We start from the raw sequence: 64438 nt of genomic DNA on the forward strand, positions 1-64438 counted from the left end.
TCTCCCTAAGACAAGACAGCCAAACTACCCTCCCCAAAACAGTTGGTGAGTTTGATTTTTTAAAGCAAAGTTGAAAGTGTGAATAATTTTCACTCTCCTCAATATTTACTGGTCACTCTTCTCCCAAAAAACCCCAAAGTTCAAAGGCAAAATAAAGGGCAAAGTGCACATATATCCAATTTTCATGTTACTGTTTAACTTTTGACCGCTTTTTAAAATAATTTGTACATATACGAATTTCAGGACAAATTTCAAATATACAATATTACAAGTTAACCTTAAGTAAGTCAAACTTTAGATATATGTTTGAAGTTCAGTTGCATATGATTGAGGTTCTATTTTTTTTAATTTATCTGATTTATATGTGCATGAATTTCAAATAAAAATAATATCACACATCTAAAAGAAATATATGTGCAAAAAAAGAGATAAATATAAGTTAAATGACGATGTCTTTCCCGTGTGGATTTTTTTATTAATTTTTTTAAAGGAAAAATTACCTAAATACACACCTTATTTTATCATATTCTCTAAAATTTTCTACCATTTGAAAAAATTATAAAAATTTCTACTCTCTTCTATTCTCTGATACATTACAGTGATGTATCGATCGGATGCATCACTTTACGTGATATATCAATACATTACTTTACGTAATATATCGATCGAATACATCGCTTTACGTGATGTATTTCAAATAATTTTTTTTAAAATAAGAATAAAATATAATTTGAAAGTTGCCGAGATGAGAATCTTGAGATGGATGTATGGGCACACTAGGAGCGACAGGATTAGAAATGAGGCTATTCGGGACAAGATGAGAGTGACCTCGGTGGAAGACAAGATGCGGAAAATGCGACTGAGATGATTTGGGCATGTGAAGAGGAGAGACACGGATGCTCCAGTGCAGAGGTGTGAGAGGCTGGCCATGGATGGTTACAGAAGAGGTAGGGGTAGGCCAAAGAAGTATTGGGAAGAGGTGATTAGACAGGACATAACACAGTTACAGCTTACCGAGGACATGACCTTAGATAGGAGGGTGTGGAGGACACACATTAGGGTAGAAGGCTAGTACATAGTCTCGTTATTCTTCCCTATTCGTAGGCGCATTAGCGCATTACAACTTCGTGTGCTCTAATTTCTGTTATTTCTATTTCTGTTATTATTTATTACTTTCTACACTCTATTTTATGTGTGACACTTTCGTTATTTGCTTTTTCCATAACGCTTTTAATTTCTTAGCCTTATCTGACATTTTTTATGCTTTTATTGAGCCGAGGATCTCCAGGAAACAGTCATCCTTCTTTGATAGGAGTAAGGTCTGCGTACACTCTATTCTCTTCAAATCCCACATCATGAGATTTCACTGAGTTATTATTATTATTGTTATTATAAGAATAAAATATAATTAGAAAGAATCACTGTTATTTATTTTTACCCGAATCCATATAGTCGAGAAGTTCCACTATGGGCCAATCGTGTATGCTCCACTTATTTACACGATCCAATCGTAATTCTGAAACCACGGAAATTGAAATTTAATATTGTTAATTCCTATTTACCTTTTTGACTAGGACACTCCATATATGATATGTGTGATTTGACATGTTAAAAGAAAAATGTGTTTACCCAACTACCTAGTCAACCAAATATATCTTCATTTTTTTCCATATAGAAATGTAGGTACTAGTAGCATTTTAATTCTATGCCTCATGTACATTCATATTTTATTTCCTGTTGACCTAAAGTTTGCTACACAGCTATCAACAATATTCTAAACTATAATCTATCTGGAAACTCGTACCAAGTCAAATCAGCAATAAAATTTTATGGTAGATTGGTAATCGCCTCCCTTTTTTTTTACCCGTTCATTATTCTAAAAATAAATTTTTATATTTATTTATTATTTTTAACATATTAAAAAAATAATTATTATTTTGGGATAGTTATTTTTATATTCAAAAAAGAAAACTATTTATCATTCGATACTCCATTACTTTTATACCCTTTATTTTTAACTATCTCGCGTATTTGATATCATGAGAGTATATAATATACTCTGATGGTATCAAACAATACTGTCTCTTCCGTCTTGATACCATCAAAGTATATTATACTCTGATGGTATTAAGAAAAAACTGTTTGATAAATTATTTGATACCATCAAAGTATAATATACTCTGATGGTAAGAACAAGGGAAGTTGCACTGACGTAAATACACGTTTGATATCATTAGAGTATATATATATATATACTCTGATGATATCAAGAAGAAAGAGAATGTGTTTCAGCGAAACTGCTTGATACCATTAAAATATAATATACTTTGATGGTATCAAAGAGGAGCAGTGATGCTAATGTCAGCATGACGTCATGATTGAAATTAAAAGGGAGAAAGTGGAGTAAGATGGTAAATAATTTAGGCCATGAATCTATTAAGGGTAAATAGTTTGAGCTATGAATCTATTAAGGGTAAATAGTTTGGGTTGAGTCCAATTTGGATAAATAGTTTCACAACTGATTTATTTTGTGTAATTGTCTCTTATATTTTTTTATATTTTATCATTATCATTAATTACCTATTTTTCAAATCATTTTCTAAAACATAATACTAAACATCAATTAATATGTGTATTATTATATTAAAATGGTCATATTAACTATTATTTCTTAAAGGGCTTACAAAATTTTAATTTGTTTCAAGTGCTTGAGTTCAATATAAGGTATCAACATGAACCAAGGCTAATTAAGTGGGTAGGTGGGTGGTTGATATTGGTTTAACGCTCTTAATTTGGAAAGACTAATTATAAATCTAGAATTTGTACTTAAGACTAACAATCAAGAACTCTTAATTAAGATTAATCTAAAGTGTATAGTCATGGCAACACGTGAACACACTTGGCAATAATCACAAAATTAGTTGATAATTAGTGGTTATTAGTTAGCTAAACTGGTTTAACTTCATTCCATGTGTAATCAACACTTTATTCCTTTTGAATCAATAGTTAATTAGATAAATAAAAATGACCATAAAGGAGAATTCATTTTTGGCCATGTATATTTTGATTGATGCCCTAAAAAGATAAAGTAAAATGGAAGTTAACAAGATTTAACTTATGGTGTAAATTCATTATCTAAAACTCAATATTGTTGATATATTTTCAATTACATAAAACTGGTTTTGTCGATAGAATTAAGATCTCTTGGTCACTTACAAAATAAATAAAAGAAACTGACATTTTTAGATCTATTATGTATAAAAATTAAGATCTTTCGTAAAAAAAAATATAAAAAACTAAAAAAAACCCATAAATTGTAAGTGACCTGCAAAAATCAATTCTCCTTACAGACCTTGTTTTAAAAAAAAATAACTTGAATTTATTTTTGCCTTCAACACATCTTAGGGGGTGTTTCGTAAGAAGAAAAATATGTTTTTTGGATCATTTGGCAAATCAAACATGAAAAAAATTTAAAATATTTTTCTCCCAGCCAAACACACCCTTTAGTGTCTGAGATTCTGAAATCAAGGAGAGATGCAATCAAAGAGGGGGTCCAATATTAGTTGGAATTTGTTTGGAAAAATGCTAAAAGATGATATCATGCAGTTGAATATGTCCCCAAAAGTATATAAATAAACAAAAAGATCATTTGACATCATAAGAAAGTGATAAAAATTATTATCCTTTTTATGTCTCATAGTTTAGGTCACCTTCTGTTTACATTTATTTTATTATATTTTAGGTTATTTTCACGTTCAAGATTCTTTTTTTTTCATAGACTAGAGATGCATAAATTTTTTGTAATACGTGTATCGGTGAAATTTGATTTATGACCTTTGTCTGCTCTGATATATACCATGTTAAAGTGTAAGATCAATTCATCTAAAAATTTGAACTATTAGAGAAAACATACTTTTATTTACTCAATTATTTCTCAGCAAATATGACATTCTTTGGATAAGATCAAGAAAAGGAAAAAAAAATATATCTTTACGATTATTATCCTTATGTATATAATTTCCTAGGGCTCCCTTCATATATATTTAAGATTTTAGGAAGAAAAAATAGATCAATATTGAAAATATTAATATATCTAATCTTTTATTATGACAGAACATGGATCTGACATACGTGCTTGTGAGGGCTTGCACTTAGCAATGATTTAATACAATGATTTGCATGATTTACGAGTTCTACCTAATGATATTAATTTGAAGAAAATATAAAAAATTGGAAGAAAGTTAGAGATAAGAAATCTATGATCCTTACCTTGAATGGGATTAAATGCGCTGCTATATACTCGTACACACCAACCAGGATCATGATGGTGTAACATGTATTTTTTCATCTTTAATCACAAATTTCAGAATTGAACCTTGAGTTTATATATATAAGTTTTTTGGGTAAATTTAATTTTAATTGGACTTCAATATAAGTACATGACACTGGGTGAGAAACAAAAGTAATGCTGCTATATATATATACATTCATGCTATGGCAAAAATAATATCTCCTCTTCTCTAGTATTCACATCGTATCTTATTAATTCTTTAATTTTTACAGTTATTTGTTGCTTCATTTACTTTGTTATCTTGCTATTTTGGTATTGTTATTTTTCTTCCAATGATTATACTTCTTTTATTCCAATTGAGGATTTATCAAAAATAACATCTCCACCTTATAAAGATAAAACTAATATCTACGTGTATTATATCCTTCTCTTGTCTGCACTCGTAGAATATGTGGTGGTTGTTGTTGCAATAATAAAAATTCTAGGTATGCTTGTCCCTACACTTGAATACGTACTTGTTAAATATGAAGTTGTCACCATTTCTAGAACATGAATCTTTGTTAAAAAAAACGAAGCACCCTTCCCATCTTCAGATTTCTACATTCCATCCCCCCCCCCCTCCCCCCCAAAAAAAAAATAAACTAAAAGAATTGAAGAAGATCATTTTAATTAAATTACACAAAAAGAAACACACGTACGTACGATATATTTTCCTATTTTGTCTTTTAGGTTAAAAATGAACACATCATCCGACATGATTGTGATTCAACCTACAACCTAACTGATTTAATTTTAAAGTTACAACAAAACAGCTAAGCAATTCCAATAATGTTATCCATTCACTTGACATTTTTTTGACACACATTCATTTGGCATATAATACATATAAATTCTTATATTCGCCGACATTTTCATGCATATATTTCATCTAGTACTATAACTTGTACAATTTTGAAGTTCTAGTTTGAGAAAATGGTACTACAAAAGTATTGAGGTTACAACTTCAACAAAAATAAGAGGCATTACGGAGATCTTATAGTATTATATAGGTAAATTATCAGTTATACTCTTAAATTATGTGAGGTCTTTGTTGTCCCTAGACAATATCCGAATTCATAGAATTCACTATGTGTCCTTAAGGAATTTAATCTCTCAATGTACCTGAGGTTATAGATTATTTCTTTTAAGAATAAAATGGATAAACTATTAAAGAAGTAGCGATACCTCCAATTTTAATAATTTCAGCGAACTCAAAAGTCAGCAACGAAATCACACAAAAAACTCAATTTTATTTGTAAGAAAATATATGCAGAAGAGGAAGAAATTCAATTGAAAAAATTGAGAGAGAAAACCCCTCTGTTTATAGCCAACAAAAGATAGTATGAAAAAATGATAATTGTTTCTTATCGGAGAAATCACAATCCTTTCAAAAAGGGACAATCTTTCAGAAAGATCACAATCTCTTGGAAAGGGACAACCCTTTAGAAAAGACAACAACCTTTCGTAAAGATCACAACCCTTCATTTATGATTCACACCTTTAAAAGTCAACAGTCTTATCCCCTCATGAACTTAATTTATCTATATTGTGTACACCCCGGAACCATGCGAAAGTCCTAAAAAATGCAGTAAACAACTTGTTATAACTGCTTAAACATATACTGATGATGGTGTAAACATGTTAAATCCATCTTGAAGCATTTTGAAGACTTTGAAATATCTTTAAGAGAATATTTTATAACTATTGCGCTTGCTAGTAGCATATACTAACCATATAAAAATTAAGTTTTCATTTCCTACCAAAGTGTTATCGCACACCGCTAGTATTTTTTAGGATAAAATTAATTATTTTTTTAAATTTATCTTTTAATAATAATTGTTTTTGAAGATTCTAAGTGAATATCTAATGAGAAGAGAATATTTCTTAATTAAGATATAAAAGAGGATAAAATAATCAAAAACCATCTTAATATAATTTGAGAGAGGAGGAAGTAATGTATTAAGTCATCAAAACTCGCATTTAATTTTTATTTTGCATATGAGTTGTATTTGGTGGGAAGATTAGGGAAAAGAGGGGGCCTTTGTACAGTTCATAATTAGTGCGTTATTAGCATACACACACGTACTAATAAATCACCTACCATATCTCAAGATTGTATATTAAAAAAATAAATATAGTATACTATTTAAATCAAAGGGAGTTTTGGGTTTTTTAATTAATTTTTTTTTTTTTGCAATTGTGGGGTTGGGGTTACGCGTGCGATATTTAATTAAATGGAACTGTTTAGCAACTTAGAATTATTACAATTATAAATAGGCATTCACTTCCACTTCAATGTTCATTCAATAAATTAATAACATTCAAAGTCTCTAAAGAGCTTCTTCTTTTTTTACCAAATTATTCCTTTTTTTTAAGAATCTTTGATTCTTTTAGAAGTTTTATTTCCTCAAAATTAAGATGGTGTCTATCTCAAGCAATAACCAAAAACAACAACTTCTTTCAAAGATAGCCACTAATGATGGTCATGGAGAAAACTCAGCCTATTTTGATGGTTGGAAGGCTTATGCAAATGACCCTTTTCATTTAACTGACAATCCTAATGGTGTTATTCAGATGGGTCTTGCTGAAAATCAGGTAGGACAAAAAAGACAAGACACTCTTCTTTCTCTTTCTGTTTCAATTTGTTTATTTTATTTTTCTTTTAGCCCGCTCAAAAATCTTATTTATTTTCTTAAATTTCGTAAACAAATTGAATCGAAGAAGTAGTATATTTTCTTCTGTTTTCTTGATTAAATGGCTAAAGCTGAAAACTTTAGAGTTTTTGTTAATAAATTTCTTTTTTTTTGATGTTTTTTGGCAGCTTTGCTTTGATTTAATCCAAGAATGGGTAGTGAATAATCCAAAAGCATCTATTTGCACTGCTGAAGGAGCTGAAGATTTCAAGGATATTGCTATTTTTCAAGATTATCATGGCTTGCCAGAGTTTAGACTCGTATGAAACTTTTTTAAATCCAGATTATTAGTTGCTAATTCTTGTTTTTATTCATTAATTATTCAGAGTTCTAATTAGTTTATAAAAAATAAATTTTCAGGCAGTTGCAAGGTTTATGGAAAAAGTGAGAGGAGACAGAGTTACATTTGATCCAGACAGAATAGTAATGAGTGGAGGAGCAACTGGAGCTCATGAAATGCTTGCTTTTTGCTTGGCTGATCCTCGTGATGCCTTTTTGGTTCCTACACCATATTATCCCGGGTAAGAATAACATCCTTTTTTAACTATTCAGTATTCGGAATTCACTAGCCCGATTAAAAGGAGAGACTTCCTATAAGAGAATTTCTCCGTTCTCATAGCTCGAATTAATTCATCAACTTGGGTTTACAAATCACTATCTTAAGTGTCTCCCTTTGACCTAAAGTTATTTTTGGTGCTTGGACTTTGTAAAATTATTGGTGTGGGACATGAAATCAACTATTCTGCACAAAACAGAGAAAATAGGTCCTCTAAAGTGACATCCTTTATAACTTCCTGGTCATAAGTGATAAAGACCAAAAACTCCAGACACATCAGAATCTAACTTTTTATTAAAAGTTGGGACTTAGTCCATCATCATTTTTTTTATCACTTTGTCCCCAAAAAGTCAATCCATAATTTTAAAAAAAGTTGCATGGTTTTCAAGTTTTTGCTACATTGAATTAATGAGGTACTAATGTAATTTTTTTTTCATTTGTAATATTGCAGATTTGATAGAGATTTGAGGTGGAGAACTGGTGTGCAACTATTTCCAGTTATTTGTGAAAGTGGTAATGATTTCAAAGTCACTATAAAAGCCTTAGAAGAAGCATATGAAAAAGCTCAAAAATCCAACATCAAAATAAAAGGCTTACTTATAAACAATCCTTCAAATCCATTAGGCACTCTTCTTGACAAGGACACACTCCGAGACATTGTAACATTCATCAATTCGAAAAACATCCACTTAGTATGCGATGAAATCTATGCTGCCACGGTCTTTGATCAGCCTAGATTCATCAGTGTTTCCGAAATAGTAGAGGAAATGATTGAATGCAACCAAGATTTGATCCACATTGTCTATAGCTTGTCCAAAGATTTAGGATTTCCAGGGTTCAGAGTTGGGGTTGTTTACTCGTACAACGATACAGTAGTGAACATTGCTAGAAAAATGTCGAGCTTCGGGTTAGTCTCAACGCAGACACAACATTTGCTTGCATCAATGTTGTCTGATGAAGTATTTATTGAGAAATTCATTGCTGAGAGTTCGGAAAGGCTCGGAGAAAGGCAGGGGATGTTCACAAAAGGACTAGCACAAGTTGGAATCAGCACATTGAAAAGCAATGCTGGTTTGTTTTTCTGGATGGATTTAAGGAGACTTCTTAAAGAAGCATCATTTGATGGTGAATTAGAATTGTGGAGAATTATTATTAATGAAGTGAAACTTAATGTTTCACCAGGTTGTTCTTTTCATTGTTCTGAACCTGGTTGGTTTAGAGTTTGTTTTGCAAATATGGATGATGAAACTATGAGTGCAGCATTAAGAAGGATAAAGACATTTGTACTTCAGACAAAGGGGCTTAACAACAAAGCTGCTCTTAAGAAACAATGCAGCAGGAGCAAACTTCAGATCAGCTTATCGTTTCGACGATTGGATCATGATTTCATGAACTCACCAGCTCACTCTCCAATGAATTCGCCTTTGGTCAGGACTTAAAGAAGGGGAAAAACTGGCTTAGCTTTGTTTTTACTGTTTGTCTAATAAGGAGGAAAATAATTCCTTTGTTATAGTGATGAGAGATAAGTTTTGGTTAATATTTTGACATTGATTGAAAATAACTTTTGTGTTGAAAATAAGTATGGATTGAATTGAGCAACTATGTTCAATGCTAAAGGTCCAAATATCTCTCTCTTCTCTTGTGTTTTCTCTTTTTTCTCTTTATAATCTTAAGTGGAGTATTTTATTTCTCTGTCTACTCATATTTTTTTTTCTTGTGCCCCATGTAAATGTATGTCATCTTAATTACCCATTGTGTTGACTTAAGTTTGTTACACACCCATTAACAAATATATTAAAGTAGTATTTGACTTGACTAATTATACCAAGTCAATGGAAGCATCAATAAGATTAAAGGAAGAAGAGAGAGAGAGAATTGGTTGACTTAATTATAAGTGATGGTCAAAATTTTACTAAAACACACACATCCAATGAGTTGGAATCCTTTAGGGGTGGGGACAGTCCTAACATCAATTTTTTTATTTATTTTCCACTCGATATTTGAAGTTTGTGGAGCTCTGATTAAATTTGAATCGTACAGTGTAGAGCCCATTCGAGGGAGCTAAAATCAATTAAGTACTCCATAAGAATAAGAAAATAAAAACATTAGTTCACCCTTGAAAATTAATGAAATACTGCATACCAATAACTTACTAACCACTTTCATAATAAATATACTAGTAGGATTCCTTTTCTGATCTAATTGTCTGATGGAGTATTAATATCTATCATTGAAAAGACAGTCAGACTTAGCTATCAATAATGTAGCACATATCCTTTTGTTGCTAAAGTATATAGTATGCGATATTTGGTTCAGAATTGAAAAGAAGAAGAAAAACAAGCAAGACGATGCACTAAACTTTCACTACACGCGGGATTGAGGGAAAAGTGAAATCATGTTGGTTCGTTCGTATATATGCAGTCTTATCTTGAATTGTTGCAAAAGGTTGTTTCATAGCTTAAAACTGTGGCCTTACAACTTTTATCGTTACGTCAAAGCTCATCTAACCTTGATTTAACATTGAAAACCAACATAAAATTTGAATTTCAAGAACACTAGTAAAAATTTTGGTTACAACTTTGAGCCTACTCCATTTTGTGTTGTATCACGTAATTTTTTGTTGCTAACTATATAATGCATATTTTTGGTTTAAACTTTGGAAAAAAGAAGGCAACTAGGTGCACTAAGTTTCGGCTATGAGCAGAATCAGGGGAAGGTCAACCCACACCGGGTATAATTTACGCAATCTTATTTTGCATTATTGCAAAAAGTTATTTTTGTACTTTGAATGTGTAACAACTTGGTCACAACTCACACGTCGTTGCACTAAGGCTTCCTCAATGTTGGTTTAAAATTCAAGTCTTCAGTACGGAGTTGCCTTTGTTAGGAAATATTTTACCCATTGTAGGACTTTTCAGCATGAATCCGGATTTAGTCGGACCCAATGCGGATATGGACATCAAGTGGAAAACCAAAAAAAATTGAAACCCAACATAAAAATTGCATTTCAAGAACACAAGTAATTTATATATATAAGTGCTACCCTTCTTTCCTATCCGGAAACTAATCCAATGAAAGCGCAGAAAAGCCCAGAGACTGTATTGAGCCATGTGGCTTCATGTACCAAATATTTCAATATCGTTGTATCTGGTATTTTTGTTTTGTTCCAACAGTGTGACGAAGAATAGATCCGAGTAAGAGACTTTCGTTTTCAGTCTCCTATTTCTTTTTTTTAAGAAAAAAAGAAAGTGTATTTTCAGATAGCTATGGAATTGCTGCTAGTAGACTGAAAGGACTGCTAGGGAGTCTACCCACATTCGAAGAGTGCCCTGCTCTACGAAAGGAAAATGAGCTCGGGCCTAGTCGTCAATAAAAAGATTCCAACAGTGATAATAAAAAAGACCTGAGAATCAAAAAAGCCAACTTGGGATTTTCTGCGAGATTTGTTAAACCGCCGGAACTGAATGGAATCCGTTTTGGTTGTGGGAGAGGAAGCACTTCGGCAACGAGTTGAACCCGCTTGACCGAAAGCTTTAGGGACAAAGCGCTTTCAATGGTGATGAAAGAGGGGAAAATGCCTGGACGACAGCCACTCACCCGGGTCCATGTCGGAACTATTGAGGAGTTTATGTGAGACAGCATTAGAATTCTCCGATTTAATAGAGTCAGCAAGATCCAGGTTATATATATATATATAACTATAAGAGAAAATTCCACAGTGAATCCCATTTTGAGACAGTGATGGGATGATAGGAAGAATTCAGATAATAAAAATCAAAACACTCTCTACACCTTATATCTTTTATTTTCTTTCATCAGTTGCACATAATGGAATTAACTGTGAAATCAAATACTTAGTACTATCACTCATCACTATATATATATATATATATATCAAATTATCTCTCATCACTATAACAAAGGAATTATTTTCCTCCTTATTAGACAAACAGTAAAAACAAAGCTAAGCCAGTTTTCCCCTTCTTTAAGTCCTGACCAAAGGCGAATTCATTGGAGAGTGAGCTGGTGAGTTCATGAAATCATGATCCAATCGTCGAAACGATAAGCTGATCTGAAGTTTGCTCCTGCTGCACTGTTTCTTAAGAGCAGCTTTGTTGTTAAGCCCCTTTGTCTGAAGCACAAATGTCTTTATCCTTCTTAATGCTGCACTCATAGTTTCATCATCCATATTTGCAAAACAAACTCTAAACCAACCAGGTTCAGAACAATGAAAAGAACAACCTGGTGAAACATTAAGTTTCACTTCATTAATAATAATTCTCCACAATTCTAATTCACCATCAAATGATGCTTCTTTAAGAAGTCTCCTTAAATCCATCCAGAAAAACAAACCAGCATTGCTTTTCAATGTGCTGATTCCAACTTGTGCTAGTCCTTTTGTGAACATCCCCTGCCTTTCTCCGAGCCTTTCCGAACTCTCAGCAATGAATTTCTCAATAAATACTTCATCAGACAACATTGATGCAAGCAAATGTTGTGTCTGTGTTGAGACTAACCCGAAGCTCGACATTTTTCTAGCAATGTTCACTACTGTATCGTTGTACGAGTAAACAACCCCAACTCTGAACCCTGGAAATCCTAAATCTTTGGACAAGCTATAGACAATGTGGATCAAATCTTGGTTGCATTCAATCATTTCCTCTACTATTTCGGAAACACTGATGAATCTAGGCTGATCAAAGACCGTGGCAGCATAGATTTCATCGCATACTAAGTGGATGTTTTTCGAATTGATGAATGTTACAATGTCTCGGAGTGTGTCCTTGTCAAGAAGAGTGCCTAATGGATTTGAAGGATTGTTTATAAGTAAGCCTTTTATTTTGATGTTGGATTTTTGAGCTTTTTCATATGCTTCTTCTAAGGCTTTTATAGTGACTTTGAAATCATTACCACTTTCACAAATAACTGGAAATAGTTGCACGCCAGTTCTCCACCTCAAATCTCTATCAAATCTGCAATATTACAAATGAAAATAAATAAATTAATTTAGTACCTCATTAGTTCAATGTAGCAAAAACTTGAAAACCATGCAACTTTTCTTTATTCTTACTGTAGTTCACATGTGGATTGACATTATGGGGAATATGATTAAAGAAAATTATTATGGACCAAGTACCAAATTAATAAAAAGTGAGATTCCTTTTTCACTTAGGACCAAGAAGTTATAAAGGATGTTAACTTAGAGGACCTACTTTCTCCGTTTAGAGCAGAGGAGTAGTTGATTTCATGTCCCCACAACAATAATTTTACTAGGCCCAAATATACCAAAATAAGTCAAAAATATGGAGGTCAAGGGAAGGCACTTATGATAGTGATTTGTAAACCCAAGTTGATGAATTAATTCAAGCTTTAAGAAAAGAGGAACTCTCTGATCGGAAGTCTCTCCTTTTACGCATATCAAAATTAATCGAGGCAGTAAATTTCAAAAACTGAATAGTTTAAAAAGGATGTTATTCTTACCCAGGATAATATGGTGTAGGAACCAAAAAGGCATCACCAGGATCAGCCAAGCAAAAAGCAAGCATTTCATGAGCTCCAGTTGCTCCTCCACTCATTACTATTCTGTCTGGATCAAATGTAACTCTGTCTCCTCTCACTTTCTCCATAAACCTTGCAACTGCCTGAAAAATTATTTTTCATAAACTAATTAGAACACTGAATAATTAATGAATAAAAACAAGAATTAGCAACTAATAATCTGGATTTAAAAAGTTTCATACTTGTCTAAACTCTGGCAAGCCATGATAATCTTGAAAAATAGCAATATCCTGGAAATTTTCAGCTCCTTCAGCAGTGCAAATGGATGCCTTTGGGTTATTCACTACCCATTCTTGGATTAAATCAAAGCAAAGCTGCAAATAACATCAAAAATAAGAAATTTATCAACAAGAACTCTTAAAGTTTTCAGCTTTAGCCATTTTATCAAGAAAAAAAAAACTCCTTAGACCGAAAAGAAAAGTAAAACAAACTGAAACGGAATAATATCTTCTTTTTTTTCTTTCTTCTACCTGATTTTCAGCAAGACCCATCTGAATAACACCATTAGGATTGTCAGTTAAATGAAAAGGGTCATTTGCATAAGCCTTCCAACCATCAAAATAAGCTGAGTTTTCTCCATGTCCATCATTTGTGGCTATCTTTGAAAGAAGTTGTTGCTTTTGGTTATTGCTTGAAATAGACACCATCTTAATTTTGAGGGGAAAAAACTTCTAAAAGAATCAAAGATTCTCAAAAAAATGAAATGGGTATTTGCTAATTTTGTTAAAAAGAAGCTCTTTTGAGACTTTGAATGTTAAGTAGTTTGTTGAATGAACATTGAAGTGGAAGTGAAGGCTTATTTATACTTGTAAATTTCTAAGTGCTACATATAGTCATGGGGTATCTAAAGAAATTTCCATGAAAGATAGGATGCACACGCACACTTAAACCCCCCTCCAAACTCATTTGAAAAGTAAATACTATATAGTAGTGGTATTTATTTTTATGAAAACAATACAATCTTGAGATACGTTAGGTACGTTTAGTACGTGTGTGTATGCTAATAACGCACTAGTTATGAACTGTACAAAGGCCCCCTCTTTTCCCTACCAAACACAACTCATATACTAAAAATAATTAAATGCGAGTTTGGACTTAATAACAACACTTTTTCATCGTCTCAATTTTAATGTTTAATTTAACTAGACACAGAATTTTTTTAAAAAATGATTATTGAATCTTGTAGTTTTAGTAAAAGATGTGTGTAATATTTTAAATCTTGTGGTAAACTTTTCATGCAGAACATTGGAATTGAGAAACTTAATATAGAAAAATAGACTCTTTTTTAAAGACATAAAAATAATTTTAAAAAAAGAGAAACATTTAAATTGAGATGATGGGAGTAATATTTTTGGCTCATATTGTGTTTTTGGGATAAATATGAAATGAGTTTAATTTATATATATCGACAGTACTATAATCAATATTTTAAATTTTGCACTATCAATATATTTAAATAATTATATATTGACAATACCATATATGAAACTAGACTTATTAGTTATTATAGATGGTACTTACCTATCGGTGTAGGTTACTTGAAGTTGATGGTTAGCTTCCTCATCACTAATTTCAAAGGCTTGATTGATTTTTGAAATTAAATTCCATAGTGTTCTTATAAACACTAAGAACCTTCTTATACGTTGAAAATAGCAAGTGTGATAACATTTGATAGTGAGTGAAAATTTGCCTTTTGTTTGTTTAGTAGGAAGTTGTTGTCCGCTAAGAAATTAGTTCAAGTTAGATTAAAAAATAAGAATTTTAATTGAAGCCAGAGGCCAAAATAAATAAATTATCTTCCCACGTAGCATTAAGAAGAAAGTTTCAACAACCTACGATGAAATAACATAAAAAGCATATGAGAATAAGAGTACTTTTGGAGGTTGACGATACTCTTAATTTGGATGATTAACACGACTAGCAGACCATATTGTGCTCAGTGAACACTCCAATTATTATTTGTAATATTATCTAATTTTGACAGTATAAAAAGATTCATAACCCCTCCCCCCCATATATATATGTTAAACTCTCTCATGAATATTGGAATTCTTTAAAAAAATTGTACAAAATGCTTCAATTAATCGATAAAAACTCTAGAGTTGGTTTTTATACATTTTATCCTTCTTCATTGTTTGTTCAAAGAAATTCTTAAAGATCCTTTGAAATGGTCTTATTAAGGCTCCACGTTAATTACTAATAATGATTGTTCTTATTAATTACTATAATCCTACATTACTTTCTGCTTGATGAAATTAATATAAGCATGAAAATGAACTTGTAACAATTATCTATCAAAGATTAAACTAATCTTGTACTATTTGGTTATTGCAAAAAGCTCCAAACTTATAATTAATTAATATAATTAAAATGTCGGCGAATAAGAACATTATATGTCAAACCAATGGATAACATAAGGAATTTTATTTAGCTGTTTGGTTGCAACTTTTTTTTATCAAAAAAAACACACACAATAATGTCGGATGATGTGTTCATTTTTAAAACCTAAAAGACAAAAAGTAGGAAAATCATACGTGTGTTTCTTTTTCTATTTGTTGCTTTCATAAGTGATTGTCTCTAAGATCTTACATAAAAAGAAAAAATAATTGTATGTAATTTAATTTTTTATATCCAAATAGACAGTACATTGAAACATAATGGTCCACACTTATTATTAAAAAAAAAAAAGAACTATTGAAATACTTTCTTCAAAAGTGTTCGATACTTTGCCTTTAAATCCACAATTTTTTTTTACTAGAGTACACTATATATATAAGAAAAAACACTACCTTATATATTCATAAGGGGTGTAAAATTCAACCATATATATTACGCAATATTTTTAATTTCTTACTTGAATTGATCTTATATGACGATCCTATAAAAAGCTCATGTATTTTATTTATCGATTTCATATGTTATATCTTATATATCATTCTCTTGTGAAAGGAGCCTTATTATATCTAAATTAGATCATTCGATCTCCCTTTTCCTTCTTCTACGATGGATCTTATTATTTAAATTGATTTTAATTGAATCTTAATATGATAGTGTATATATTATGTATACTATTCAGTATTCAATAGGTCATCTGGTCATGCTCTCGCGAATTTTTACACTTGTATATGTACTTTTTGGTTTTTTATTCTCATCAATTTGTAATGTAATTAGATTTTTTTTTGAATATACAACAATTCTTAATTCCTCATACTCCAATAACAATTTTTTTTTTTTTTGGGGGGGGGACCCAAATAAAAACAATTGAGGGTACTCGTACGCGTTTGACTTGTGATATTAAGCAAATGAATTAGTGGTTATTAACATCTTGTACACATATGATATGTTTTGCTTTAATTATATAGCTAATTTGATTATCGAACCATAATTACGTAAACGTTCAAGCAAATGCACAAAAATAGAAAGGAAACGTGAATTATTTGCATTTAATCCATTTTAAAAAAAAAACCTCATCCATATATTTATTTAACGCGGTCGACGCGTCGAATTTAATTTCCTTCTATTTTCAAATTATTCCTAAGTTTTTGGTAGCGGAAAAAGAATAATTTCCAAATAAGATGTAACAATACTCTTATCTCATGAAATAGTAAGACTTTTTTACTACTATCTTTGGCACTGCATTATTGGTTGTACTTAGGGCTGTACACGGCAAATCGATAAACCGCACCAAATCGACAAATCAAATCAAACCGGAAAAAAATCCGACTAGTGGTTTGGTTTGACTTGGTTTGGTGTTTGGAAAAAAAAACCCGACCATTATAGGGTTGATTTGGTTTTAACTAAAAAAAGTCAAACCGAACCCAAACCGATCCGATTATAGATATACACTTTTAAATTATGTTATACATAAAAATATTTATTAAAATGTAATTTATAAATATTTTTTAAAATTTTTTCATAATTTTTGTTTTCTTTCTTACATTTAGATTTGGACTTGAGAAGCCCATCTAAATAATATACAAAAAAAACCCATCTTATAAAATTATATTATAAAGTTAAAACTTCAAACAATGTTTTGCCTCCATCTTATATGTTGTTATTTTGTACTAGAACTCTTTTAAAGAAACACTGCTCTGTGTTTTTTATTAGATACTATGAAAAGCCCGAGAAACCTGAAAAAACCCAAAAAAACCCAAAAAATTAGAAAAAAATTGATATCGAAAAACCCGACTTTTATTGGTTTGGTTTGGTTTATAGATTTAATAACCCGACACAAATAGTTTGGTTTGATTTGTAAAAAATTCGAACCAACCCGATCCATGTACACCCTTAGTTGTACTCTATACTGAAATCTTGACCTTAGAACATGGTGTTTTATAACATGGTCATAATAATTTGTGATTGTCACTTCTTATATTCACGCATAAATTCAACAGTGTTTTGACAAAGGATAACACATTATAATGTGAATCACTCCTTAAAAGAAATTAAATTAAGGTCAAAGCAAAGGAAATTCATGACACTCGTCGAAAAAATGCTAAACTTTTTTCATAGTTCCTATTAAATTTAACGGCTAAATGTGCTCACCTACGTCAAATTTAGAGGACCAAAACTACTCAAGAATATATTTACGAAATCATTTTAATCATATTTCAAAATATAAAGGTTCTTTTTTGTTATTTTTCCAAAATTGTGTTAGGTAAACATTTAATTCTTGTTTGTCAAAATTTAGAGGATCAAAACTACTCAGTAATATATTAAAGCGATCATTTTGAAATACACCGAAACATAATAAATCAGTTTTGGTATTTTCTTGGAATCGTTACGTAAATAGATTGAATACAATTTGTATAAGACTTGATTAATGTTTACCCAAAAGGTTTGGTCCCATACTTTACAAAGTTTATATTGTTAGAGCCTTTCAAAAATATTGACTGGCGTGTATTGAATAATTAAAAATAGTACTTTCTCTATTTCATATTCACTGAAGTTTTAGAATTTTTTTTATTATTCAAAATAATTGAATTGTTTAAAACAAAAATTGGAAAGGGGAGGGGGTCTTGAAGAGGTATATTATTTTTGGCTTAAATAAATTATGAATTTTTTTTAGTGGAGGTGGAATTTTTATTTCATCCAATAAAAAATTGACACATGAGAAATATTTGTAAAAAATAAAAAGAGGGTTGTTTGTTTCAAGGGTTAAAGTTAGTCAAAAAGGTGGATGAAAGGGTATTTTTAGACCAAAAAGATAAATAGAAGGGTATTTTTAAATCAAAAGGTAGGTGAATGATATTTTTAAACATTTTCCTATACTTCAGGGGTATTTTTGGACCTTTTTCGAAAAAAAAATATGATTCAAATTTTATTCTTAAATGTTTTTCTTAATATATGTATATTATCTTAGAAATTCAGTTAATATGAAATAAAAGGAGTATATTTTTGAAGAAGTTAATAAGTAATATGAGAGTGATAATATTTTTAAGAGTCTGAGTAAAGTATAGAAAGCACATTAAATAGCTATTTCAGTGTAAACTTCTTTGCTAGCCATTTGGATACTTGTTCCACCGTCTTGTAAGTTGTGACTGTGGCCCTTGAACTACCAAAATTTTAATTTGACGGTGTTGCTATTATTATTTCCAAAAAGTTGAGGCCCCAGTGTACGTGGAATGAACCCCCCCCCCCCCCAAAAGGAAGAATTTAAAGTAATACGAGTATTAATTTTGAACAATGTCAAAGTCAAGTTTGGAATTAAGTGTGTTCGAATGGAAAATGTTTTTTTTTACCATATTTTTCAGAAAAATAAGTGATTTCTTTCTTCTTTTTTTCGTTTGGTATATAAATAAAAAATATTATTTTAAAAATATTTATATATAATTTAGATAAATACTATGAAATATATGTTAGGTGGGGTAAGAATGTGGAGATGGGAGGCTATAGTGGACGAGATGAAGATGAGGTGTGTTGATTGATGGGAAAGACACAATAAATATGAAATACAAGTGTTATACACCTAGATGAATTCAAATTTTTCAACGTGAATTAAAAATTAAACAAAACTTTAAAGCCTATCGTGAATATTGGAGGAAGACAATAAAATAAAAGGGAAAATAAGATTCTTTTACACAATAGAGTTAATGATCAAGTACATGCACTTAATAAGCAAATTACGATAAACATGAATCACCATCATAACCATGTGATTAATGTGACTTGATTCTTTTGTCAAGTGATCAATGTCAAAAATATTATTCTTAGTGAACTTTGGTACAAAAAACAGAAGGCTTTTTATTGGTGATGTAATTGTGCACCTAACGCGTATATCCGATCCCATGCTTCTATCACTAGCTAGACTATAAGCTCGGAAAGTAATAATAGAGTCGGAATTTTTATTAAAAGCGATCAAAATATAAAAAGCTTAAAAAAGTTTAATATCTACTATATATATATACATAAATAAAGCACTAAATCAAACGCTTTTTTGGTGTTAAGGTAATAACAATGGTCAATATTAATTATAGACTTTCAAAAAAGAGTAGAAGAAAAAGATATATTATGGGACATACAATACATTATGTATCGTATGACCATTACATTTCAACATGATTAATCTATTACATTTCTTATAAAGAAAGGATGCAACAGTTATCTGGAACTATTGGGCATAAAGTGTTTGTAGTTGGGTTTATAACTCTGCCGTCAAATCTCAGGACTCAATCGTGGCCAAGCGGTGGAAACTATCAAGTTAGAGTGCGGTAGGACAGAGAATTTTTTTGATATTTAATCATATGTAAGCGATGGATGAACCTCCTTAATCTTACATGGCTCTGCCCAATTTAAACTCTACGAACATTCATATCTTTATCATTAGTAAATTGTTTTTATATTTTTTTAACATATATTTCCTCCGTTTCTTTTTACTTGTCAAATTTTGACTTGACACACCTATTAAGAAAATAATGGTTGATATAGTGAGTTTACCATTTTATCCCTATCAATTGATAGAATTTTAAACATATTTACTCACTGCATTTTTCAAAGACATTAACTCAATGTTAATAAATTGAGGGTATAATAGGAAGAAAAAAATTGTCATTTCTTGATTTGTCAAAATTGACAAGTAAAAAGGAAAATCAAATTAAGAAATACTACCTCCGTCCCATATTAGATGGGCACTTCCAACTTTACACGGTGATTAAAAAATCATTAATACATTGGAAGACTTTACCATTTTGCCCTTTGTTTATATCAATGCAATATACATAGAGTATAGAAATAGCTAGTATTTAAAATTGTTTACATTCAAAAGGTCATATTAATTGTAGGGATAAAATAGAAAAAATTTAATTAATTCTATCTTGATTTAGTAAGTGATCAAGTAATATAAGACAAATATTTTTAGTAAGATTTCCATCTAATATGAGACAGAGTGAGTATTTTACAAGTAAAGTAGGAATGAAGGGAGTATATAAGAGCTCCATATGTACCATAAATTGGAAAAATTTCACGTATTTCGGAAAGAAATGTCCAAACTTAAGCTTCATTGTACTTTAGGGCGTGTTATGCCGGCCAGTTCAAGGGCAAATAATACTCTCGCCCGAATAATAGTTGTTTATTATTGACTTGATCCAGAAATTAAGAAGTAGTAAATGATAGGAGTAATTTTATCAAATCACTTATATTAAATACAAGTCATTTAAGTATTAAAAATGAATAGTATTTAATAGCAAGGGTAAAATAGATATCATAATAAATTATTCATTGATTTTATAAATTTAACAAATATTTTTAAACATTCCAAAATATTATAGTGAACAAGTAAAGATATACGAAGAGTAGTTAGTATCCTTTTTTTCATTAATAAATATAAAAGCATTAATGTTGTTGTCAACCATAAATTTTCATGTTTCTCTTGTGAAAAATGTTTGTTTTTTGGGAATTTAAAGAATTCAAAGACTAAAGTAGTTATGCTTTTTTGGTATAGTAGTATCAAATTTTACTATGATTTCACCAAGCAAATGCAGTACCAAAAAATGGTTGCTTTTTCTCCGTCCACACATTTTAAGCAATTTTTTCCACTCAATATTATTCAATTATATATTAGGCAAGTATTTAATTTAATTTCTGTTATGCTGCACTTTTTTTAAACACGTTAAAATAATCTCATTAATTACACTTTATATATATATATATATATATATATATATATATATATATATGAACCAAACTTAAAAAATAATAAAAAGTGTATTCCCATCTTTTCGTCTAATTGTGTATTTAACTTACAAATAACATTTACTTTTTCCTCTATTACTCTCTGGCCTTTGCTATTGTAGATGCTAATTATAATTGTTGTTGCATGTAAGGTATTTCCAGTGATCATCTGAAATTAACTAATTTTAAATAGAAGACATTTGAAATTAAATTTAAAAAAAAAAGATAAAGAAAATAATAATAGTAAATAAAATCAATAGAAAAATAAAAGAAAAAAGACAATGAATGAAGGTAAAAAAAAATTAGGAAAAATTTAAATACAAGGAATTTTTAATCTTTTTATGTATTAACTTAATTTAAATACAAGATAAAGAAATTAAGAAGATTTAAAAAGAGTGAAAAATTTTAAAATATATATATATATATATATTTACTGATGTGGCTGTCGCGTGTACAAACACAACCAACTTACTTGATTGAAGGTGTCACGATAGCACAAAAGATGCACAAAAATGCGGAAAAAATGAGCTTGGAGGAGGGGGAGGGGGTAATAGGACTCTAGTTAAATTAAAGTGTGTTACTGAAATTTCGGTCATAGTTTAGGAAGGTACTTATGCATTATTCCTAATAATAATAAAGACTAAGTTTTTGTATTATCGGTGTATAAAGTTTTACACCATAGGTTAAATTACTTATAACAACAAGTATTTTTTATAAGAAGCCTAATATGATAATAACCTACCAAATAGTAAAGTAACCTACTAAAACTGGCTAAAATGACCTGATGAGGTTAAAAAAATAACTACATAGTCAATGGATATAGCTTTTAAGTCCATAGTGATATAACTAGTTAGTTCACTACTCCTTGAAAGTTGAAGGTATTTGTGTAAACGTATTTTTGCATGTTGATTAATTGTAAAGTCAAAGCTCTTATCAAAAATTATGTTTGACCAATATTTCCATTAACAATTATAAATAGCATAAAAACCTCTATTAAACTTGAATATGATACACCTAAATACAACAACTTAATATAACAATAACAATAATAATATATTTGTATAATTGACTAGTGAAGTCTGAAAAAGATGATGTGTATGCGGCTTAATTATCTCTACCTTGTGAGTTGTGAATGGAGAGAGATTATTTTCGATAAATCCTCATGTTCAAGTTATAAAATCTGATACTACACCTAAATGCCTACTTAATTATCGATACCATTTATCATATTTTTGTAAAGTCAAAAAAAAGTCATATTTTAAGGGAGACAAGAAAAGGAAACATGAAGAAGTGATTATTAACCTAATTCTATTAGGTGTGTTTAATTATCTTTAGTTAAATAAATATAATAAAGCAAGAGGAACATTTGCACCATACGCAAATAAAGGGCAAATATTAGCATATGATTCATAAGCAAAATTAAATTCAAAAAATAGTCAACAATTACTCAAACTTTATTATGTTTATAGCGTGCACAACTCAAAGTGTTAAAATTCTGATTATTTTTCACAAGACAACTCGAATTTGAGAAAGAAAATAAAATAACTTGGAAAAAAATAAATGAAAGGGAAGAACGAGTCAATCATATTATGGATGGCCTTTTTTGTGTACAAATTGGCAGGAAAAAATAGATATTCACAGGTCAATATTCCAAATCCTAAGACTTTTGGTATGTCCTGCAGTCGCACTAAAATTACCTTTGTTTGAATACTATAGTATTTAGAAATTAAGGTTGTCAAATGAATGAGTTTGGGTCAAATTTAGACGGATTAATGTAAATCTATCTGATGTTGAAAAAGAAAATATAAATGTACTTGACTGTACAAATCATGATCTAATTCGTCCAAGGTTTCACTTAGGCATATTATGTATTGAGAATGCGTCATTACCACCCCAAGGGAAAAATGATAAAAATTATAGATTTATCATTAATCAGAGTTATTGAGTTTAGCTTTGAAGTGTGTCTTCTTTGATTGAAAATGCTAGAACTCTTGATAATAGGCTATTTATGACGTAAATTCAAATTAATCGACTTAGTAGGTTTCAGGTACGTGATAATGTAATAGTTAATCGACTTCATTAATTTGTTTATTTGTTTGTTTTTCCTCTATATATGCAATTCATTTTACATCAAAGTAACATTGTATATGTCTTTTGTTAAGACATTTGTTTGTTTCTTTTTGTTTTTTCATAAAATTCTCTTGATTGATTTGGGAATATAATAATATATGTTGCCCAAGTTGATCCAATCTTAGTTGAGATTAAATCTTTGTTAGCCCTTAATCAAGACATCACTACCTAATCCTTCGAGTTAACATTTATGGTCAATTTTAACACCTAATAATAGTACTATGCATTTACATAGTTTGAAATTTTCTCAGTTCTTTTTCTAAAGTCAAAATTCAATAGTCCATGGGGCAATATGATTCTCATCGAGAAATTAAACTAGTATTGACTTTTTTTTGGAGACTTTCTTACCATACCAAAAAATCCAATGTGGTCCCATAACCATAAATGACATTCGATGAAGGTAGTATGTACGCAGACCTTAAGAGAGATCCTCGGCTCAAATGACATGTCAGAGACTTTCTTACAACACCAACTGCCCAATGTAGTCTCAGTCCCACAAGTTGTGACGTTTAGGGAGAATGTACGCAAACCTTACTCCTATCTTTACGGGGTAAAGAGACTCAACTCAAAAGACATATTGAAGACTTTCTTACAACAATAACAACATACCTAGTATTGTTGTCCCACAAGTGGGGTTTGGATTGGATATACGTCTTACCTTTGTGGGATAGAGAGGTGGTTCCCGATAGACTCTCGACTCAAAAGACTTTTACAATATACCCAGTATAATCTCACAAAGTGGGTCAGGATAGAATGTACGGAGACCTTACACCTACTTTCTTAGTTCTAATTTTTATAATTACAATGTTTTCTAAAATTATTTTGTCCAGTTTACACATGTCCAAAAATCTAATTTCAAGAATTGGATCTCTAATTCCAGAATCATTCTGCACTCAAAATCTAAGAAAATCAACTAATTTGGGTCAAGTACAGAACCATTCAAGAATTAAGATCCTTGGTGTGAATGATTTTTCAATTATCTATTTATCATTTTAAATGTTTTTGTTTGTTTGGGTTGATGTGATTAGGGAAAAGTCCAAACAAAAGGTAAAAGAAGAGAACAAGACCCTTTTTTTTTTTTTTGAACAAAGACCATATAGTATGCAGAAAAGAAACTAGAAACTAGGATTGAATGGTAGTCTTTCAATTTTGTTGAACAAATTTAAGGTTGTATTGTCCTTCAATACAAATTTCTGACTGTGAAAATGCTGGAACTTATACTAATGTAGAATGTGGAATTTAGCCCAGCCAATAATAAACAGATGACAAGAATGGAAAATTTTAATATTTTTATATTGATCAAACAAATTGACTGAACCTTCAAAGAAACTGATGAAATATCAGTGCATATTTACAAGAGTTGGAACCTCAGGCTGAAATATCTTGGAACTTTGAAACTGAACTGTGACAATCTTCATTTTGAGCTTAAGTCTATCGGAAAAACTCTCTACCCTACAAAGATAGGGGTAAAATCTACATACGTCCACCCTCCCTAGATCGATCTCACTTGTGAAACTATACTGATATATTATCGTCGTTGTAATCTTATTAACTTAAATTAATTCTAACAAATGTAAATAATAATGTTACTATCAGATGTTCGTCGTGAACTTAAAGGCTTTGTCTTGTAACAATACTACACACCATCAACAGTATGCCTTCAGGAAAATTAATAAGGTGATGAAAGGAGGATACTGAAATGGCAGGGAATTCCAATTTCTGGGATATCATGTTTTGACTATAAAGTTCTGAAAATATCCATGACCAAGAAGACCAACATGATGTGCTCTCTAAATGACTAGTAAATGCTACAGTACACATTTTATACAACAAAATCGACCAACTCTATTCACTATTTCTTCATAAGTAGAACAACAGTATGAGCCGCAATACTCCTGTTCTCACCAAGACTGTCAACTCTCTCATGAGTCTTTGCTTTCAGGTTTACAACAGAAGGATCAGCACCAAGCAGCTTACACAAGTTGGCTCTAATAGACTCCTTGTGTGGGCTCACTTTTGGTCTTTGTAAAATCAAAGTGGCGTCTAAGTTTCCCAATTCATAACCTGCTTCATGCATTAGACGCACCTGGACATTAACCATAAAGCATGGACAAGTTAGATCATCTACTAATTCAAGTGCAATTTAGTACTACCATAACTGGTGATGAAAAATGAAATTTTGTACGAAAGGAAAATAGTGAACTCCTATTGACATATTAAAGAAGGCAATAGGAAGAATAGTGGTTATTCAAAATCTTCTAAAATGCTTTGCAGTTAGTTTTTTACGATACGCTCACTCAAGTAGGGAAGAACAATTTCATCTTAATCTTTGGTTATGGTCTCATGTTACTTACCATGGACAAATTTCTACGTCAAGATTTGATTGCTAGAGCCTTTTTAGTAAAAATATCTAGTCATTCTATTGTTTGTTCTCGGTTTGAACTAGTTCTTGAATTATAAGCACATATCTAATTAATTCTCACTTCTTTCTCCTATAGTGTTTAGGTGTAATTGTTCCGCGTTCAGTACAATCTTCTATTCAGAGGTCCAAGCGACAACGGGCGATAAGCCTTAGCTACAATTGTTAGTTGTCTCATGCAATTCATTATCAAGGAAAAACTATTTTGTTCATTTTCAGCAATCTCACCTAACATCTATCACTATCATGTAATCTCCTACCAAACAAGCTAATTGATTCCCCTAAACTGGAAGTGTTAATATTACTATCTTACTAATTAGGTGCAGACAATCCAATTCAACTCTTACATATCCGGATGACAAAGCAGACTACTATAAAAAATAGTCTCTGTGTGGGGCTTGCAAATCTTCAATTTGAATGGGAAGAAACTTCATTTGCACATATCGGCATCAGTTATGTTAATCGAATAAACAAAAAATGGAACCTAGCTTATGCAGAATACAAAACTAAGTGCGAAAACTATTTACTGTAAGCCACATTACTATCTCAATTCATTTACTACTTGCGATTTTCTCATTCTTCACTCAAAAGAAACCAGAAAACTTGTCAGTTGTCAAAAAGCGAAACCAGAACATTTGTCAATATATGACATATTATCAATAAAATCAACAACTCTCCAGGCTGTGAGAGTGCATAAAATAAGGCTCTACTACACATCATGCTGGTATCCACTATTCTACCTGTTTATGCCATGTTTCAAGCAAAGAAAACAGAGGTTGACATAGGAGGCAGGTAGATCAAACACAGGGAGAGGGCCAACCATAAACCCCCACTGCATATTATTTCCTTGAGTTGTTGAATTCTTTAAAACTTGTGATGAGTTGTATCCGCATACATACATTATCTATTTGTGTGGTTTGTATGCAAGTAAGTTGTTTATGATGTGACTGACTTCATAAGAAAAAAGTTGTATATGATGTGACTGATACGGCAACAAACATGTGAGTTTAGCCATCATTAGAGGAATAAGGTGAAATTCCTTCAAACTATCCATCAATTATCCAAAACAACTAACTACACAACACAGAAAAGAGAAATGAATTACAAAATCCATGGAGGAAAAGGGTGAAAAGAGAAGGGGAAAGAAAGGCCTCAGGACAAGAATCTTTAGCCATTCTCTTCTCCAGTTCTGAAAGAGTCAAAAGCAAAGACAAATCAACTCAACGAATGAGTAGGTTGTGCTGGTCTGGAATTCCATCCTTGAGAAGATGTTGAGATTGTAAGAACAAAGTAGGACTTGGCTGATAAAGTATGGATAGAGAATATAGAATGTAGAAAATTCAGATATTTAGGCTGTCTTCTAACAGGTAGGTATCATAGCATAACACATAAAATCAAAGATAATAAGAATGAGATAGAGGAGTACTATGGAAGTGCCACGCGATTGGGAGATACGGAACAAAATGAAAGGCAAGTTCTACAGAACATTTATGAGAGCACTAGTGTTTATAAAAGAGAAAATATCGGCATCCAATACCCACAACATATTCCACAAGTATGTAAATTAAGAGGGATGTGTGGTCATACAAGATATAACTCGATTACAAATGACCGCACCCGACAACGGGTGCAAAGTAGTACGGGGTGAGGATGATTTGGCAATGTCCTAGGATGAGAGAAGGTAGTCTGAGATGATTTGGCAATGTCCTAGTTATACCTACATATGCACTGGCCATAAGTGTGATAAAATAAGGATTGAGGGTGATAAAATTGAATGAGGTAGACCAAAAACCACAATGATTGAAATTGTTTAAAAAGACCTACAATCTTATGGAACTAATGCAAATTAAGCTAAGATCAAAACACAATGGAAACAAAGGATCCATCTAGACAATATCAACTATTGAGATTACCACTTAGATGCTATTGTTACACTTACCACAGGGGTCTGGTGTTTATTGGGGGTCCTTGTATTAGAATGAGACTTGTATGTTCGTGCAGAGATAAGTGTTAGATATTAAACAACACTAATTCTACAGAACCCTTAATTAGCCTTACTTGATCAGCAACAAGCAACCACTTGATCATAGCGTATACAACAAAAGAAAGAAAGATGGAAATAGAACAAAAAAGGGATATTATCAGAGATAAGACACAGAAAAGGAGAAGAAAAAGAAGAGAATATATGAAATTTACTGCTGCTAAGCATGTGTTGCAGACATTGATTGATCAACAAAGGTAGTTAAATAGTTCTCAGGCAAATAGAGATGAATCAAAGATAAGGGGACTGAGGAAAAGCATTGAGTCGAGGACTTCTTTTCATAATCGAGAAATCCCCCAAGGGACAGTGGCTCATGGTTCAAAATTCGGTGGATACTTGGCTTGCCGCTCATCTTTTTCCATATAATACCAGGCTTTTGTCCGCAGCAGGATTCAAACCCTATCACGTGTTGTGCTCTTACCATTGGACTAAAGACCGAAGGACATAATCACATACAGGGGAACACAACACCACAGGACAAAAAGTTTCTGTCTCTAGCCATAACTACTGTAGCGTACATTATATCATGCAATCTTTACTTGAAGAAACAAGTCACAACTTACAACGAATCAAGTCATGATGAGACATTATAAGGCTGAAAGAATACACTGGATAAGACTTGTTGGTCGTACCTCCTTAGGCAAGCAGCCATAACATCTTTACTGAAGAGGCATATTTCCATCCCTTTACATCATCAAAGGAAGATGAGGGACGTTACAATTACCTACACATTCAAGCATTCCAGAGATGAGACTTAACCCAGACCTTCAAGATACGCCAATGGAAAGATTAACATTTTCTTAGCTAACCGCACTTCTACTGTTGATTTTTGCTCTAACTTGATGTCTCCCTTCTATAAAATAAAGATCGAAAAAGAGGATAGCGGATGAGAAGCTAGTTGATTGCCCCTTCCACTCGGCCTTTCCTCATTGTACGAGTGTGGTCGTATAGATTTTTTTGCCAGGTTTCAATCAATCATGATTGCAAGCTGGAGCTGTCATAGCTTGTGGCTATAGGAGTAGGTGGGTTCATCAAACATTAAAATGAGGATAATGAACGTTCTGCCTCCAAAGTGGGTTCAAGCAAGTCTATATCATATCTAATCATTGTGTAACTTTGAAAAAGAAAAAGATAGCAAGTTACATAAGTTACACAAGTTACTATGTGTTTTCAGATTTACAAGAACACCTATTTGTTATCTCCTCAGGTGAATTGAGACAGATGCATGGTTTGACTATTCACTCTTTATGCTACCACGCAGCAATGAGGAGCCAGTTGGTTGTTGAATGTGCTCTAGTGAAGCACCAGATTGTTGGTAAGGAGGGTGAGTTGGCAAGGAGCTTGCACGTGTCAAGTACCTACTTTGGCCTTTCTGGAATGTGGTCAAAAGAGCTTTAAGCTCTTGAGGAAGATTCTTATCGTTGACACTAGTCTTCTCACTACCTTCTAGAAATCTCATCAAAAGATGAATTAGCGAATAAACCTCAACTAGATGCACGAGGAATCAATGGTTTAAGAACATAGAACGAAGGAAATGCTGATAGGTCTCCTTGAAGAATAAAGTTAAACTAAAAAACAACAGGTAAGAGTCGGAGCAATTTCAATTTGCACTCTCTAGTATGAATTTGAGTTATTTGAATCGATAGATACAATAAGGACTAGGAAGAGGCATTTTTCCAACCACAGATGAACAAGGTACCTGACAGCTAGGAGAAGGTTCTCTATCAACTAACTCGCAGTCAACCCGAAATCGTACATTCCCCAACCATAAGGGACCCCATTCATTCCTCCACAAGAATCGCCCGCAACAGTATCTCTTACTAAGCAAGAATACCTTCATTAGACCTTATTAGAGGATGAACCTTCATTGAATAATATTTACCTATATCTTAATCTCGTCTTTTTACAATCTTAATAATACTACAGTCTTTATCTATATTTACAAGAATAATTTCTAGCAACAGTTATAGCCTATTTCCTTCCAAGAAAGCCATGATTAGGTGGTGCACAGTTAGAGCATACATGGATTAGAAGCATAAACGACAAGCTTATTTACTTTCCAGCAGCTAAGTTTTTTCTGCATATGCTGCTAAAGTGAGGAAAGTTTGTCCGCCTCGCAGAGATGTCATTGGATCTACCAATCACCAATCACAATAGGGCACAAAACAGGGAGTCTCATGAAGAAGAATACTGCTTTTGTGGCTAAATTTACCGAGATGATAGTTTATTTTCCATTGTGATTTATATTCCTCTCTATCCATATTTCCTCACCGTGCGGCGCTCTTATTTATTCTTGCTTATACGAACTGTCTATTTAGCTCCATTCAATTCACCTGGGTGTAAATATTAGAGAATGGACTTTCTCAAGTCCCAAGACCAGAAAGCAAATATAAATGAAGGTTCAAACAGCGCATTGGCAATTCAACCTAGGACTGTTGGCAAAGGTGATAACTGGTGGAAGTTAAGTAAAGCTGGTTGATTCAAGCATTGACTTGCACAGTGTAAACTTACCAAACCACTCATAACTTCAACCCAGTTCCTTAATCTACTCATCTTCACACAAGAAAAGCATATTTATCTAGTCCTATTTGACTTTTTGGTCCCTCACTAAACCTGAAAACCAAGTTTGACCACATCTAATATTGTGAACTAATTGTTAGTTATGACACTCAAGGCATGACGCTATCAACGAGAGAACTGTTATTATGCACGGATCAATATTGACTGCCAGCAAGGACACGTAACCATGATTTTACTGTAAAGACAAGTAAGGACACATCTGAACAGCAAGGACAAGTAGCCATGATTTTACACTGAGAAGCTCAGAGTCCATGTTGAACTCAATCAACAAAAAGAAAAATAAAGAAGAGCATCGACTTACAGCTTCTTCCATGAACACCGAAGAAGGCGCACCCTTCCATTTAGGATCAGTGTCCGGGAAAATCTGACCAATATCAGGAAGCCCCAGAGCTCCCAAAATGGCATCAACAACACAATGAAGCAGAACGTCACCTAAAAGAATAAATTCAAAATACAAAAAAAGAAAATTAATCTCTTAAACAACAGAGACGAGTCTTTATGAGCTTACATATGGTCTGAAGTAAGTATATCCTCTATCCCAAAAAATAAGGGAAAAGGTCCAAATTTACTTTTCTACTATAACAAATATCTTAATTTTACCATTTGTTGTACTATGAAACCATTTATTCCCTTACCATTAGCAAATTGTCACGTTTTTTCCCTTGACTTTAACGAAACTCCAGTGAGGATAGGGTGGATTCCAGGTGTCGGTGTCAACATACTTGACAAAAGATGTCCAAAATTACCACTCTAATCTACTGTTCAAATTACTCGTTGTCATACTTCAGGTCGGAAGTTTGTTGGATTCAAGGGAAAAAATGAGACGATTTATTAAAGACAAGAGTATGAATGTCTTCATAGAATAATAGAGAGTAAATTTCAGATATTTCGTAAAAATAGAGTGGTATATTTACCCTTTTTCCCGAAAAGAATGGAGAATTCGAGCATCATACATCTAAGTTTTGATGTGAATTTGTACATTTCTTAAGCTTCTCCAAATAAAATCCACATATTTGAAAACTGCTTACTACAACTGACAATTATTTTTAGTATAATTTACATTGTTTAAAAATTATTTCAAGTAACTGTAATCAGGAAATACATATGGTAAGATCGCCAAACAAATTAGACGTCACTAGTTTCTTAATCTTGTCAAGATAAAAAATGGCACACAAACCACAGAGAAAATATATAAACCTGGATTTTTTTAAGAATGAAAATACTTAAAATTTTGCATTACAAATTATAATCAAATAAAATTTCTGTAATGCTCAACCTAAACAATAAAAGAGTCAAACAAATTGGAGATCATGACCATTAATCTTCTTAAAATACAATTCATATATTTGGAAACTGCACAAAACACTATTACAAATCATACTACTTGTTATAATTAGAAATAACTTCTAAAAATGCCTAAAAACATAGTACTGTCATTGTTTTAATTTGTTTATCTTACTTTCTTTTTTAGTCCATTTCAAGAAGAATGTTTCTTCCTTTTTTTTGGCTAATTCTTTAATTCTAACTTTCAATGTGACATGTTTAAGACCACAAGATTAAAAGGACTGCATATGAATCAGGCACTCTTAAGTCTTTAACCCCTGAACTTCCCTCCTAGAGGCGCGTGTGTAATCTCATATATTCGCCTATTCTCCAAGAGAATTCTGATTTATCGTCACGAAGGCGAAATAATAAATTCATCATTCCACTACACTCATTCAAGAACTCGAGAATGAACTAATGCCATATTCAGGTATCTTGACTGAATTCCCGCAGATGGTATTTTCCATCGAAAATCATTGCTGTGTTTTCGGTATCGTTGAATAAAATGCAACCGAAATGACTTACTAACATGTCTTTAATTTAAGACCACAAGATACAAGTGTCTTTTAAATTCCGTGCTAAGTCAAAACCAGACAACCATATTGAAATGCAAGGGAGTAATTAACATATAAACATTGTTCAATCCTCCATATATGAATATTGCAAACAGAATCACCAAAGTACCCATTTTTATAATTAAACAATTGTTCGAAAAATTAGTGAAAGAATAGCCTTTGCCAAAAATGAGTATGAGTTAAGTCAAAATTACCATCAGAGTGAGCTTCACAGCCTCTATCATGGGGAATACTAATCCCACCAATAATCAAAGGATACCCAGGTTCCAATCGATGAAGGTCAAATCCATGGCCGACTCTAAAAGGAAGAGACTTCGATGGAGTGGAATTAGAATTAGATGTTTGTGTTTCAGCTTCAATTGCAGCTGTAGAAGAAACAACCAAATTCCTCGTGGGTTTGTGGGTCAATTGGGGGAAAAGAGGATTTGAAGAGTGGGAAGAAAAGGGCTTTTGCTTTGAGATGAGTTTAGTTGGAATTGGAGTTGAAAAAAATAGTGAAGACGCCATAGCCATAGGAATCGGAGAACAGTTTGGCTGAAAAAATTGTGTAAATTGATGGGGATTATTCCACTTGTATGTTAGTATAGCATGAGTGTTAGGTACTTTTGGATCCTTTTCAAATCTTTACAAAAATATTGCAACCAGACATATTTGATTCAATTTTATTTTTAAATATGTGTTTTTGTCAAAAACATCATTTTTCAAATAAATATATTATTTATTTTCTTTTTGAACGCATTTTTTTCTAATAATATTTGTTTTATTAGCAAATATTTAATCTACTTCAATTAGAAAAAAAAATAAAAAATAAAAATATTTCTTATTTTATTATAATTAATTTTTATAGTTATTTGAATAAAAATTAATGATAGCTTTATTATGATCTGATATATATGACATATATTATTCGTTAAAACAAGAGTACATGAAATTATTCTATTTTAATTGATAAAATGAGATTACGAAGAATAAAATAATTTCCTCCATTTTTATTCCTTAAAGTGGTTTAAAAAGAAAGAAAACAAGAATAGAGTTCCTTAAAAGTAATATTTTTTACAATGAGCAAGATTTGTTTTTTTCTAAAAAAAATACATATATATTCGGAAAAGGATATTTTTGACCTATTTTATAACAATAGAGACATTTTTGGATCAAATATTGATGGCAAGGCATTTTTGGACCAAATTATGAATGGATGACATTTTTGTTCATTTCAAATAGTTTAAGGACATTTTTGACTCTTTTCTCTTAAATTAACTATGTAAAATACAGTAAAACCTTGCTAAATTAACATATGTGGGACTATAAAATATTTTTACAATAAAACCTCACTAAATACATAAAACATTATGAAAGTACAAAATAGTTCATTCCACATGCACTCAAAAAGATTTGCAGTCGTGGTTACACCGAAACTTTTGGATGCAATAAGAAAAGTTAGATATGAACTTTACCTAGATTTAAATTTTAACAAAAAAATAATAAATTGGAATCATATTTCACAAAATTGTTTTAGATATATTTGTATTTTTAAAGAATTATTAATTTATAATATTAATGGTATTATATATTTATATAGGCTATTCTGAAAATATATTATCTTATTATCTTATCGAAATGAGTGATTTTTTCCATTGGACCAAGTCGGGATCAGAGGAAAATATTATCTTAGAAAGATTATTAATTTATCGAGTATTAATTAAGTGACGTTTTACTGTATATCCATTGCCACCACCAACCCACTTCTGTATCCGTCGCCACCTCTATCATCACTACCACCGGCCACTACAGTCAATTCCTACTACCAACAAACTCCTCCATCACAATTAGCACTGAGTTCAACTACCACCATACATTCTTCGATCACTATCATCGCCACCGCCACTTCCACTGCTACTATTAGCCATTACCACCACTGTGGTCAATTTCTACTACCAACAATCTCCATCATAATAACTATCATCGCCGTCAACTACCACAAACATATTATCAATCACTACACATTCTTTAGTCACCACCATTAATACCACCAACTACTAACATCAATCAACTTCACCATTACAACCACCAACACCATTATCAATCGCCATCATTATGACAATCGCCACAATACCTATCACCTCCACCGTCATAACTATCACCACCATCATACTAGCCACTAACAACAATTATTACCATTACTACCATCACTACAAACTATTTGTACCATCAGTAGCAAGCATACGTATTTTTTTAATGAAAAATAATAATTTACTTTTATTAATTTTTGTTTAAATTGTATTTTTATTATGTACATATAAATAAATTATGTACATTCAAATATTGAAAAACAAACAGTCTTAATTATTCCGTGTTCAAATCTGAATTCAGATTCAGATGTTTAAATCTTAATAAAAACATATGAGGTTTTAGTGTCTTGAAATGTTTGACAGGAAGAAACCATGTATAGGTTCATCTCTTGTTGGAAGATTATTAACGCAATCTTCTTTTGGCTTACGAGATAAGGTTCCATGTCCCTCTCACTTTTGTAATTGTTTGTTCAATAATATAGACATGGTAGGGTCCAAGCCTACCCCAAAACCAAAGGGTTACCATAAAAATCAAGAGATAAAACTTAATTTGGGGCTAACAAAAAAAGAATACACGAATTCTAATCCTATGTAAACTGGAATTTACTTTATGCAAAGGAAGCTAATAAAGCGAGTTTATAAGTCGTGGACATGAAAAAAAGTGTTCCTATATAATTCTGTCTATTAGCTAGCTATATGTAAAATAAATTAAAAAAAATAACAATTAGATCTTAGATATATGGAAAGTCATAGAATAGGGAGCAATTAAGGGGTGAATGAAGGGACCTCCTAATCCTCATTGCATTGGGTTTCCTTGTTGACTCCGAACTTGATTAGGACTAGGAGTTTAATTTCACTTATATATATATATATATATATATATATATATATATATATATATATATATTGGGACGAAGGGGAGCCTTGGAGTAACTAGTAAAGTTGCTGCCATATAACCAGGAGGTCACGGGTTCAAGCCTTGGAAACAGCCTTTGGCAGAAATGCAAGGTAAGACTGCGTACAACAGACCCTTGTGATAGCGGGAGCTTTAGTGCACCGGGCTGCCCTTATATATATTGTGACCATTGGATGGTAACAATGCTTAGCTCTCGTCTAAACAAAAGGTCGAGACCATGGAACAACTTAATAAAAAAAGCAACAGATGTTATTCTTATATTCCACAAGAAATCATCACTGAGATACTCATTAGGTCCCCTGCGAAGTCTCTCTTATGATTTAAGTGTGTATCGAAATTGTGATTTTCCGAGATCTCAGAGCCCTGATTTTGCAAAAAATCATGTAGAAGTTTCAAATAAGAACAAAATACCTTCAATTATGGACTTGTTTCTGCGGTTGCCAATTTGTCGTATAGGTGTTGTGTGGACCAAGTAGAATGTAATTCCCCTTGAGTGTAAGTTTATTAATTGGGGTTGTTGTAACGGATGGATTTGCCTCTCAGAAGAAGGTGATAGGAAGCCAGTTTTGTGGAATCCATCAACAAGGAAAGTAGAGGGTACCAGATATTCACCGGCCTACATTGAGATGAGTAATGTATACAGAGGTTTCAGGATGTCAGCGCCTACAACTATCTATGGATTCGGATAGAATGAATTTACAGACGACTATAAAGTGATAGAAATAGTTGATCCAAGAACGAAATCCATTATAAGCATTTATAGTTTAAGGAATAATTATTGCAAGAGATTACTTGACTGTCCAAAAGCACTTGATTACTATTCGTTTCTGCTGAATGGAGCTCTTCACTGTAAGGCTGACCATAAGCACTTGGGGATAAGCAATGATTCTGATACTAGTAGTATTTTCTAGATAAACCTGCAGTCAAGAAGATGATAAGACGACGACATATGGAGAGTTGGATTTCCCTCAACATACTAGTAAAAAAAACATGCTAACAAGAATAGGGGTACTAAAGGACTGTCTGTGTGCTTCTTTCAACTAATTCTATGATCGAGTGGACATTTGGATCATGAAGGAATATGGTGTCAACAAATTAACAACAGCCCAGTGAAATCCCACGACGTGGGATCTGTGGTATAAATTTGTGTCCGTTCCCCACATGATGAACAATGTCAAGAGGTTTACCAGGCATGTGTACATTCAACGGCAAACCACACCACCCATATGGTTGTTCGAGAATGGTGAAATTCTACTCCTTCACGAGGGTGAAATGGTGTGTTACAATCCAAAGAACAATACGTTCAAATGCTGCTTCCCGCGTTCTGATCAATTGGGGAAATCCTATAATCATAATCTTTATGAACGGCCAGAATGCTACGTGGAAAGCCTTATCACCCTTGATTAATATAACCACCACAAAAACAAGCAGTTTTTAATATTCAAACTCTATTTATTCTATTTTTTAGCATATAGAGTTTAAACATTAGCTGTTTCTTGTTAAGGCAAGTCTATCCAATTTTTAGCTGTCAAAGTTTGTTCTATTATAAAACTAAAGCTTATTTTGTGTATGGCTCATTTGTTCTCACTTTGACAGTTGAATGCTAAATATCGTAGCAGTTGTGATGTCAAGAAAACTTCCACTACATATACATCTCGGAAGTCCTCAAATCATCTACTATGTCCATGTTAAAAGGGGTAAAAACCATTGATTTTGGTATCTTGTCTCTCATAAGAAAAGTCCTAAAAAAAATAGTATTTATTTAATTCATTCGACAAAATTACCGTCTGAACATAACAAAATTAAAAAATCTTATATTTTGATAACTAAATAGAAAAAATATATATATTTCTTTTCATGTATCACATAATAATTTTATTTTTCAAATTTCACTACCCAAATATATTTCAAATAAGTTCAAATTTGAAATCACGCATCACGAAAAAACAAATTTTAATAATTAATTTATCAAAATAACAACAAATCTAACTAACCCACTTAACATTCTTTTATTTTCCACTTATGTCTGCGCTCAAATATATATGATTGGAACACATGTTAAAAATACCTAAATTTCAGGTGTGTGCATCTGAAAGTAGAAACAAAAATAAAGAGACGAAAAAAATTCTATTTTTTTACCTGAAAATTATCTAACATTGGTATTCGTACAAAAAAGGCCAACATACTACACATATTAATTAAATAGGACGACCAAAATAGGACCAGTGTTATTGGGTCAATTTTCAGCATGCAATTTTAAATTGGGAAACTTACCTAAATATACCATATTTAGAAAATATTTATCACTATAGCTATATAATTTTAATACATGTATAATTCACTTTTAATATATAATGCAGATTTTTTTACCAAAACAAGCCTAATAAATTTTAAGACACTTATAATATAATCATATTACATGCAAAATTACTTTTATACATAGTATTGCATGCATAATATCAAAACAAGTATAATAGATTTGTAATGCATATATATTATATATATAATTCAATTTTAACATATAGTATAATTTTTATAAATAATAAATATTTTCTAAATATAATTTATCTAGGTAATAAATAAAAAATATATTTAAAAGCATTAAATAGTTTATAAAAGAAGCTCAAAAAGTGATTATCCCTTTCAAATTTGGGCCTACTTCATAGGCCTCTACAACCAAACATTCAGCTTTGGCCCATCTAAACTGCTTGCTCTAAAACCCTTTCGTTCTTCCCTTTTGTTCCCCAACCCTCTCCTCCCCTCTCCTAATCGAAACTCCTTTTTCTGTAAGATTAGAGAGGAAGAGAGCGTTGCAAATAGACGATTTTGACCTCTGATCGTTGGCTATGGCGGCGCCGGAAGCTCCCGTTTGCTATGTCGGAGTTGCCAGGAAGTCCGCCGCCTTCCGTCTCATGAAACAAATGGTTCTCAATTTTCTTTCTATTTTCATATACGCTTTTAAATGCTCATATTTGTATGAATGAACTGAATTGAATTGCTTAACTTGATTTTTTTTTGGTTTTTCTGATTTGATCCATCTCATTTGAGTTCAAATTTGATAATTTTGCATATTCGTGTAATAATTTATTTTGTATGCAAAATGAATTACATAAAGATGTAGAAATTTAAATATCAAATTGAAATAAGTTATAGATTTTTACACTCTGTCTGCATAGCAATGTTAAAGCTCGAGTCTTTTAAATTTATTTAATTTCCATGAATTGTGTGATTATTAGAAGTGAAGGATATCAAACGAGTGGTGCTGAGCTTTTGATTTTGAGACTTACTACATTATGATGTATATTTTGATTCGGGATGAACTGAGAGGTTTTCTGGTGCTGTGTATATTTGGTGGAGTTAATTGCATTAGGAGTACAAATCAAACCAAAACCCCTACCAAACCGACAAAAGACGAACTAGATTTGGTTCAGTCTGGTTCGATATTGGGTAAGAAAAGAACAAATCGAATGGACATATTGAATTTTTATATGTTTCTTAGAAACTTTATATAGGATTTTATATGAAAACATATGTCTAGAAATATTTGTGATTCTCTCATTGGATGCCTAATATAACTATATTGTACATCCATTTTTATATACTTTAACTAATGGTCAATCCAAGTGTCATTGAAATGCATCAATTTATGAGCTTTTTCATATTAATATTTCAAAATTTATTGAACTCTTGCATCTTTTTCGAATTTGATTGTATTATCGGTAATTTTTGAAATTAAACAAAGTGTATCAATTTTTAGGTTTTATGTTGAATTTTGTGTTTAATTATTAAAGTTTGCTTAAGTTTGAACGTGTACATCATTGAAAATTATTGTTAGACTAACAAAATAACTATATGTGTTTAATAGTACGTATGTTTATCAATTTGTTAACTACTGCTAAATATATATTGATTTACTAAAATTTTATCTATAACTCCAAAAATATAATACTGAAATAGTAATCATTGGACAAAAAAACGAGAAAACCGAACCAACCAAACCGTCCCATGTACACCCGTAATTGCAATGAACCAATGATGGAACTAGGAGCATGTATGGAATATAGTGATTAAATCTAATTTTTTTGTGTGTGTTTCTGCGTGTACTTGAGGGTTGCTAGTTAATGTGCAAACTTTCCATAGGTACATATATTTCTAATACGTATGAAATGCATGTTCAATAGGGATGGGAAGAAGGAGAAGGCCTAGGCAAGAACAAGCAAGGAATCAAAGGATATGTGAGAGTTCAGAACAAACAAGACACTGCAGGTTTTTTTTGACTTCCGTATCGCTTCTGTAGTAGTAATCTGCTCTGCTGTGTGGCTGCAGTAGGAATAAATAACAACTCTGCCTTCTCCTCTGTGTGTGTGTGGGGGGGGGGGGGAGGCTTTGAAAAATCGACACTTAGTAGTTTTTTTTTTGAATTTTGAAATAGGTATCGGTACGGAAAAGCCAAATGAATGGGCGTTTGACACTGCTCAGTTTGATAGCATACTTAAAAGATTGAAAGTGGTAACTCTCCTTTTTCAACTTTGAGTTTTAATTTAATTAGCAAGTTTGTTTCCAATATTCTATATGACTAATATTCATTTACGTTATTTGGCAGCAAACAGCTGAAACCAACAATGATGAAGGTACATTGAATCGGAAATCATTCTTAATTTATACTTATACCATTTCATTCTGCTGTATTAATTCTTTGGGTGTTTATAACAGTAAAAGAGAAAAATGACACGGCAACAGGAAATTCTAATGGCGAACAAGAGACTGTTCCTAAGGTTACTAGGCCTCAAGGAAGGTGAGCAAGCTAAAGTTAGTCTACGCTTCTTCACGTGTGGTAAGCTGGAGCCTGGAACACATTGTAATATCCAATTTTTTTATTTTTCTGTGCACCAGATATAAGAAAAGGGAGAGAGGAAAGCTTGTGCATGCATATTCATCTCAGGATCTTGAAGGAATTCTCGTAAGTTTACTTTTGCATGACAACTGTGTTTCCACTATATGGATACTGATAAGGGATATAACAAGCTCACCAGCAATTTACCCTTGATGTTATCTACGAGTGTATTTGGATGTTAATTTTATTATTGTGACAGACAATCAATAAACTAACTATTTTATAGGGTACTTGACCATTCAAAACCTGATTACTTCTTCCATAAAAACTAGGAATCCTGGCGATAATTGAAAATGTATTTGTTTTCTTTTAGATGAGTTACCATTCGTTTATTCAATGACATATGCAAATTGAACATTGTATCAGCACTCAGTATCTGTTCTACTTGGAGGATAGAGGTACTAGGGGAAAGAGTCGAGGTGTGATGAAGCTTGACGGAACCATTATTGTCTTATACAAATAAAAATGCAATCACTTGCTCATGTTTGAGCCTGATTTTGTCTCAAAGATTGTAATTCCTGCTCCTTTTGGCAATATCTTCAAAAATAAAAATTCTTCTCAGCCAAATTTGCATTTTATGTAGGTCAAAAAGACAAAGACTTCTCAGACAAATGATGATCAGAAGGTACCAGATACAGTGGAGACAATTATTGTTGCCGATGATTCAGGTAAGTTCTAGATATGTTATTTGCAGTTAGGCTGCCTGGGCCTCCTCTGATCTAATAGATGTTTTCTTGCTATGTTAGTTTCCAATCAAAATTATTGTATCAAGGCCCATAAACAATGTAGGAAGATTGTATTCTTTCATTGATTTGCTTTGTCTGGGTGATGGGAGTCTTTTTTGGTTGGTGGAAGGAGAGTTTGGAAATACGAATAGGTACCAATTTCTGTCTGACCTGGATTGCAGCTCCTGTTTCTGAATCATGTCTATACATACTTTTTTCATTTTCTTGCAGGGTGGTGGGATTGTTGTGGGGGTGGATGTTTGTAAGTGTGTGTTAATATGTGCATGAATGTATAATAAGGATGTGTTGATGTGAGATGAGGAATGGGTTTTAACACTAGTTGAACCCGGGTTGGGCTTACAGAGATAAGTGCTGATTGTTTACTAAAATTATTCTTTTTGCCAGGGAATGAAGATCAAGGGGTTCCACCGGAATGGTGGGGCTATAAAAATGGATTCGTCTCAGGAGGATTTCTTGGAAGTCAAGCTCGGAAAAAAAAGTCATCATCATCAGACAAGATGCTAGACTTCAGTGAGAGGACCACATTCCATGAGGATGATCAAGAAAATCTTTATAATCTTGTTCAAGTATGCTTTCCAACCATTTGAAGAAACATAGATTTTATGCTAATTGCTATAAATGAGTTGAACTGTCACTGTCCCCTCAACATAAGTATGACACTTCTAATGAAAGCTTTATCTTTACTAACTTCACCCGATACATCTATTTCTTCTCATAACTGTGATGCTGGCAAATATTATCAGGATCTGATTCCTTTCATAGTGTAATTGAAAAACTGTAAGATACATATGTCTAGGAGCCCATTTGGATGGGCTTTAAGTTGGTCAAAACCAACTTAAAGCTCCTTTTTAGCTTTTGGACGTGTTTGCCTAATACTAACTTTAAGCCATAAAGTTCTTAAAGTCGGTCAAAAATGAAAAGTTAGGATTCCTAACTTTTTTTTTCTAAGTGCTTAAAGTCATTTTCTTTGACCATGAAAATTATTTTTATATCCCTTATATTTTAATTAAATTCCCAAACTACCCTTTTAATTCTTTTAACCCTAAAATTCACATCATTTTCCTCATTTAAGCACTTTTATCCAAACACTCAACTGCTTATTTATAAAAATAACTTTCAGCACTTCAAAGTTTTAAAAGCATTTCATACATAAAAGTTACTTTTTTGAAGTTCATCCAAACGGGCTCTAGGTAACAAGTGAAGGTGCAAGGTGTGTACTGAATTATAGTTATTAGAAGGTTGCAGTTTTTTATTGGTTTGATATGAATATTTTCGAATTAGCTTTCTTGCTGATGTTTCTCTAGTGATGCATATTAGTATAAGAGAAGTTTATCAGTTAAGATAATGACAATGTCTTTCAACTGCAGAACACAGCCACAACTGGAAAACAAGGACTGGGTATAAAGGACCGGGCAAAGAAGGTTGCTGGGTGCTACTTTGAGGGGAAAAAGACGTCCTTTGATGATAGCGATGATGAAGATTCTTCTGAGTCAAACCCTCCCATGAAAGAAGAACATGAAGAAGTCAGTGACCTAGTCAAAATTGATGAACCAAAATTGAAGCTGAAGAAATTGTGTAAACGGCTGTTGAAACAGGTTTCCTTAGATTATTTTTGTCACGGGTTAAGTGATTTATCCGAATTCATGTCTTGACTTCCCTTTATTCATGTCTCACACTCCAGGCACCGGGGAACTTGTTAAAGCTGAAGCAACTTAAAGTGCTAATTGATGAACAATCATCAGATTTTTTCTGCAATTTCACTAAAAAAGAGTCGCTTGCGTTTTTGAAGTGCAAGGTAAAGTACCTCTGTTGCAATCTTGAAAGTCTTTTGACAGGAGATATCGTTCTCTGTCTTTGCAATCATCATTTTGGATTGCTCTTTTAGCATGCTGATTGTCTTGTCTCCTTGTATCAGCTTGAAGGCAGTGACAAGTTCGCAGTGGAGGGAAAGAGGGTGTCTCTTTCTTAAAGAAGGCTGAAGGAATTTCGCCTTTGCTGAGATTAGCTGTAACGAAATGTAGATGGCCACCGATACTAGGTTCACAGTAAATCAAGTTCATTTTGTTTTTGCTGAGATAGCAAGGAGCACAGCATTGCGTTTTTGGGAGTACAACATTTAGGCAGTCATTTCTTCACCCAGTGACCTGCCCTTTTTTTTTTTGGGTGATATTTGTCTGTTATAGGCCAAGGAATAGAGGTCAGTATAAGTTGTATTATGAACAGATGCACAATTATTCGATTGTTACACATTTATAATTTGTTATTTCACCAATGAAATGAGCAAGTTTCAACCCCCCTTTCCCCAGCCGAATGACCATATTTTTTCCTTTATTATTGGGTCTCCGGGTAGTCAACACGGCATGTCTCTATATGTTTGATTGTGTGAACTACCTTGAAGAGGCTCACCCAATCAGCACGGATCGTGTGAGCATTGTGCTGGAAATTGACACACAATCATAACCCTAGTCTGGACGTGTTAAGTTTATTTTGGGAGTGAGTTACTTTGTTAAGTTGGAGATTGCTTCTTTGCCCCGCTGGTAATCGAGTCAAACTTCATTCGAATACTCGAAACTTGTATCGCTCAATGTAAGACATCCTGGTGTTTTGGAGTGTACATATCATTGCATAAGTAAAAACCGTAATGGTTTCAATTTCTAATACAAATTGATTTTTAAATTCTGAACTTGCTGCATCGTCCGGATATCTTTCAATTCTGGAAAATGCAATATTTTCTCAGTACTTTTCTCAATGAGTGGGCGAATTATCAGAGGTAATTGGCTTGTACTATTTTTGTCGCAAGGAACTTCACCAAGTAATCATATCCATGACAATAAAGAGCTTCAATCTCTGCCCTTCGACCGCTCTGAACCATTGCAGCCACTTCTTCTTTGTAGCTATCCTGGTAAAAATCGGCAATCTAACATTTTTCAAACCAAATAATGGAGAAAGAATGACGTTTCTGCAATAACTGGAATTATACCTGCAGAATCTCTGATGACATCAAGCTTTTGGCAATCTGGAGATCTCGAGGTTTCAAAGGTACCAAACATTCTTCAGGTATAAGTTGATTAATATCATCCTTTCGCAGTCCTAGCCACTTGATATTGCAAGCTAAAAAAACATGTAGAGTAACACTCTTATAAGTGAAGTTATGATAACAAGGACATATGATTCAACATAACTTTTAATAGAAAAGAGCACCATATCTGTATGCTTCAAGTCCCATCCCTATGCTTCCAAACTTGAAGGTACAAAGAATTGCTAATCCAGCCGGATTCCTTAAAAATCACAATGTGAAGCTGCAAATAAGAACTTCGTTCTGCATCTAATGTGATGCAAACACTAGTGAATTCATTTATACCAGTCAACCAGCCCCAAGACTGGCAAATTTGGGAATGTCTGACACATTCGATGAAGCAGAAACCTGAATAAGTTTTTTGAGAATAGAATATGTTATGAGTTAATGAGTGAATGGACAATCTTCTAGCAGCTATTCTGTGAACTAGAATGTCAAAATAAAGGAGTTTTCTTTGAAGATTTTATAACCCTTCACCTCACCTAGTGGCAATATCAGGGAATCCTTTGGCAGTGATCAGAATGCATGGGATTTGATTGAATACACCATCCTCAGCCAGTCGTTGGAATATAGCATGCTAAAAAATGGAATTAGTTTTAGTTTCTTGCAAAATGATCGACTAAAGTTTCAAAAAGTGATAAAATACCTTTTCCACCATAATGATGTACCGTGCATCTGTTTCCATAGTTAAGTTTTCCAACAATTCCAGGTCTCCTGATATAGCATAACCCGAAGATCCACAAGTAGAGCAGTCAACAACTTCCTTGTCTGGCTCCTATCTCAGTGGTTTAAAGAAGCAAACTTCAGTCATATCCATATTTGGGAGAAAGAAATACCAAGTTCTAAATGTTGATAAAACTTCCTATTTCATATCCCTGATCAAGCTTTACATGGGAAACTTCAAGACTTGTACATGTAAGTATTTAGTTCCTTGAGTTTTAGGAAAAAATCATAATACAAAGAAAAATAGTTGATCATAGACGGCTACTAGCAGCTACATTTACTAACTATAGAAACTTGGAAATATTAAAAGTTTGACTAGGTTGGCTCATATTGAAATCAATCAATCAGCTGTGCCTCAATTATAAACTAGTTGAGATGGGCTATATGAATTCTCTATATTCATTTGTTATACAGGGCGTTCATTCCAATATGATAGATCATGTTACTGGCCAAGTCAAGCTGCTATGCGTTTGATTAAATTAAGTATAAACATCTGAAATTACAACTAAAGGGTTAAGATTAATACCTGCAATAATAAACGGCCTGCTATTGCCCCTCTGCTTGATGCCATTATTCCAAGGCTATAACGGCTGCAACGAAGCAGGGCTACCAAGTCTGTTCTCATAGAAGGTAATGAGACCCCGTTAATAAAATCAACCAAACACACAGATCATATTCATAAGTGATGAAGAAAGAAAAAACAACAATGACCTTGGATGGTCCTATTAACCTGCAATTGAGAAGTGAAATAATCTGGTGAATCACAGAGCAGCATATAGTATAGCTCTCTCTGTGTTACCCTCTTTTCCTGAACCAGAATTTGGTAGCACATCTCCATAACCTTCCAAACTTGATCACAAAAACATTGCCAGCATTATTGATTTGTCCAATAAGTAATTTGATGGTAAGAAACTTGTAGTCTTTTACCTCTTATGAATGACTTGGCACTATTCTCTCTCGTTAAAGATCGCGTGTAAAAAGAACTGGACAGGAAGATCCATGAATCACCGGTAAGTAACCCCCGGCTCACTCTGCTATTGCTGGAGTTCCTACTGATCTGTGTCACTCACATATGCCATATATATAAACTATCAACTATGCCTCTATTTGGCGTCTACTATATGAATCATCTATATCCATTTATGTTCAGGCCTAATTCATCCCAATACTGGTAAATCATTTGTTATTTGAGGTGACCGAGAGGTTCAAATATAAATCTCCCAAATTGCTAAATTTTATTCCAAATCTGCGTTTTTCTTTAATTTCTCTTCTGATATGAACAATAGGCATTCTGAACATTTAAGAAGGCATAAACACAATGGATTTATCAACTTTTTGGATTTCATTATGATGCTTACAGCACGCATATGTAGGCTAAAAGTGCAAATTATAATAGAATTTCGTTTCGAAAAGATGAAAAGGTAAAATTTCGAACCAGTGATAGAGCGGAAATTGACGGAGAGTTCGAACTTAGGGCTTTAAGAAAATTAAGGACCGCAACTTCGATTCGAGCTCGGACCTGAACAAATAAATCCAATTAGATGAGAAAACAAAAACATGCTGAAATAGCGAAACTGTTTGAATTTTGAATCTAACAGTTCAACTTTTCACATGGACTAAAAAATATCGATCCGATTTAAGTGAACTTCTAAATGAAGCAGTTCATACATTCTACACAGCTACAAATCTACGAATATCTTTTGACGGAGAGTTACCTGTGAAGGAGGAAGAATATCGGCGTAGCAGAGGTGTTGATCGGAGAAGAAAATGGTTGATCTGCAGAATTCTCCCATAGCTTCAAATGGCGGTAAATCTGCAATTTGAATTCGGAGGCTAACTATTTATATATGAGCTGAATTTATAGCATTTTACTTTGGGCTATGACAAACAAATTTAGGGCCGGCGATGGGACAGATTTCAGTCGATTTAATTTCACCGTTTGTCGTTTAAATGAGTTGATTTTAAATTTTTGCCCAATTGATCTTTAATTTTTGTTGCTAGAAATCGAACTTTAAAGACGTGGGGCATAACTTATGGAATATGATGATTCAAAAAATTAAATTTATGTCCCGTGAAAAAGTTATTTACGTTGACGAGTAAAAATTAAAAACCAACACAAATAGGGACAATATACAAATGACTTTTTTCAATCAAATAAAAATCAAGAAGACAACTTAAATAGCCATCTACCTAAAAATTTAAATTAAAATTGATAGCGAATTTATCATATGTGTAGAACTATATAAATATCGACTAGAAGTAAATAATGATTTCGTCCCAATTTTGCTCAAATTGAAATATTCTCCTACAATCAATTCGCTCATATAACTCATGAATTCTGAGGGAAATTATTCCAATTTATCTTTATTTTCCAAGTACAAGTGTATCATATAATATACGTATTAATAAGCAATTTATAATTCATACATCCTTCTTTTCCATTGTAAATAAATTCTTTAGTGAAGCAAAAGTCGAGTATTCAATAACCAAAGCTATTTTTTCTAGTGTGACAGAGCCAACAATTCACTTAATATGGACTAGAGGGAACATGATATATATTAAATGACCAATGATAAATCTCTTTCTTAATTGAACAATGAGAACAGAATAACATTTTCTTTTCTCCGTTCACTTTTACTTGTCCACTTTGAACTTTACACGGGTCTTAAAAAATAATGATCAAGATGAGTATATTACCGTAATATCCATATTAAAATTGATGTGTATACTGAGTCTTAAGAAATGATTTGATAAATTAGTAATTAATATTGAAGATAAAATTAAAAAAAATAATTATCTTTCTTGAAAATTATGTCTAGAATAGTGGTTATGTAAAAATAAATAATATTAATTTTTTAAAATAAGAAATAGTTATAGATAAAAACATAATAAATTCATTCCCACTTAAACAGAATTTGAAAGGGCCAATTGTTTTTTCGAAATTCAAAAAAAGAAGTCTAAAGCACATGGAATTACTACCGTGCTCTGTTTCTGCTTCGTCTTTATCTACTCGTACATTTTACAAGTACTATACATAACAAACTCTTCCCCTTTCCATTTTTTCTTCCCTATATAAATTTCTTCAAAATTTCATTCTGTCCTTAATCCACCAAAAATGTCGACAGACAACAACAATAACGACGAAATGCTCACATTGTCTCTGTCTTTTCCTTCTCCCACCGTTCCACCACCGCCTCCGCCACCTCCACCACCATCTTCTCGCCGTCCACGTAAGCGAAAGCTATCGCGGATATCGAAAAGCGAAACGATTCCGCCTCCTTATCCATGGGCGACTAATCGTCGAGCAATGGTTCACAGTCTCAACGTACTTAACTCGAACCGGATTTCAACAATAACCGGTGAAGTTCAATGTAGAAAATGTGAGAGAAAATACGAAATAGGATTTAACTTGCACGAAAAATTCGCGCAAGTTGGAAGCTTTATTTCATTAAATAAAGAATTCATGCGTGACCGTGCACCGAATATTTGGATGAATCCGGTTTATCCAAATTGCAAATATTGTGAACAAGAGAATAGTGTCAGACCGATTATTGCATCGAAGAAGCAATCGATTAATTGGCTATTTTTGCTATTGGGTCAGTTTATTGGATGTTGTACACTTAAACAGCTCAAGTATTTCTGCAAACATAACAACAAACACAGGACGGGTGCCAATGACCGGGTTCTTTATCAAACGTATTTGACTCTTTGCTGGCAGCTTGATTCCAGTGGCCCATTTGATCACTAAACGTATCAAAAAGTGTTGTTTTTGTCATTTGGAATGAAAAAGAGGCTAGAAATTAAATAGGATTATGTAAAATTACTATTGCTAGGATGATTTTGTTGAAAAAAAACTTGTGTTTGTGTGGAGTAGCTAACTTTTATTTTGGGCAGGACCTAGCTATATATTTGTTCTGTATTTTTTTTTTAATGTTACAGTTAATTTATGGTTTATTGATGATATAACCGGCGTTTTTATTGTTGGTGGATGTTGATCATGTCTTCAATTTTTTCTACTTCTGTTATCAACAGGGAAACGTAAAGAATTGCGTAAGGGTGGATTTTGTAGGAAGAAATTGTTTTCTATAAAAAAATATTATTCACAAAAAAAGTACTTTTTGTAAAAGTGTATGAATATAATCTAGATAAATATTAATATTACTCTTATGAAAGGTGGAGTTGGGGTGTTGAGTGGCGGGGATAAAGAAATGAAGATGAGGTTTGTTGGAAGGTAGGATGGGAAGTCATTTTTCTTGTTTTTAAGGAATTTATTTTTTTCAGTCCATATTACTTGTCTATTTTCCCCTTAATCATAAAAGAAGAGTTTTTTTTTTACTAATTTACTATCATTCAACTCTTTTTAATATACTCTATTTATGAGTCTTATCCATCAATATCAAGATTAACTATAAAGAAATTTTTTTGAAACTTTATATTCCCTCAATTTATTTTTAGTGATTCACTACTCGAAAATAGTTGTTTACTTTTACATCATTTTTAACACATTAAGAAAAAATATTTTTTTAACCATGTTTTACCCTTCACATTAATTAGTTATTCTCCAAATCATTTTTCATGAACTAATACTAAATATCAATTATATGAGTATTATGGAAAATATTCATAGGGAGTGTGTAATGTACAAAGTGAACAAGTAAAAGAGAATGGATGGAGTAATATTTGTACTTTCAAAAAGAGTTAGTTGTAAGTGCAAATTAATTTTTTTAAAATTAATTTTATGTTTATTTCATAAATTGACAAGTAATTTAGGAGTATTTTCTTAGAAAAAACATTCTCCAAAAATTAATTAGAAAACATTTCTGTATACACCCTAAATCTTTGTTGCTTTGGATTCAGTCAAGCCTTTTCCTGTTCCCAATAATAATAATAATGAGCAGTAATTAAAAGGGCTTTATGAGTACTTATCATAATTTCCACAGAAGATGCATCTTGATAATGCTTTTAATGTTCTTACTTTATTTTATTAATCGACATCAATTTAGTAATGTTATTGCCTTTTGTAATCGACAACAATTTAGTACGATTGATTATGGTTGTTTCTTTGATGAACATTAACAAAGATTCTGTAACACCCTCAAAAATTTTCCCTAAGATTCGGACCTTTCGTGTATATGTGTAAGGTCGAACTCGAGTATTGTGAAGCATCTGCAGGAGTAAGATGAGTCTTTGAGAAAAGGAGACGCGTTAGAGGTGATGTGGGGTCATGAAGGACCCCTAGGACCAAATCAAATCCAAAAGATTCGCCGTGGCTAAGTTTGAGGAGGAGTTCGCTTGAGAGGTTGACTTCTAACGACCCTATCTTTTGAAAGACGACAATCTGGGTGGCCCACGACCTATTAAATTAGAGGTCATCGAGTCTTCTTTCCAACGCCACCAAGAATGTACATTTTGGAGTTTGGAGTCAAAAGATATGACGATCCTAAGATGAACTAGCACGGCAGGAATTTTATTTTTTGGCCTGAGTTGCAACTGCTGGGGAAATGGACTTGGCGCTGTAAGGGCGCGACGCGCCACTATCCCGCCAGAAACATGCCTCAGTAGTTTGGTCCTTGGCGCGACGCGCCACTAAAAGTTGTGCAGGGTTTTTCAGGCCAAATTTCCAAAACCCAAAAAATATGGCCTTGGCGCTGTAAGGGCGCGACGCGCCACTATCGCGCCAGAAACATGACTCAGTAGTTTGGTCTCTAGCGCGGCGCGCCACTACGAAGTGTGCAGGTTTTAGACGTAATCGGCCTGGCGCTGCAATGGCGCGATGCGCCACTATCGCGCCAGGTGCATTTTTAGCCTATTTTCAAAACTTTTGAGAAGGGGCAATTTGGGAATTGTCCCAAATTGCATATGTATCATCCTTGGCCAATTTGGGGACATATTTTCAGCCCCCACTCTCTCTCTAGAAAAGCCCTAGAAATCTCTCCCTCTTCTTCTTCTTCTTCTTCTTCTTCTTCTTCTTCTTCTTCTTCTTCTTCTTCTTCTTCTTCTTCTTCTTCTTCTTCTTCTTCTTCTTCTTCTTCTTCTTCTTCTTCTTCTTCTTCTTCTTCTTCTTCTTCTTCTTCTTCTTCTTCTTCTTCTTCTTCTTCTTCTTCTTCTTCTTCTTCTTCTTCTTCTTCTTCTTCCAACAAGAAGAGTTCCAACAAGAAGAGTTCCAAGAGCTTCAAGATTTCAGGCTTTCCATTGAAGACCCAACAACAAGGTTTCTTCAAGAGTCTATTCTAAGGTATGTAAGGATATCCAAAACATGGGTTGAGTCCACCCATGTGCCCTACTCTTGCTTTGAGGTTAGATGTCCATGAAAATGGAGTTTCTTGATATGGTTTATGTTTGAGTGAGTTTTGTTCCCCACTTATTTGATTCTATATGTGTTGATGTTGTTGGGCTACGAAGTTCCTAAAAGAGCCTTGATGTGAGTGTGAGTTGATGAAGATGAGTTGTTAAATATGTTTTATTGTTCTTCTTAATTATATAGATTTTGATAAAGGATGTTATCTTCCTAAAAATGATACTTACCTTGAATTGTTGATTTAAAGCCTAGGAGTTGTGATGAGTTCCAAAGATTGATTAGATGGATAGAGGAAATGATTGGTCATGTTTACATATTGCTATAAATGTGCCTTTTAATTTCTCTTGAAAGATATGATTTTGAGATGATTGATTATGCTAGAGTGGATGAGTTGACAAGGTTTAAATGAGACTTGTCGATATGATTTGATTGAGTCGATTGGATGGAGTTTTATGAGCATTGAGTCTTGGGAGGAGTATCGAGCACCGAATTGGGTAAGAGTAAAGTCCATACTCGAACCCAATAACTACATCGCCAAACGTAGGAGGGGATCGAACCGTTAAAGTCGGATGTTTCCCCAAGATGTTTGTCCTGACATTATAGGACTTGGTTGGATTGGATCCATGATTGGTTGATTCGTTCATACCCTAGCAAGGTATGAACGGACGCAGCAACAACGTCGGTTTGTTGTACTTTCACTGGCTCATAAGTGATGGTTGTCGGATAAGAGAAACTCCTAGTTAGATCTTGATAGTACTCTGAGTCAGTTGAGTTGAGTGACATGAGATTTGGTCCGGTCTAAATCATTTCTTGTTAGATTTAGGATACTTGCGTGAGTTGTTATATATGTATGAGTTGAGATCCTGAGTCGATATTGATGCTTTCGTGATGTTTGTTTCATCTGGCCATTTTACATACTCGTACATTCCATGTACTGATGCCATTTGGCCTGCATCGTCTTATGATGCATCGACAGGTACTAGAGATCATCAACCGGCGCTCCGTTGAAGATCCACATACACTTCCAGCCAGTTGGTGAGTCTTCCTAGTTTCCGGAGGATGTTGAGTTTTCTTGTATAGTTTTGTTGTTGTTTCTTTTATTTTGGATTGCTGGTAGCCATGGGCTTGTCATTGGCACCTTCTAGATTGTAGATAGAGGCTTCATAGACCGGAGTGTAGAAATGTTGAATTGTTCTTTTGAGTAGCCCCTTTTAAAATTTCTTGTCGAGTTGACGGTTGTTTGGCCTTCGGCCCTAATTTATAAACAGTATTTTATTAATTGAGTTTTCTGCTAAGAGAAGGTGATTGAATGAATGTGTGACTGGACCAGGTGGTTCACTCGGAGGTCAGAAATGACCTTCGAGTGCCGGCCACGCCTAGGGTACCCTCCCAGGGCGTGACAGATTCTCACACATAAATTCACTTTTAATAAATGATCTTTTCAACCAGTACTGCGTTAGCCCCTACAACACATCAGATGTTTACACCAAATCATAAATCTTGAAGATATATATCTATCTTTTAGGTGGGAGATCCTAGTCACTGGCATTCGTTGTACATATAATAGTCAGTTAGTCACCATGTGTACATACATTTGGACCACTTTATGCTTGATATTTGTGCTTCTTGTGCGTAGGATATGATTTGACGCGAAATCGATTTTTTGATGGAAAATGAAATGAAATATGCTCTACTTGTTTTAAGCAGCATTTCGTAAACTTTGATGGGAAGGAACGATGAAAAAAAAATGGTGTTTTATGTATTAAGGCATTATTAGAAATGGAAATTAGCAACAAGCATGTAACGTTTAGATTTTATGTGGACCAAAAAACATATATTTGTACTAATTAATTAAACATTACAAGCCACTACCAAACTATATTACATGGCCCGGATTCAAACTGACTTCATGTCGACCTCTTCTTTAAGAGTTCCAGAAGTTATTTGCTAGAACTCTTTCAAAATGCTGACGGGTGTGTGTCGAATTCTTCAAAAGTAGTGCCATTTTTGAAGGATTTAACACTGGCGCAATAACATTTTTGGAGAGTTATCGAGCAAAATAATTATTCAGAAGTAGCTTTCTTTTCCTTTTGGCGCATTTGTGCCATGTACAGGCAGGTAGACCAGTGTTTCAAATAGCCTTATATTCTGAAAAATCACCATGTGTGATTAAGTTGTCGTACTGTGATGAAACGTCCAAAAGTCTTCATTTGTGAAAAACAACTAAGAAAAATGTGCATATAGCAGAGGAACTTGGAATGATAGAGAGCCAACAATTCTGGAGAAAAACATATGTTACAACTCCAAGTTTTACATTCCTTGCTGCTCTCTGATTGTAGAAAGCAACATACCACGTAATGTAGTCAAAGTGAATCAGTTTTAAGGGTGTGAGTTCGTCGCTAAGTTACAAAATGCAGCAGTCAACTTAAATAGCTTACTCAATTTCGACAATTGCTTATGCATAGGCTTATTAGGCTATTATGAGTTACCAATTTCGACAAATTGGTAACTCACTGCTCTTACGAATCAGTGCTAATGCATCTCAGTTCGACAAGAGGTTATGGAACCTTTATATTTTGTATATTCAGAAGGAATTACATGCTCAAATATCCCTTTCATCTTTTACTCATAAAAACTTATAATACCTCTTAAATGAATTCATTAAATTTGAAAGTTTTCAGCCTACCTTTCCCTTTTTAAACCTTTTGACTTGGCAGAATAATTAATATGGACCTCTGCTAAGCATAACAACATAGAATGTCTTTCCAACGCTTTACTTTGGTGTCAACATTGTGTATTCATTGAACTTGACAGTGTTAAGTCTGAAGTTTCAAAAGACAACAAGCTAATAAAAAATGGTGGCAACAGTAACCATTGGGCAAATTTGGTCTTTACTTTTTAAAATGTAGTCTATTCGGCAAATTTGCCTGTACACGGAGTTCTTGCAAGAACCTCTATATTGGGCAGCATTTTCTTCAATCTCCCAATGCATTAGGCATTTTCAGCGAGAGAAAGGCCTACTGAAATCTCGTTCAGGTTTAGAAATTTCAGGATCCAGGCAAAAGGCTACTGAATTCAATTTTTTTACTGTGCTGTGTTGACTACGTTCCAGTACTCCCATGAAAACAAATCGAATAATATAACAAAGTTTTTGATCTCTTACCTTTTCTATGCTTTTACCTTGAGATTGAAAAAGGCAACATACATCATAAACAACAACATAACCATAGTCTCACACATTAGAATCTGAAAGGCTAAAGTGTACACTAATTATTTTACGAAGGTCAACGACTACGTAGGAATCTAGGGGAGCTGTTCTGCTGAAAATACCAATTTTACGTACTGTCAGCCAGAGACGGGGTGGAGCTAGCACTATTTATAGTTACAAATTCGGCACAACCTAGTAATTTGATGTGTACCTTGTAAGACATCAACGTAATATAATCTAATAACTTAGTTTTTCTCAAATCTAAAATCCCCATACTCAAAATTGTAGCTCGCCCTAAGCGAATTGATCGTGTCAGCCTAAATTAATTACCACTAGATTGACCAAAAGAGATAACTAACTGCTCCAATGTTTGAACCAAAAAAAGTCAATCTTCAAATGTAACACCCCAAATTTTTTTCGTCAAGATTCGAACCATTCTTTATATGTGTGTAGACTCGAATTGAATGACTTGTAATTTTATATATGAGTTAGGATAAATTCTTAAGTATTTGAAGGGTATTAGATGTGATTTAGGATCATAAGGGATCCCTAAAACCAAGTCAAGTCCAAAGAATTTCTATCGGCTAAGTTTCCGAATGAGTTGGTATAAGGGTCAACTTCAAACGACTATGTCTCCTAAAATATAACGAATTGGGTGGCCCATGACCTATCAAATTAAAGGTCTTTGAGTCTTCTTGCCAATGCCACAAGATTGTATTTTTTAGAGTTTGGAGTAGAAAATTATGATCGTTTTACCGAAGCATGTCCGGACAGTACAATTCGGCGAGCTCACCAGCCAATTTGGCGACTCGCCGAATAGTGCCCGAAATCCTTCAGAATCTATTGGATTGGGCAAGGTAAAGCACCATTTGGCGACTCGCTGAATAGGTCGGCGAGGAGACCTCCAACTCACCGAAATTGCCGACGGGAGTTATTAAAAGGTGATTTTTCCCAACCTTTCAACCTACTAATATTCTTCTATGTAGAGATACTCTCAAAATCCCAAATTATCCTTATGCCAAAAATCAAGAACTTCAAGAAAGAGATTTCTACAATATTGTCACGACCCAACCCCGTAGGCCGCAACTGGGTTCCGACCTGGACCTTCTCATGCGTATTTATCAACTACACTTAAGTTGAACCGTGTGTGATGTGATACTATATACAAAAACCCCAATAGTTTAAAACTTAAAAACTTTTTCATGTACATGTAGCCTTTTTCATTTGTATCATATCATGAAAGGGCACGCGAGCCGACAAGGCTGCTATAACAAAAACATTCACAACATATCGAATATGCAACATCGAAACTAACTCACAAACAACCCACATATACATATGTCTACAGACCTCTAAGAATAGTAACAACAACATATGGCGGGACAAGACCCCCGCCGTACCCCTGAATGTACAAATATATACATTAAGTGACCAACATCAAAATTTAGGCTCCAGAACAGTGAAGAACTTCCGACACAGCTGAGAGGAACTCCTACGCTGATGGATCTCCAGAATAAACATATGTACCTGCGGGCATGAAACGCAGCTCCCCCGAGAAAAGGGGGGTTAGTACGATATATGTACTGAGTATGTAAAGCATAACACATCGTAACTGAGATCATAACTGAAATAGGGATGCAGGGGATAAGTATAACAATTAACAAATTACTGTACCTGCACCTTAGGACACGTGATCCTATACACCATCATATACTCTGCCCGACCCTCTAGTGAACTCAGTGTCATTATCATTACTTCATAATCACATATCATTGAGTCATAATGCATTTCATTTCATCATATCATCGTATACGGTATCATACCATCGTATACGATATCATCTTATCATGTATATCATCGTATTATACCCGGTTCACTACGGGGCTCAGGGTCACAATGTATTGCTTTAATCTCATATGCATGCCTACATAAAGTATCCGGCCCTTTAGTGAGGGACTCGGTGAATGGAGTGGTGTACGTCTATAGCGTACCATCATAATATACATATGTACCCGGCCCTCTAAGGAGGGACTCAGTATTCCTTCCTTATTTCACCACATATACTATCATATTACAGCCGACCCGGGACTCGGTGAATAATCTTATCGTCATAACATATAACATATATCATACCTCACGTACGGGATCGTCTCCTCGTGCGTGGAACTATACACATCCGGTCCGGGACGTGGTGAAAGAAGCAGTAATACTGGGCACGATAACATATCCCGGCCCATCATGGGACTCGAGGAAGGATGGGTTACAATATGCATGAGTAGAGTAGTGAGAAACCATATGCAACTAAGTCATTATCTAAGATTCGATGAAATAGTCAAGTGAACCGTTACCTGAAGACTGGGGGAGTAATTATCCGAGGTATCCCTTTAGATGTCATTAGGGCTTATATCAGTTGGGGCTTCAGGTGTTACATTCCGTATTTTTGCATTTTGGATTATTCGTAAGCTAACGATTATAAATTCAAGGGCTTTTAATTTTGAATTTTTAAAAGGACATGATTTGTTGTAGATGCCAAGTTATATGAATAAATTATGTGTAGTAAAATACATCTCAAGAAGGACCCTTAAGCCGAATCAAAATAGAAGCCATCAAATATGTTTTTCTTAAAGTTACGTTTCGGGTAAGCTGACTTCGGGAGGCCATAACCTCTTTATAATTTGAGAATTTGGGAAAACTCTCAACATGAAAGTTGTAGATAATTGAAATATCTTTCCAACCATAGGTCGTGGGACGAAATGTGATATCGGAGTAATAAGATATAGACGTTTTAAATCTGACAGGCCAAACTAAATAGTGAATTCGGCCCAACCTAATTCTAATTCGGGTCAGGCCCAATACCCACAAAATTAAATCTGATTTTTTGTAACTATTCCTTCATACAAAGATCAACATAATTCTGGAAATTTCCAAAGAGAGAGAGAAAGGGAGTTCTTGAGAAAAATCCCAAATCCGACCAAAATTAAGTCCCGAAATCCGAAGCTCATGAAGAGAAAATTGTTGTACGTCGTGTTGGCTTCAATTTGAGCTAGAAATCAACCAATAAGGAGAAGATTTTATGTGGTGCTGCAAATTCAAGGTAATATTAAAGTCTCCTTTTCATTGTTAACAAGTTTAGTTAGAGTTTTAACGGATTAGAACGGAGAAAATAGTGTTATAAACTAGTTTGGTGATTTGTTGAGATTTATGGGTTAAAGGGTTGTTTTAGGTAGATTAAATGGATGAAATTAGGTTAGTGATGATGTATAATAATGGTTGATATTGTTTTGATGTTGTTGATGAGTTGTTGTTCTTGAATTTGGAGGAAAAAGGTGTATGAAGATTTTGAATGTTCAAACCCGTTTTTGGAATTGAGTAGCTGGTAGTAATTCTGGAATATCTCATTGTGTAGACCTTCGAATTTAGATATTAAACATGTTTTGGAAAGCTAATACACGTACCTACAACTCTTATGTTTATGTCTTAGTCTATATCTGCTGTTATGATGTCGAAAACTGAGCATGAATCTTAAGACAAATTCTGTCCAGATTCTGGATTGAAAATTCCTTCATGTATAGCTGTTTGTATTTTGATGATATCTCTTTGTAGAAAATGAATTTTGAGTTGATTTCTTTTGCATTGGAAACTTAAGACATAGATCTAAATGTTTCATGAAGGTTATAAAGTCCAGTTTTGCCGTTTTCATTTTCAAAATTTAGATACAACGTGAGGTACTTGACTTTCCGAATTTACTGCTTTGGTAACATGAATAATAAATCTTATTTTGTGTCAATATTTTGGATTGTTGATGTTGGTTGATGATTATATGGCTGGTTTGAAAGTGGGAAAAGTGAGCGGTATAGGGGAGGTGCTGTCCAATTTTTTTTAGAAATAACCTACTAACGATAGACTACGTTTTATTTTTGTCCATAGCTTAATCATAGTGCTTAACGTTTTAATATAGGTTGAGACAATATTGGACAACATATACGTATAAACGCTAAAGGTATGTAAAGTTAACATTTTCTTCTTTTGGCATGATCCATATGAACGAACGAATGACGTATGCTTAAATTCCAAAGAAACTCGTATTCGTAGATATACTCGGATGGCTACCGTTCTTGATTTTCAAAATTTATATTGTTATGTCTTGACTCATGTGTATGATTCCAGCCATCCTAGTTGGTATAACTCATGTTGTGGTATAATTCATATTTTAGTATAATCCATAATTGGTGTGATTCATAATGACTATTGTCTTGGTTTTCAAATGATGGACTATTTTGCTTATTCTATTAAGTCTCCGATAATGATCAAATTTCGCAAGGTTGCTAATGATACCTTATTCGTGCATATTGTTATGGTATTATTCACCGAGTCCTACGATAGGCCGGGTATGTTATCATGTATGGATTCCACTACATTATTCACCGAGTCCCTTACTAGAGGGCCGGGTACGTGATATGATAATATGATATTATGATGATATGACGATATGATTATGGCACCGAGTCCCATAATGGGCCGGGTACGGTATCAGTGTACACTACTCTATTCACCGAGTCCCTTGCTAGAGGGCCGGGTATGGTATATATATACATATGACGATATATTGATATAATTGTGACACCGAGTCTCATAACGGGCCAGGTACGATATATGATGATGATATGCATGTCTTCATTTTATAAGACATAGGTACAGTGATTTATTGATTATAATACTTGACTCCTGAATCTTTATTTCAGATGTGATCTCCTTTACGGTATTTTATGCTTTATATACTCAGTACATAGTTCGTACTGACCCCCTTTTGTTCGGGGGGCTGCATTTCATGCCTGCAGGTACAAATACTCATTTTGGAGAGCCGCCAACTTAGGATTCTACTCAACGGGTTTGAAGTGCTCCATTGTCTCGGAGCCCAAACTTTGGGTACTAATCCTTATAATGTATATATTTGTGTATTTAGGGGTACGACGGGGCCTTGTCCCGTCATATGCTATTGTTAATTCTCTTAGAGGTCTGTAGACATATGAGTGGGTTGTATATAGATGTTGTCCGATGTACTAGTATGACTTATGTTTTTGGACGTTTACATTCAGAATGGAAGCCTTGTCGGCTTACATATTATGTTATCTTATTTTTGACAATTAAGACTCCCCAAGAAATAGGTGATTTTAGTATATATATAAGTAACAGTTTGAGACAACGTGCTACCCATATAAATTCTATATCGTGTTTAATTGTCGATTGACAAAAGATAATATGTGTGTATACGAGTGTCCAATTCGGACACTAGTCACGGCCTACGGGGCTAGGTCGTGACAAAAGTGGTATCAGAGCAGTTCATCCTCGGAGTGTTTACAGACCGTGTCTAGTAGAGTCTTGTTTATCGGTGTGTTGTGCACCACATCTATAAACAGGAGGCTACAGGACATTTAGGACGTTGCCTTTCTTTCATATCTAAGATCGTGCGATAGAGCCCAGCCATAGGACATGAAATTCTTTTTTTTCTATCTTTTGATTTCAGCTGAAGAACGACATCGATAGAAGAAAACGATTGATGATATTGGAAGCTACACAATAAACGGATAAGTAATGATGCGAAAGAGGTATGGTGGATAAGGTAAGCATATTGAAGTATGATTGAAATGTAAAGTTGAAAATTGAAAGAAAAAGTAGACATGAAAGTGTAACAGGTGCAGTTCGAGTCGGACATAAGAGGTAAGTCCATCATTTTCATACTGTTGTTGATATTGGGTGCCCTGTGTGGCTGCGATATGATATGAATATATATATGTTGAACCTGTGAGGCATTGTTGGTATTTTCTGCGTGCAGATTTTGGGATAGTAAGAAATACAGAGGAAACTCTACCCATTTTTTATTTTTTTTTTCAGAAAAAAAAAAAAGAAGAGAAAGTGGGACATAAGTTCATAATATATTTTGAAGGTTGATAACCATGAGGTAAATTTATTGTGTTGTAGTAAAGAGTTAAGAAATACCCCAATGTCATCATTAAGGGACACCATTTTTATTTGGGAAATTTTATTTCGGAAAAAACCTATTTAGAATTGATTTAAACGAACCAAAATAACTTCCAATCGCATGTTTTCCTTAAAAGAAGCTTTTGTTGAAGGAAAAAAAAATACGTCTCATAATTAAGTTTTACTTCCATTGAGAAGTACAAGGCACTCAACAATTAGTTTGTGAATTAAATAATTCATTCAAAATTTAAGAATAACCTTGGAGGTAAACCAGGTGCATCAAGCATTAAGAGGTCCGGTGGTGCTCGTTGGATTCTAGCTTCCTTTTGGTGGTGGTTGAAGAATGCCTTATGATAACATTTTATTAGTCCTTAACCAATTAATTGGAGATGGAACTGGTGAATGGAAAACATAAACTTGTGGAATATTCAGGATCATGTATTTCATGTGTTGTTCATGAAATGCTAGGATGATTCGAAAGGGGTTTTGATACTAAGGGATAATTTACAAAAAAGTTAAGTACGCTTAGTCCACCGAGTATAATTGACCCTTAGTAAGAATCGTGAATAAGGTTAAAAAGTGTTACACTATGGGATTGAGTAAGAACAGAATATAATGTGAGTATGATGAGAATCGTTATGAAAATAAGTAAAGTCTAGCGGAAAAGTGGCTAATGGATATGATTTTGAGTAAGATTAAAAGTTAGTATTGGGTACACGACAAGGGTGAAAGCGTATAAGGCATAAAGGAGTATTGTGTATATGTGACTTCACCTCGAAAAATAGTGAAATCCTTAGATGATAGGAAATGTAGATTTGCAAAAATAACGGATGTATTGTGAGTTTACTAGAGGAACATGTGATATTTATTGAGATAAAGATAGCGTTATAAGAAAGCTTGGAACACTGATCACTAGAATATAAGTGCTACCGAATAGAGAATTTAAAACGATTATAAACACTAGCTAATTACTGATTAGAATAAATGGAATGTGGCTTTGAATGAATTGCTACATTAATTATATCATTTGAGTACCATTTATCAGACGAGATTTTGTACTATATATCGGAAATTCTCATCACCTTGTGATTGTGTTAAGGTTTCGTACATGGGTAATCTAAGTTATTGATGATATAAAGAAAGACAGAGATAATGTATTGGAAAAGAATCGCATGAATTTGAAAATTTGAAATGGGGACATAGAGTAGAATATAAATAGATAATGATATGGGTACACCCTAAAGGGGGGAAGTGGATGAGAAAAATATAACTGTAAGATGAAATTAACTGACACTGCAACACGTTAAGGTGAACACATAAATTTCATATGAGATCCCATGCTGGAACAAGTTAGAAAAATTTGAAAGTCAGCAATAAATGGAAAAATAAAACCAAGATGATATTTGAGACGGTGCTCAGAATTATTGGTAAAGATCTTGGATAGTGTGACATCAAAAGATGGATGCTTATAAAAAGGACGAATACAACATGAGAATAGTAACAAGTAGCTCGAAGATATTATAAATGATAGCAAGGTTATACTGGATTAGAGGTTGAGATGTTGGCAACGTAATTATCGGCTAATAAGATTGGGATATACAAGTAGCAAAGGAGAGAAATCTCTCATATGGTAGAATATGAGAAAACTTAATAGTAAGTAAAGGAAGGGATGCAAGTATGACAAAATAGACAGCAAGTGAGTGTTAGTACAATAAGAAATTTATAGCAGAATAAGCCAAGAGAAGGAAAGACTATGATTAGAATTGAATACACGTTGTACAAATTCTACAAGATTGGTTATGCAGCCTATGAATATTGGTATGCTAAGGGTGATATCAAGTGATTACTTGATAAGCAGAATAAGAATTTAGTAACCACAATGCGATTGCAATATTCCGGATACATCAAAGAAAAGTATAAGATGGTTTGAGGAAAAACTATAGAGATATAATTAGTATTGGGGGCAAAAGCCATAGGTGAGTCCTGATATCAACTGAAAGAGGTAAGAGAAAATATAGGGACTGCATAAAGACTAACGTGGCGACATTTAGGTATTTTCTGGGCTGATTTAAGCACCTACACATATTCGTATAAAGATTGCAATAGTATGTGTGGTAAGAGAAGTAAGAGAAAATTAGAGTAAAGGGGCAATAGAAAAGTTTGAGTCAAAAATAGAGAAATGACTCAAGATATTATGCCTAAAATATTGCCAGTTAGGGTAAAGGAAATTATGAAATGACTTAACCGAGACAATCAGAATAGGCGGGTTACTGGTTACTGGATGACGGTAAGGTTATAAGATGAAGGAACCTTAACACTAATTGATAACCAACCCAAAAGATCAAGATCAAGAGGTAAAAACAAATGATAGTTAAAGACCTTCAAGTCAAAGTCAGAAAGTTACACATGATGCCGAGGATTCCAGAATACGGATTGTCATAGTAGGGTAAAGAAAGAATATTGGAGTACCAAAATATTACCCTGGTGAAATTTCGATTTACTAGTAGAACTTGGAGTGCGTTATAATGAACTAAAGCGAGTCGACAAACGGAGGAGGTCTATGCACGGCATAATTAACTAAGAGAACACTTGAGAAAATATTGGGAAGCAATTAATATGATTTTTTTTTTACAGGCTTACCTAGCACTCCACAGAAGTATGATTCCATATGGGTGATTGTAGATAGGCTGACAAAATCAACCCACTTTCTTTCAGTTAGAACTACATATTCAATAGAGGACTATGCGAGGTTATTTATCAAAGAGATAGTAAGACTTCATGGGATTCCCATATCTATTATCTTAGACAGAGGGGCTTAATTTATAGCTAGCTTCTGGAGATCATTTCAGAAGGGAGTGGGAACACAAATAAATCTTAGTACAACATTTCACCCTCAGACTAATGGGCAAGCTGAACGCACTATTCAGACGCTAGAAAATATGTTACGGGCCTGTATTATTGACTTTAGAGGTACTTGGGATGACCATTTGCCACTTATTGAGTTTGCCTATAATAACAGCTACCATTCTAGCATTCAGATGGCACCGTATGAGGCTTTATATGGCAGGAAGTGCAGGTCACCTATTGGTTGGTTTGATGTTGGTAAGGCTAAGTTAATCGGACCTGATATGATTCAACAAGCTGTTGATAAGGTCAAGCTTATTCGGGAAAGGTTATTAGCAGCCCAGAGTCGACAGAAATCATATGCAGATAATCGACGTCGACCCTTAGAGTTTCAGGTTAGTGATTGGGTGTTTTTGAAGGTGTCACCCATGAAGGGGGTAATGAGATTCGGTAAGAAAGGAAAGCTTAGCCCGCGCTACATTGGCCCTTATCAGGTTACTCGTAGAATAGGCAAGGTTGCATATGAGTTGGACCTACCATCTGATTTGGAAGAAGTGCACCCTTTTTTTCACGTGTCGATGCTTCGCAAATGCATTGGTGATCCTTCTAAAGTATTCCCCATGGATGATATCCAGGTGACGGAGGAGCTTTCTTACGAGGAAAACCCTATAGCTATACTTGATCGCCAAGTCAGAAGGTTACGTACTAAGGATGTGGCTTCCGTCAAAGTATTGTGGCAAAATAACAATAGAGAAGAGATGACCTGGGAAGCCGAGGAAGAGATGAAGGATAAGTATCCTCACTTGTTTTCTACGCCTACAGGTAATCTAAACCTCTCGATTAATTATATTGATTGACATATGAAACTATTTGTTGTTGCAAAAAAAAAAAAAAAAAAAGACTATTCCCCCAAATTTCTTATAAGACTTTATGAGGCGGGTTTAACATTCGAGGACGAATGTTCTAAAGGGGGGAAGAATGTTACATTCCGTATTTTTGCATTTTGGATTATTCGTAAGCTAACGATTATAAATTCAAGGGCTTTTAATTTTGAATTTTTAAAAGGACATGATTTGTTGTAGATGCCAAGTTATATGAATAAATTATGTGTAGTAAAATACATCTCAAGAAGGACCCTTAAGCCGAATCAAAATAGAAGCCATCAAATATGTTTTTCTTAAAGTTACGTTTCGGGTAAGCTGACTTCGGGAGGCCATAACCTCTTTATAATTTGAGAATTTGGGAAAACTCTCAACATGAAAGTTGTAGATAATTGAAATATCTTTCCAACCATAGGTCGTGGGACGAAA

General features: G+C 33.4%; 6 protein-coding genes and 2 long non-coding RNA genes across 10 annotated transcripts in view; 5 read left to right on the forward strand and 3 right to left on the reverse strand.

Moving 5' to 3' along the window:
* Positions 1-6651: 6651 nt before the first annotated feature.
* Positions 6652-9178, forward strand: LOC129890097 (1-aminocyclopropane-1-carboxylate synthase-like). The gene is made up of 4 exons (XM_055965632.1): positions 6652-6925; positions 7152-7283; positions 7384-7544; positions 8031-9178. Exons 1-4 carry the CDS (start codon positions 6749-6751, stop codon positions 9016-9018), a joined length of 1458 nt encoding a protein of 485 aa, XP_055821607.1. The 5' UTR covers positions 6652-6748; the 3' UTR covers positions 9019-9178.
* A 2166-nt stretch (positions 9179-11344) lies between these two features.
* On the reverse strand, positions 11345-13911 carry LOC129890098 (1-aminocyclopropane-1-carboxylate synthase-like). Its single transcript, XM_055965633.1, has 4 exons — positions 13609-13911; positions 13321-13452; positions 13061-13221; positions 11345-12552 (listed from the first exon to the last, which is right to left on the reverse strand). The coding sequence occupies exons 1-4, from the start codon at positions 13783-13785 to the stop codon at positions 11565-11567; spliced, it is 1458 nt and encodes a 485-aa protein (XP_055821608.1). The 5' UTR covers positions 13786-13911; the 3' UTR covers positions 11345-11564.
* An 11218-nt stretch (positions 13912-25129) lies between these two features.
* On the reverse strand, positions 25130-32988 carry LOC129890099 (2-C-methyl-D-erythritol 2,4-cyclodiphosphate synthase, chloroplastic). The gene is made up of 3 exons (XM_055965634.1): positions 32570-32988; positions 30779-30909; positions 25130-25523 (listed from the first exon to the last, which is right to left on the reverse strand). The coding sequence occupies exons 1-3, from the start codon at positions 32886-32888 to the stop codon at positions 25290-25292; spliced, it is 684 nt and encodes a 227-aa protein (XP_055821609.1). The 5' UTR covers positions 32889-32988; the 3' UTR covers positions 25130-25289.
* A 5094-nt stretch (positions 32989-38082) lies between these two features.
* On the forward strand, positions 38083-43277 carry LOC129890102 (G-patch domain-containing protein 1). Its single transcript, XM_055965638.1, has 11 exons — positions 38083-38284; positions 39542-39626; positions 39793-39869; positions 39964-39991; positions 40074-40155; positions 40254-40320; positions 40838-40922; positions 41385-41566; positions 42368-42595; positions 42682-42795; positions 42916-43277. Exons 1-11 carry the CDS (start codon positions 38207-38209, stop codon positions 42967-42969), a joined length of 1080 nt encoding a protein of 359 aa, XP_055821613.1. The 5' UTR covers positions 38083-38206; the 3' UTR covers positions 42970-43277.
* Positions 43278-43552: 275 nt separating this feature from the next.
* LOC129890100 (meiotic recombination protein SPO11-2) lies at positions 43553-46743 on the reverse strand. Of its 3 annotated transcripts, none has more exons than XM_055965636.1 (11): positions 46515-46743; positions 46235-46318; positions 45727-45856; positions 45511-45648; positions 45326-45414; positions 44723-44851; positions 44559-44653; positions 44362-44424; positions 44202-44278; positions 43981-44111; positions 43553-43894 (listed from the first exon to the last, which is right to left on the reverse strand). In XM_055965636.1, the coding sequence occupies exons 1-11, from the start codon at positions 46590-46592 to the stop codon at positions 43841-43843; spliced, it is 1068 nt and encodes a 355-aa protein (XP_055821611.1). In that variant the 5' UTR covers positions 46593-46743; the 3' UTR covers positions 43553-43840. The 3 variants fall into 3 exon arrangements, with proteins under 3 accessions (XP_055821611.1, XP_055821610.1, XP_055821612.1); XM_055965635.1 differs by having other exon boundaries at positions 43553-43899; XM_055965637.1 differs by lacking the exon at positions 46235-46318 and having other exon boundaries at positions 43553-43899.
* A 1093-nt stretch (positions 46744-47836) lies between these two features.
* On the forward strand, positions 47837-48751 carry LOC129888590 (uncharacterized). The gene has a single exon (XM_055963543.1). It carries the CDS (start codon positions 47915-47917, stop codon positions 48545-48547), a length of 633 nt encoding a protein of 210 aa, XP_055819518.1. The 5' UTR covers positions 47837-47914; the 3' UTR covers positions 48548-48751.
* An 8432-nt stretch (positions 48752-57183) lies between these two features.
* On the forward strand, positions 57184-59454 carry LOC129888591 (uncharacterized). Its single transcript, XR_008766689.1, has 3 exons — positions 57184-57399; positions 58264-58305; positions 59144-59454. It is a non-coding gene; the product is annotated as an uncharacterized LOC129888591 (long non-coding RNA).
* Positions 59455-64026: 4572 nt separating this feature from the next.
* LOC129890103 (uncharacterized) overlaps positions 64027-64438 on the forward strand; it is a 2807-nt gene continuing 2395 nt past the window's right edge. Inside the window, exon 1 of the long non-coding RNA XR_008766984.1 lies at positions 64027-64438. This exon is cut by the window's right edge and continues 340 nt beyond it. This is a non-coding gene — a long non-coding RNA (uncharacterized LOC129890103).

The sequence above is a fragment of the Solanum dulcamara genome, chromosome 5 (assembly GCF_947179165.1).
Source record: "Solanum dulcamara chromosome 5, daSolDulc1.2, whole genome shotgun sequence".
Lineage (NCBI taxonomy): Eukaryota > Viridiplantae > Streptophyta > Magnoliopsida > Solanales > Solanaceae > Solanum > Solanum dulcamara.

Excerpts from the sequence above, each read along its gene's own strand:
- LOC129890097 (XM_055965632.1), top strand. The coding sequence starts at position 6,749 with ATGGTGTCTATCTCAAGCAATAACCAAAAACAACAACTTCTTTCAAAG. Across the intron at positions 6,926-7,151 it reads TGGGTCTTGCTGAAAATCAG|CTTTGCTTTGATTTAATCCA; the intron begins GTAGGACAAAAA and ends GTTTTTTGGCAG. Across the intron at positions 7,284-7,383 it reads GCTTGCCAGAGTTTAGACTC|GCAGTTGCAAGGTTTATGGA; the intron begins GTATGAAACTTT and ends ATAAATTTTCAG.
- LOC129890098 (XM_055965633.1), bottom strand. The coding sequence starts at position 13,785 with ATGGTGTCTATTTCAAGCAATAACCAAAAGCAACAACTTCTTTCAAAG. Across the intron at positions 13,453-13,608 it reads TGGGTCTTGCTGAAAATCAG|CTTTGCTTTGATTTAATCCA; the intron begins GTAGAAGAAAGA and ends TGTTATTTGCAG. Across the intron at positions 12,553-13,060 it reads CCTACACCATATTATCCTGG|ATTTGATAGAGATTTGAGGT; the intron begins GTAAGAATAACA and ends GTAATATTGCAG.
- LOC129890099 (XM_055965634.1), bottom strand. The coding sequence starts at position 32,888 with ATGGCTATGGCGTCTTCACTATTTTTTTCAACTCCAATTCCAACTAAA. Across the intron at positions 30,910-32,569 it reads CTGTGAAGCTCACTCTGATG|GTGACGTTCTGCTTCATTGT; the intron begins GTAATTTTGACT and ends TTATTCTTTTAG. Across the intron at positions 25,524-30,778 it reads CGGTGTTCATGGAAGAAGCT|GTGCGTCTAATGCATGAAGC; the intron begins GTAAGTCGATGC and ends GTTAATGTCCAG.
- LOC129890102 (XM_055965638.1), top strand. The coding sequence starts at position 38,207 with ATGGCGGCGCCGGAAGCTCCCGTTTGCTATGTCGGAGTTGCCAGGAAG. Across the intron at positions 39,627-39,792 it reads GAACAAACAAGACACTGCAG|GTATCGGTACGGAAAAGCCA; the intron begins GTTTTTTTTGAC and ends ATTTTGAAATAG. Across the intron at positions 40,156-40,253 it reads GTTACTAGGCCTCAAGGAAG|ATATAAGAAAAGGGAGAGAG; the intron begins GTGAGCAAGCTA and ends TCTGTGCACCAG.
- LOC129890100 (XM_055965635.1), bottom strand. The coding sequence starts at position 46,592 with ATGGGAGAATTCTGCAGATCAACCATTTTCTTCTCCGATCAACACCTC. Across the intron at positions 44,852-45,325 it reads CAGGCCGTTTATTATTGCAG|GAGCCAGACAAGGAAGTTGT; the intron begins GTATTAATCTTA and ends CCACTGAGATAG. Across the intron at positions 44,112-44,201 it reads ACTTGAAGCATACAGATATG|CTTGCAATATCAAGTGGCTA; the intron begins GTGCTCTTTTCT and ends ATGTTTTTTTAG.
- LOC129888590 (XM_055963543.1), top strand. The coding sequence starts at position 47,915 with ATGTCGACAGACAACAACAATAACGACGAAATGCTCACATTGTCTCTG.